General features: G+C 42.5%; 4 protein-coding genes across 4 annotated transcripts; 2 read left to right on the top strand and 2 right to left on the bottom strand.

The window, feature by feature from the left end:
- Nucleotides 1-1,270: 1,270 nt before the first annotated feature.
- On the bottom strand, nt 1,271-4,243 carry LOC128710952 (actin-binding protein WASF3). The gene is made up of 4 exons (XM_053805816.1): nt 3,863-4,243; nt 2,628-3,779; nt 1,550-1,763; nt 1,271-1,455 (listed from the first exon to the last, which is right to left on the bottom strand). Exons 1-4 carry the CDS (start codon nt 4,241-4,243, stop codon nt 1,271-1,273), a joined length of 1,932 nt encoding a protein of 643 aa, XP_053661791.1.
- Nucleotides 4,244-23,906: 19,663 nt separating this feature from the next.
- Nucleotides 23,907-24,353, top strand: LOC128712437 (ubiquitin-conjugating enzyme E2-17 kDa-like). Its single transcript, XM_053807329.1, has one exon. The coding sequence runs from the start codon at nt 23,907-23,909 to the stop codon at nt 24,351-24,353; it is 447 nt and encodes a 148-aa protein (XP_053663304.1).
- A 2,563-nt stretch (nt 24,354-26,916) lies between these two features.
- LOC128710990 (nicotinate phosphoribosyltransferase) lies at nt 26,917-40,039 on the top strand. Its single transcript, XM_053805856.1, has 10 exons — nt 26,917-27,022; nt 29,113-29,283; nt 29,365-29,491; nt 29,568-29,651; nt 29,799-29,926; nt 34,982-35,122; nt 35,183-35,354; nt 39,133-39,398; nt 39,483-39,892; nt 39,962-40,039. The coding sequence occupies exons 1-10, from the start codon at nt 26,917-26,919 to the stop codon at nt 40,037-40,039; spliced, it is 1,683 nt and encodes a 560-aa protein (XP_053661831.1).
- Nucleotides 40,040-43,364: 3,325 nt separating this feature from the next.
- Nucleotides 43,365-48,690, bottom strand: LOC128714897 (uncharacterized). The gene is made up of 4 exons (XM_053809778.1): nt 48,535-48,690; nt 44,598-45,533; nt 43,646-44,527; nt 43,365-43,574 (listed from the first exon to the last, which is right to left on the bottom strand). Exons 1-4 carry the CDS (start codon nt 48,688-48,690, stop codon nt 43,365-43,367), a joined length of 2,184 nt encoding a protein of 727 aa, XP_053665753.1.
- Between the last annotated feature and the right edge of the window lie 23,399 nt (nt 48,691-72,089).

The raw sequence follows: 72,089 nt of genomic DNA, 5'->3' as shown, positions 1-72,089 counted from the left end.
GGAAAAACTTGCCTACCAGGTGAACAAATCTGATAGTCATTATCTGGGTTGCTAAATGCATATCGATCTTCAATAGGTTAAAGAAGATAGGGCATCGTGATATCTCATCAACTGTGATGATACATAGAAAATATCTTCAAAAGTGTTCTTTTACATTGACTTCCCAAAAAAATATTCTGCAAACACTGTTTGATAAGAAAATTATTACTATCTTCACCTCTCTACCTTGCGTCCGCTGTCTGTTTGGCATTCTCGTTTGCATTTTTGTTTCATTTCATTGTTGCTACTGCTTTGACAAATTGATCGACTGTGACTGTATCTATCTTACGACTACATTGGTGTAACGCTACGCTTACAAAGTTACATATAAATTGCATTTTTTTCACTATCTTCCGCTCATTATTATTTTTCTTCCTCTTTTAATGTGCTGGCATTCCTACAGTTGCTTCATTAAGCGTTCCATTAGTGGAAGATATACTTTCCGTTTTGATATACGCGCCCGGCGGTACTGACATTTTGATTTTCCCTCACAAAACCCAACACCGCACTCTGGAACCAGCGAGAGGGTAACGATGTGATGAGATGCTTCCGTGATTTGCCAATTTGCGCAACCGGGTTTACCAATGAAGTATAATAGTATTCGAAAATTAGGACATGTAAAACAAAGTACAATAATCTATACAGAATGTTTAGAATGTATGCGCAACAAGTGAACCTCGGTTTCGATCACATCATATGATCGCGGTAACCACATCCCGCTTTAGCGATGCTTATCTCTGTGTATAAATAGTGAAACTTATCCTTTGTACAACTTAACCGGAACTTAACTATACGCGGCATTTCTTCATTGCTCCCTCGTTGCGCCTAAATACAACCTATAATATAATCTCGAATATAAATGTCTTCTTCCATAAGCGATCATCACGTCCCTTGATTAATCCAACGTTTTCCACCGCAGCAATTGTGCTATCTTTGCATTCCCAAAATAAATACACCGATTATCAGGCTAGATCGCAAAAAAAACCCGTCTTTGTTGCACCGTTTGCAGTCCTCCTGCGATTGGCGCGACCCTTCCATTCATCCCATTCCACACACCCGTTGAAGCGATTTTATCGCCTTCAACCGCTAAGCACACGCACAGTTTCATCTGAGCTATGACAATGACCGGGATGGTTTTCGACGTTCGCTTGGAAAGATCGCCCTATCGGAAGAGGCGCTACACCTTGTTTCACTTTTTCTTGCCCCCGCCCGCCGCAACGCTCTCCTGATGTCATGCGGACGTTTCGTTCGTTTCCTGCCAGCCCTCACTATCGTCGTCGCTTTCGGATGATTCCGACTCGGACAGCTCGATGGCGACACGTCGGGCCAATATTGAGGCCACATCGTGCAGGCCCTTGTTGCGATCGTTTTCCTTCGCTTCGTGATTTTGTTTCTCTACCTTGCGCAGTTTGATACCTGGGAAAACAGTACGCACAACATACAAAAAGATTAGATAGATGCACGGTTAGTATTGCCATGTATTTTAATGTCTTGTCTGCAGTGCACTTACCGTCTCGAATGGCCTTCATTAAATCGCTGCGCGGATCATCGTAGGTTATCTTCTCTTGCGGAGGAATCTTCTTCAGTTGGTGCATTTTCGGCATATTGTATAGATCACCGTTTGCTAGTGGTGCCTTCGTAGGACTTAACGGACCGTCCAGCATAGGCGGTGGTGGTGGTGGAGGCGGTGGAGCCACATTTGGTGGTGATTGTTTGGGCGATAGCTATGAGAGGAGGATAAGCATGGAAATATGAATAACATACAAAAATTACAGATAGCATAAAACAAATAAAGAAATCTATTTGAAAAGGAGGAAAAGTTAGATAACCAGAATCCTAATAAATTATTAAACGATTCATTCCATTCGGTAAATTACAAATGCGGCCCCTGACAGTATAGAGTAGTTTAGACACTCAAGCGATTGTTGGTTGCTTAAGCGTACCAAATTAGTCAGAAATGGGTCTGACGATAGTAACTTACTTTTCAGGCAACACAACCACTTGGCGGCATTGGCCTGCCGCAGGTGTGTTCTAAACCGTTCATGGTCGAGAACCGTCGTCGGTGACGACCAGACGTTCGAGGACTTTAATATGGGAACGAGGCAACAAAAGAAGTGCTCCATCCAAGAGATCCTCAATCTCAGAGTATTGTACAGGATGAAAACATGAATATCGTTACGCAACACGCTTTTGAGAGATGTCTCTCCATAAAAGCAATATTTAGAGTTCTACAAACAATCGATTAAAATTGAATATGACAAAACACACACGAAAGTTAGGGTCTTAGTTGACACAAAAGGACACCCTGCAGACGAGCAGACAAAAACCGATCCAATTATCCGGAACATAATTGTCCCACAAAACGACTTACCTACCCAAACGTAAAGTAATCAATCGGAAGAAGACGGGGAAAGCAGACGTACGAAGACGGAGCTATTAAAGAGAGCTTTGGACTGTAATGTGAGAGCTCATTAGCTTAGCACCGCAAGCACAAAAAAGGAAGCACACAGCTTTACGACTGCCAGCGATGATAACTGTCCACTTAATGGATGCCCTGAGTCACGGGGATAGACACACGACACACTTACCTGTTCCGGTATCGGTGGCGGTGGCGGCAGATCGTTCATCGACATCTGGTTCAGCTGCATGTTGAGATTGTTCAGATTGTTTATCTGCTGGTTTAGTTGGTCCAGCGCAAGCTGATTCTGGTCCATCATCGACTTCATGACAACGTGCTGGTGTTGATGTTGCTGGTGCTGTTGCTGCTGCTGCGAACCGGTCATGCCCAGCTGCGGCGATCCTGCCCGTGAACCGGATCGGATCAACAGCATCTTAGCAGCAACGCCCGTGCCACCATTGCTCATACCGTGCGGTGGCGATTGCAAACCCTCCGGAATCGGTGGTGGCGGTGGTAAATTATCGCGCCCGGTCGACAGGCTTCGGCTGCGCGTCGGTGTGTTCGCGTTCGAGGCATTCGGTGTGCCACCGCCACTGCCGGATGATGGTGGGGCTGGTGGTGGCTGTGATGGGCGCGATTTCGACCGCGAAGGCGTACCGGGTGCGTACAAACTTTCCTGCGACATCTGGTTCGCGCCGGAACCGTAAATCGATGGATTACCGTACTGGTCGTATATTGGTTGCTGTTGCTGATAAACACCGCCGGCCTGCTGATGCTGTAGCTGGGACGCCATCTGCTGAAGGTGGTAACCACCGCCCGGTGACGGTGGCGCATAACCACCACCGTCAACCATCTCGTGCGGTTGCTGATAGCTTCGCCGGAGCTCGATGGAGTTTGGCCGTGCGGCACCACCGCTGCTACTACCGCCCATCGCGGACGATGAACGTGAATCGTAGATCATGCTACCGCCGGGACCTCCCGCCATAGCACTGTTGTAGATTGCCTCCTCCTGCGAACCGATGATCGCATTTGGCGTGCGGTAGATGACGTTATTTGGCATCAGCGTTTCGCCATGGCCGATGGCACGCTGGCGTTGCTTTTCGCGCGTGTTGTGCGGGGCACGTGGTCGCTTCTTCTGTCGCCCACCACCATCTGCGCCACCCTCTGCTCTCGGTTTGTGGACCTTCTTTCCACGGTCGTGCATAACCCGTTCCGTATCTTTCAGCATCTCCTGTCGCCATAGCTCGAAGAAGTAGTTCGGATCGGTGTAGAACTTCAAACCATCTTTACCGTCATCTCGGTAACAGTTCAGCTTATCCAGTGGCGGTGGTTTATCGCAAGTCTAATCAAAAAGGGGAAAACAAACATAGCGTTAGTTTGAATGTGTTCTGTTGATGTATATAATGAGCTCATTAAATCACGCACCTTATACACCTCCAGCATTGCCGACGGCATCGTCGCCCGGGAGAAGATCTGCTGGTCGAACATTGTGGCACTTTTGAAAGCCTTCTTCATCTGTATGTCTTGCAGCGATACCTCCTCCACGGTGCTGTCCAGCTGGGTGACCTTTATCGCGAGACGATCAATACGCGCCTGCAACGAGTTGGCTCGCTCGGCCAGACCGCCCGCATCACGGGCCAGCTCGCCGAACAGATCCTCCGCATGTTTCGAGAGTGAGGACAACTGACGGACGATGTTGGTGAGTGTCGTGTTGGTTACCGTCTCAAGCTCGGCCGGCAGCTCCTCGCGCACGTACACTGACCGTGCAACGAACACCGGCTGCACTAGGCGTTTTGGGAGCGGCATCCTGTGTGTTGTCCAGTATCGTACGCACGGAGTTTTCAATTAGCTGCCGCACTTCTCGATTGTTGGTTTAACTTGCACCACCGAAGGTGATCGTGTTGCGGGTGCTTTCGCGTAGGGCCAACGTACGAGGTGTGCTATTACCGCCGCAGAGAAACGCTACTTTCGTCAACACCGGGAGTTCAAGTTCCCGGGAGGTTTTTTTTAATGATACTCTCTCCTCTTTCCTTTTCTCCTTGAGAAAGAGTTTGTAATGAGATTTCCACCGCCGGATGTTGATGATTGGATCACGTTCTGTCCTACATATTCCTACGCACGTGCAGTTTGCTACACACCGAACCTGAAAAAGGTAAGTAAAGCAAAATAGAACGCAGAAAATTATCACAAAATGATCGATCAAGTACGTTATTGGAAGTGAAAATCTTGCTTCGAGTGAAATCGAACGCTATGTACGTTGAGTGTGTGCTCTCGCTGACGTCTAACTTATATGGGTAATTAGTTATCCGGTCCCGTACATTGACGTTTATCGAGCAACTCCCCGGATGTTGCCGATCGTGATCGACGATCATCAACTAGGCGGGTCGGTAGAAACATTGATGGTGGGATGTGCGTGCGCTGTTGCAGCATAAACGAACGTTATCTAGGTCTCCCTTCACCTCACGCTGCCCACTTTCGTACATTAAAGCACAGCAACGACTCCACTTGGGGAGGGAAGTGGGTGATTATGCTAATTGAATACTGTCCCCGCATGTCTGTGCTTTTATTCGCTCCCACCGACAGATCAGCTGTTTAATCATATCGCGAAAAAGGGAGCACGGCAGACTAGCGTTTATCTCGCGACAGGGTGTGATGCATGCAAATCACTGCCGGGCGTTGTTCATCCGCTCCGCACTGCTATATTCATCGGTGTAACAAACGCGCCACACTTCAACTGCACCAAATCGGTTCAATCATGCCATGCGGGACCACATCACGCATTGGTAAGAGCGAAGGAACTAAAAGCTATTCGTTTCAACGCCCCGCAGCTTTTGCTTTTTCTCTGCTTTCACACAAGCATAATGTACGAAACGGTAATGCAAGATAAATGAAATAACGAAGTACGAACAAGATGAATATGAGATGATGACCGTAAACGGTTATTTTTCAATTTAAATCGCCACGTATGCTGCCAGCGTACTTTTCTGGTGTATATTTTTCGCTTGGTGAAGCCGGACCGCCGCCGGCATCACATTGATACATACGGGAACATGTGGAACCGTTTAGTGCGGTAGGATTTGGTCTGAAATTTCTAGAGCGGCATGTCACATAATATATACTTTTATGTGACAGAAATTCAAATTGAAAATGACAACTTCTACTGTGAAAGGCTAACTACCGTTTGAAGTTGGTTGCTAAAAATAAATTTAAATTCTGTCCCGAAACTATTCGAGCCAGATGTGTCAAAACGATCAAAACTCGTTAAAACGACATCAAACGATTTTAATAACTTTTTTCTTTTCCGAAGGAAAGTTTTCCAGTACGTGCTACAAGCAAATTTTCTTGATAAATAAGCATTCCTGTGGCCAGTGAAGAAATAACGCATGAAAGACACAACTAACTATTGAGATTTTTTCTTAATGATGAAATTACTACCACCTTTCATGTGGTTCAAAAAAGAAACCTTCCTGTACTAATATCTTTACCCTGCTTCAAACAACCCTACTACATGCTCAATGAAAATGGGGAAACGCCTCTATCGTTGCAGCATTTATCTTTTGCGCCAACCGATAACTTGGAATGCGAGCAAAATGTGTTCCGTTAAGTAGGTTGCCCGGTGCGGAATGTTCGTTTGTCCGCGACAACAACTGCCGCTACGACAACGACCACGGCGAGACCGTCTTATGCTGCAGCGCGCAAACGTGAGAGAAGAAAGCACATGACGCGCTGGGACTCGGTTGCGAAAGGCACGTGATTAGAGAGAAACCCTGTTGGCGAACAGTGACGGTGATCGTGCTTTCGTGTGTCCACACGCTAGCTTCGTGGCAGGCCCAGTGGTGGGTTCGCATCTCGTCCGCAGATTACTGTGGCATACCAACAAACCCTCGGAGCACTACGGGCGCCTACTTCGAAAGCAATCCAACCGAGCAGCGGGGCAAACTGTTTTCATTTCGGTTGTTCCTTTTCGAACGGGCCCTGCGGCTGTGGGCTTTGCAGTAGAATCTGCGGAACGCAAGCACAATCTTAAAATGTTGGATAGCCGATAGGATAGGACAGATTAAGAAGTTGACGGAGACAAGATTATTTTGGGAACCTGGAACGAGATAAGAGAAATAACATCCAAACGGGAATTTTGAATTACTGAGGGTTTCGAGTTCAATTGTCCAAGTTGGGAATATTTCTGCTAAAAAGACTTCTTATAATTGCGCTAGACCCAAGGTCTACTTCGACACATTCTAGTTCAAATTGCTCATAATCCAGAAATTGATAAAACTTTGCCAATTCAACTCATAAATTCTTTAAACACAAGTTTAAGCTGAATATTGTTCAGAAATGCCTTCAACTTTGTCGATTGCACTCAAAAATCCGGGATAATTCTACAATAGAATCTGTGACGTGCGAATATTAGATGGATATTCTATTCCACACTCTACTTCGTTTAGCCTCAAAAGGTCTAGTAAGAGGCCTATCATTGCTGGCTTTCTGTGACTATAATTACCCGTAGCTGGATAATCAGTCCTGCGTACGGGGGATTGGTCTGGATGGGATTTTGGTCCGGTCCGTTCGTGTGAAGACCAGCGCCACCACCATCATGCCACCGGATCGCCCCAGCAATCCAACACTATAAACATAAAAAGATTATTAACGCAACAGACAACAATTAAAATCGAAGAAGATAGCAAATTAAATCAAGAATTTAAAACGTAATAAATATAATAAGCATGTCTGAAACAGAGACAACTATTGTGGGGAACATTAATAATGACACTAAATACACTAAATACATTAAGGTTAACATGATAGTTATCTTGAATCTGTTGTTGCCGCTATGAAATAAAACTGATTTACAAATGCATATTTCCTTTCCATGCGCTGCTTGGATGCATAAGCGAATGTCTTGTTTTGATGGATGGCGCGACGAGGTTGTAAATTACCTCATCGTAATGCAATGGGAAATTGCATCTTTAACACCTTTTTTTTCTAACACAGCTTCACCTAAGTTCCTTACCGGTTAAGTGTATCTTAGCTGGATTTGCTTCTTTTTTTTAATTCCTCACTCCGATCTTCTCACCGATGATGTCATAAAGATGTTTAATTGTTTGCATATTTACACATTCGTACTCGGTTTACGGTGAGGAGCGAGAGCCGCAAACAGCCGGTCGGGCACTTCAATGTACTATTGGCCTTCTCCTTCCGAAAAAAAAACCCCCACCCAATGCACTTGGCGATGATCGCGCTGATCAGTAGTCAAACTAGCGAGCCGCGACTCGTCTATCCGAGCATTCCTCATCTTTCATCATAACGACCGAGAGCTGGGCTTGGAAGGGCTATTAAAATGATACTCTCCAGTGAACACAAGGGGGGACTCTTATACACACATACACAACAGTATCATTTGCACCGCTTTGCCGAGCGGCTTTGTGTGTCGGGCCTTTGGGAAAAAGAATCGCACCGCCGCAATATGCCGTCACGTTGGGACTCTGGCCCGTCTGGGTGTGCTCGCGCGTAGTAAATCAACGGAACTGTGCGCAAAATACTTGAAAACTCGCCGGGAGTGGTAGGAACACTTTCTTTCAACAACCGCCGCCGTGTGTGCCGTGTGGTTCGTTTCCGTTCGTGCTTTGGAATCCGAGTTAAAAGGAAGTGGAAAGATCGTTAAAAGGGTACACTTGGGGGCCTAATCCCGTAGGAGATTCTCTCTATTTGCTAGTTGCATCGAGATTTTATGACTTTCACGGTATAACTGCTCATTTCGCCTGCAGCAGTCTGAGACGGCGATAGGAGCAATTCGTTTATCTTATCTACTTTGTTCTAGACACTGCTGAGATTGAGCAGTCGGTGGAAGCTAAGAACGGTTTAGCTGTATGAACACAACCTACCCTATACAATTTCAAATTTAATAGTGGCCATTTCCGACAGCATACCCCCAAATCCTAACATTTAACGATCAACATTAAATGAAGGCGATTAGCTGCAAAGTGATTATTAAAAGTTGTTAATATACATTCGATAAATGAATGATCATTAGATTTGTTTTATGGGGGGGTTACGCTATTTTGAAAGAGGTAAAACAATAACAATAGTGCTATTTTATAATACCGTTTTTTCCGCGTAATACAAATCAATCGTAAACAATAATTCTATAAAACTTTACGAGTTGATGGAGTATCATTCACAACAACTAGTAATTAAAGCGTAAACGATGCAACCAAACAGGCCGAAATATAATTTTTGGGTGTTTGTTTTCGCCCCAACAATTAGTAGTTACAGCGGATTTTCGTACTTAAGTTTCAGGCCATCTTCATAGATGCCGTTTATGTTGTAGTAAAATGTGGAAAGACAATTCTGATGTTGCAAAACTTCCAAAGTGTCAGATGTGAAAGTTTGGACCAGAATCGATTTCAATTTTAAAAACTTTCAGACAGTAACATCTAATTCCTGATATTCCTGACCGCCTCTCTCTCTCTCTACCTTAAAGACATTCCAGCAATGGTTAACAGCCGCTGATCTTGGTCTGATGCAGGAGTTCTCTAAATTAAAATTGTACTTAATGAATCTTTTGACAATATTCATTCATACGAATCTTTAGTGAGGACTCATTTAAATCAGGAGATGGTCCTAAAAAGATTCATGAATTCTCAGAGCGCGGACGTCGTCAGCCAATCGTTTATACCGGTCTTTCTGGCGGACGCATGAAAGCCATCATTCCATCTCAATTTGGGCCTACCGCACCTCTCTGTACACGTGGATGACATAAAAGAACTTTACGGGATGGGTCGTCCAGTGTCATTCGCATGACGTGACCAGCTCGCCGGAGCCTGTCTAGTCTAATCCGCTGTACGACAGTAAATTCGCCGTACAGTTCGTCATTATATTTTCAGTTTTTTTAAAAATTTGACAGTTAAGTCCATTTCTATACAAAATATAAGCAAAAAGGTGAAAAGTGGATCGAAAATGCCTTCCTTTTCCATATAAAACATTGGTTTTTAATTTATATTAACGTTTTCTATCGAAAAATCGCCTGAATTGCTGAACAAATATAAACAGAGAAGGAAGCCAATTATGTAACTTTAGATTATAAACGATTTCGCATCAGGATTAGTATCTCGGGGACTGCCTGTATTGCCTTTAGCGTTAAAATGTGTTGAAAACTCTACGACACACTAAGTGCAATGTGAAGATGGATCGACTGTGTCTGCAATTCCATTCATCATAAGCGATAATTGAGCGAATGCTATGGTGTGATCCGAACGATACGATCTGTGACCGATTTTTCCCTTTGAAACCGACGTCGGAACTTATGTTAGCTTTTCCCGCCATGTTGTATAACCCAAATGATGACGAATTCTTGAAAGGCATTTTGCTCCTCACTTTCACAATAATATCTTACTGCTATCAATCTCTATCGTTCCAACCTTCCTTCAGGATTCCAGCCATTTGACCCGTGTTGCGATCGACCAAGAGGGGGAACTAAGCATTACTATCCGTTGCCTATAAATTAAATCAAAACCCATTCGCCCCGGCACATTTCGTTGGGTGAGTCGTTTTCTCCCTTTTGGCTGCTGGCCGGGGAATTGTGGAATTAGAACGCAACCGCGGATCGTGATAGGCAATTGGTGCCAATAGCGGAGAAAGGTTTCGATCCCTTTCACTACGAAACGTAAAATCGTTTCCGTGGGTCTAAGAGTTTACGAAAAGAGTATCAAACAGGACGGCACAAACTAAGTTGTTCTGCGTTTATCCCATGTACCGATCCCGGAATTACGGCGGTTGAAGCCGTGGAAGTACCTCCAGCTCGAATTTGCCATTAAGATGTCTTTTTTCTGTGTTTGGCTTTCTCCAATCGGTTAGGATTATGTATGTTTTTTGGGATTATGACGCTCGTACGGGTCGGTATGATCCTATCTCGTTACGTTTCACACCTTGAGCGCGGAATTATTATGTAGATTTAAAATGAAGGGAATCTAAAACGGTGACTACCCACAAACAAATGTTCAAGAGTCAGAATTAAATTGAGACAACGAAAGAACACATTCAATATGTTACCTTTGAATCGAAGGTGGAGAAGAATCACTCTTCCAACGTAGTCGTACATCATAAGACGATCATCAAACGCAACGCAATACCTCCCATCTAGATTCCATCCTGCGTACGCATCTCGTTTTGTAAACACCGGAACATTTATAGACATCCATAAATCTGAGACCCTTTTAAAGTTTGATGCTAAATTTCTCCAGAATTCTGGTCCAGTTTGACACGCGAGCCTACGTGGCTTTACGTTTGATGGAATGCGAACCGTGCGACATTCAATGTTTGTTTTAGTTTCCATTTGTGATAGAATTTATGACCGCCGACAGTAAACAATGCATAAATGGTTTAATGCCGACGGTTGTGCCTTTTGTCTAAGCAGCTGGAACATAAGCACTATTTACAAAAAGGGGAACGTAATTTATTGCTGAATATATTGACCTTTTTTACGGCAGTATTTAATGCAGAATTTAGCGTTAGGATATGTTTGATTAAAAATGCATTATGTTGTAGCATAGAAGAATATTTTTATTATAACATTTTGAAGGATCTTCGAGCTTAGAAAAATATACCAAATATAATATCAAAGAACAACATTAGTGGGGTTTAAAACGAAAAAAACCTCTTATGTTGAATGAACAGTGTTTCCATTTGTAAGAATACCCACATAAAACATTTTTTAAAGAAACATTAAGATTGACTAAATACAAATATGAAAATGCACAAATCTAAAACTTGCCGTAGAAGATTAAAAAAATAACTATTTATGACAAAATGGCGGTACATCTCCAGTCAAGAAGATAAATAAAATTTAATAAATAAATGTAATTGAAATTTAAGTACTTTGATTGAGTATTTAAACTTTTAATCTAAAACATTGAAGACCGCAGATCTAATAGCTTCTATATCTGTCGTATGAGCAAGAACTCCTATCTCATCGCTCTAGCACCGTGTCAGTGATTTCATAATGTTTTATGATATGGGATATTAGTTACTAGATCGTTCAATCGCATGTTGCTAATAACTTGAAAAACAATTATGATACAGGGGTTAAACAGCCAATCGGTCATCGTAAACCCAATAAAAAAACGTCATCAACAGTCACTTAGTCACAGTAAACCCACAATTCGGCACCCTTAATCCAATAATGGCATTGAGAATTTTAAATTGGTCACCGTAAATACCTTATCAAGCCTACCTGATCGAATACCTTATTGAAAATTGTATTTTCATGGTTAACATTACAAAATTAAATTTTTAATTAGTTTTCAGCAGACTTCAACAAACTCAGATATACTAGAGAATTTAAAACGAATTAGACAATAACTCGCTAGGGAATGAGAACATGCTTGCGCTGAATTAAATAAAAAAGTTGTATTGTATAATTTTACACTTTAAAAATTATTTTGGCCAATTTAAAAAGAAATCTCAACAAGTGTTTCACGAAAAAAAAACAAGTGAATCCATCTCTGCAGCCAATATAATAGGCCAGAAAAAAATAAATAAAAATAAAAATAGAATCAAACGAAAACGAAACGGCAACATAAGGTATTCACGGTAACCGTTTCAAAGTTGACAACGCGATTGTTGGGTTTACGCTGCCGAATTGTGGGTTTCCAGTGGCAAACCGAGACTGTCGATAACGACGGTCACTGGAATTACGATGACTGATTGGCTGTGTAAACTCTGTAATACGGCAAATTCATAAATGTTATCGTTAAATCTGCAACTAACCAATCCGGCACACACAACTCGAGTTCCCCCATTTTGGACGCAATTGACATACAAACATCGTTTGATTAACACTGATGACGTAAAAATAGGAGAGATGATGAAAAGGGGTTCTTCCTTTACCTACACGCTTTCGGAGCAACTGGAAATCACACGAGAACCGGATGGACATTGACGGCACCGACCTTAATAAACAAACAGCGACACATGCGGAAGTGGCCGGTTATTTTACGGAAACTTAAAACGCAATCTACCGTACACGCATAAACTCTCGCTTGTAACTTCGGGAATTCTCACACTCGTCAAAGCAAAGGGTGAACTGAAACATTCCATGACCAACATTCCAGGCCATGTAAAATATTCTCATTCTCCAATCCGATGACAACGTTCGCCTCAGCTGGGACGGTATGCCCTATCATAAGCGCTGGCACAGGCCACCCGGGGAGCGTGCAGCACGACAATGAAACGCAACACCGACCGCGATGCTAGGGCGAAGGTAACCGTAAACCCAAACTGGCAATCGGCACCGGCAACTCAACCTCAAAATGTAAACAAATCGGTCTCGCGCCTGTCGCCGTCGTTTGGACCCGCGCTTGCAGCAGTCTTCCGTTCTGTCGCGGGATGCACTTGTTTCGACGGTGTGCAGAGTACGGATTGAAAGGTTGTGGGAATGAAATTGTAGTTATATTTCAAGGTAGAGAATATTAAATTTATTAATAAGTTAATAAAAAATATATACTCAGTTTCAATTGAATTAATCTCAATTTAAGCAAAACCAATTCGCCGATTCATGCCAAAAACATTGCACAACCTCAGGGCACCTTGCCCAATGCATCATCTGAAGACAGACGAATGTCTTATGCGTTCGCTGTTCGGCGTTAAGGTTGGAAAGTGAGTTCGGAGTGAACGGTCCAGTGGTTTTCAATGTTAAAGCCAGCACCGTCTGGTGCATCGGTTCAGATATCGCACGTGTAACATATGGTTAGAGGAGCGCATCGCGCACAAACCAACGCTAAGGAATTGTTTTATGAAATCTCTCTTATCAGATTCATTTATACAGTCCAAAATGATAAATTACGAGACCGTAATATTTAAACAAGAAAATAGAAGAATTTAATCCTCGCTATGGTTTTAAATTACTTTAACTCTTTGAGGTTCCACAATGTCTTGGAAACATATCCAAAAAAGTGCACTGTCCGAAGTACAACCCGCAACATAAGAAGTAACGGAATCCAAAAACATAATGTTTCCGCCATAACCAAATGTCTAAGCGCCTACACGTATGCCCATAACCGCATACTCACACATACCGTTAAATGCATCACTAATGTTTGCTGCATTATAAACCTTTAACACTGCGTCCCAGGCCGCCCCTAGTCCCACAATGGTGGTTCAGGGTTTATAAATTTGGATCACGCCTTATCTTAAGGGCAAGCGTGAGATATGATGCGCGCCCCAAAGTGCACCCAACACCCACTGACCTTTCTTTGCCTGATCGAGTTGCTCGAACGGAGTTGTTCTTCAGCCAAGACCACCCCCATCGAGAACTCAAGAGCGTATAAGGGGGGGGTTTGTATATCTCCCCTGATTCCACCGAACGCCGTAGTGGTTCGTTTGGTGCATATTTACCACGATCGAGCGGCACACGGTAAATCAATTATTGTATTGTTTCTATTTTAAAACATCGACCAGTAAAGTTCAGCGCCTCCAGTGCCATTTCCAGCCTTTGCTGGCAAGTGCATCCGTTCCATTGCTTATGTCGCCCGGTGTGCCAAGGGGACGCGACGTCAACATAATTTCATGCATCATTAAGTACCACGCACCACCTTCCTTCTGGGCTGGTCGTCCCAGGGCAAACGGTGGTTCAGCTCACACAGGTGTGTTTCGGTTCGCTTTGCGTTCGCGTGGTATACACAAGCCACAAAATGTCAACGTAAACGCCAGTAGCACAACACGGCACCGGAATGACAAACAACATTTAGGTGCATTCTTGGCGACAAATACAACGGCAACAAACAGGCGCACTGGTAAGGCGACACCGCGTAAGCATTAGCATTGAAACCATTACATTGGACAAATTCAGTGTAAAATGGGCAACGACGGTCAATGGGGATGGGTTTTAAAAGCAGATAGTTTTGGAAGCGTTAAGACATTCCGTACATACCGTTCGATTTTTTTGTAAGGATTCAGCAATAGACACCCTCTTATGTACAGCAAAAAAAAACATATAATTACATTACTACTCTCCGCTCAACGCCACAGGTGCACGAAGGACTACGGCTTATCTTTGGGCAAAAGAACTGCATCTTTGCTTACATCGAATTACATACAACAAGCCATATTTGTAGGAAGTAATCCCATTGTGCAATTCCCTTACAAGCCCACATCGTCCGCGGCAAGGTTTGGGGGGAAAAATTCAATTATCCTCCCTATTAAAACACGCTTTCTACTAGCTCGGAAATACTTATGCCTTGTTAATGCATCCACCTTCCTGCTTCAGAAACGAATTTCCATTCATTATTTGTCTATTTCTCCGCAGCATGTCATTACCGCATCAAATGTGAAACAATTGGTGCGGTGTGCTGCGAGATCAATTGGCGAGAGAAACCCCCGAAGGGCCGCAGCTTTCCTTTCGCACCATCAAGCCCTTGTGCAGCAACGTTTTAAGCCACCAATTGCAGCCACTTTCTACTCATTGTACTGGGTGTTTATTTACGTACTAAAAGCACATTCGTTGGCAACGACAATATTTGAACACAGCATGGTAGTACCTTAAGTTTATAGGTTGGAAATTTCTTAAATACTGATTTAAATATAGTCAAAGTATTCAACGAATTTAAATGACGAATGAGAGTAAAGATCGCAAGTGTAAAAATATGGGAGGTTAATCGCACAGCTGATGCCCTTTTACTCATCATAATCTTGTGCCTAACCTCGTTTGTACTCCGGGCTTGATAATCAGCTGACGGCGTAATCTTATACAGTTTTGCCAAACGGGAGCCATACACAGTGGCGGACGAAACAAACGCAACTGGGTCCTTGGCATATGCAAAGAGACCTCGGCATAAGTGTTTCAAGTACTGTTATGATGTCAATCTCCGCTCGAAACAATAATAATGCTCTTTTCGCAGCATTGAACATTAAATTTCAGGCTTTTCTTTATCCTACGAAACAATAACAATTGATTTTTTGTAACACATATGTTTGATAAGCAATGAAAGCTCATGCTCAACCTATCGATCATTCAATTTGAGATGAATTTTATAAAATTAATACGTATTGGGGCAGATTTTAGTCTGCATCTGTCAAATAATTCAACATGGATATAGCATTTTGAAATAAAGCATGACAGAAGGAATCATTTTTGCAGAACTACAATTTGAGAAAAATCGATTAAAGTTTAGAAATTTAACTTTAAAATGAATTTATTTAAAACAATGTACATAATTTGGTAATTAAAACATGAGAAACATGGCCTAACCTGGTTTAGACCGGCTATAAAATTTGGTTTGTTTTGACATTTGTCGAGCAGCTATCCAAAGCTTTCATTAGCAAACCAATCTAATCCTTGTTTCCTAGGCTTGACTTGGCTTATTATTTGTATGGTGAGCAGTAAGCGAATAAGCCTGGAAACGTCAAAACGCATACAATAAAAAACTGGCTCAGATTATGATTCCGGCCATTATTAAGCATAGATCTTTCAAGTTTCCCTTATTTTGTCCAATACTGTAAATATTCATACTCATACACAGGCTACACTGTTTCACGGGAGTGTGGGTAGAGCGTGACGGGAATTGTACTATTCGTGCTTCAGAAAACCCAGCGCAAAGCATGATTCCTTTGCTGTTCGTAATCTTTCAGCAGAGAAACCATACACAAAATGCAGTTCTGAGTGCATTTTTCACGTTCACCGCTGAAAAGGGGATGAAGCATTTTTGCTCAACCCCACACCCCCCCCCCCCCCCCGTACAGTTTCGCGTTTTGTTGCAAGACAAAAGGTTACGGTTAATATTTCACACGTTCCAGCTCATTACACTTGCTAACTGTTTCACCTTCAGGAAAGCTGCAGGGTACAGACATTTCTTACTGTGCCTTCTTCGGGCGTCTGTTCGATTTAAAAATGTTTTGCATCAGGATGACCTTGGTGACATGCTGCCCGGGGTAATTGAAGGCAGTCACGACGAATTGAACGGTTCTTTTAGCTGCGGGCGAGAGTGCACCGTTATTCCGCACAAACAACTATGCGGCACTTGTTTCTGAATTGTCGACATTAAATAATAACGACAAATATTTCACTGAAATGGTTGAGAAAATAAACGCTTTCTTCTGCTGCACAAGCCATTCAATGACCTTTATAGCAGACTGATTCGATGTTCAGCTTCACATCGTGTGTGGTACAACACGCAATCCAGATGTGTGCCTGCACCACGCATTAATGCAAACTTTAGTGACGTTCTGAGCAGATCCAACCATTAAGACATTAGCCGAGTGTATCATCATGATCCGTTAAACAGCAAGAAAAAAAAAGCATAAACAAGAAAATATACAACGAAACAAAATGCACGGGGAAACCTAAATAAACTGGTCACCGTCGTGTGTCTGGGGACCATATGAGCTGTATCACTCAAACCTTCTTTTCTCCCCACTCACTCACACGCCGTTCGTTCTACATCACGTCTATGTTGGAATAAAACAAAACATGGCATGATCTTGCGGAAGATGCTGATGCATTTGGGAACGGGGTGTCCCAACGGTGACTGGAATATTTATTTTTGATACCGTTCTTTTGTTTACTTACAAACAGTTCTACACAATTCCAATGCGATTTAATGAAGCGATTATCGTTGAATATTCGAGTATTGCTTCGATATTTAATCTCATTGTGTAGAGTACTCCCTTGACGAACACAATATCTACTATAACTTATCAATAGCACCAGTACGCATCTTGCATGATCGCTTATTTACACCATCAATTAAGCAACACAGGTGTATCAATTGTCTAATACCAGGAAATAGTGTCGGAGAAGTGCAATTAACGCACAATACTCAGTTATTCTTAATCATTTTTACCAAGATAAAAATATTTTATATTTATTCTCAAATAAGAGCCATTCGAATCATGAGTCAACTCTTAAAAAAATTCATTATTCTCCAAAGACTCTTGAATCTCTCAAAGTTCATCAATCTTCTAAGATTCAAGACTGTATGCCCTTTTTATATTTTCTAGCTTCTACAATAACTCTTTGCATACATAGGGCCGTAAGTACATAGCGCGAGGTTAATACAACAAATCGGAGATTCATGATTCTTAAGAGTCCTTCGGAGATTCATCATTCTTCAGAGTCCTTCACAGATTCATGATTCTTTAGAGTCATATAGGAATCAGAGTCCTTCAGATATTCATCATTCTTTAGAGTCCTTAAGAGATTCATTATTCTTCAGAATCCTTCAGAGGTTCATTATTCTTTAGATTTCTTCAGAGATTAATTATTCTTTAGAAACTTGTGAACCTTCAGATATTCGCAAACTTTAAAAAATTATTCAATCTCTAGAGATTTGTGAAGCATCAGGATTATTGAATCTTCATTGTGTCGTGTCGTTCATTTGGTTAAAATACAAATTTAAATTCATGGTACTGAGCTAGATTCACCCAAAAATACACAAGATCAAATGCAATTAAACTTCTACTTGGGAAAAATGACCCCTCAACGGTTATATTGCTTGTTATATAATGGAGAATTTGAAGAATTTACAAAAACCCAGCTTTGATAACAGAAAGATGATCAGTCCAGACAAGGTTCGATCCGCTACCACCGGTGTGCAAACCCGACCGTCATGGGATCCGCCCCCAAATGTCGCGGTCCCCATTTATCGTGATTGTAAAAGCAGTAAGCCATTTTTCTATTTAAAAACTCACACGACACAACGCTTGTGAACGACTCATCCCGCTTGTGGCATCCACCAAAAAAAAATTGGAGAAAAAAAGCCGCGTTATTTTCCCGCGGGACACTCGTTGTGCCAGAAATTGATTCGTTGTTTTTCTCACTCTCTTCGCCCCTCGCGTGGAAGTGAAATGTTTTCCCTCCTATTGTCATTGTCGTTCCCGTGGTGGAAAGATGGGTGTGAACTTCCACCCCCCGCATGGTAAACACACAACGGCCCCAATTTCTCTCATTACGCTATGTATCTAGCCGAAGTCAACGTGTGGCCAAACAGGAAAGAACAATTGAAATTGGACGAATTCCCTTCACCCGCAAAACATCTTCGTGTTTGTCACACACACACGCAGGGGTTTGTCGAATATTTTGCTTTCCTTTTGGGATGTGGATTTCGACCTTCTTTTACCGGTTGGAAGTTCTATTTTTTGTCCAGATATTCGTCCAAAATTGCTCCAAAAAGCAACCGTTATATGGTGCACAGCAGATTGCAGATCGGATGGGTTCCTTTTAGGAAAGTGGCTCGCCACGGCTTTAATGGGAAATGAGGTGTCGCTTTTTTGGCTCCTGCTAAATCATTTCGTACGCCATTAATATAAGGGTTGGGGTGCTGCTCAAGATCAAGAAAAGCTAAATAATGATCATTGCATGATGAGATTAAGCATTGCGTAAAACGCGTGAACGATTTGTGTGTGTGTGTGTGTGTTTTAGCATTCCCATATGTGCACCACATTTGTGTGTGCGTTTTTTTTTACAAAATGCTTCATTAAACACCATGAAATTATACAAATGGGAGTAAAACAGGAAGAAAACGATAAAATAAAACAAAAGAAGCAAAAAAAAATGAATCAAATCTTTCCGACTGTTGCTGTTGTAGAGTAAGTTCTCGGGCCACGCACCGATCCAACCCATGGGTTCCGAAAATAGTCGAAGACACGCAAAATAAAACACGCACCAAGTCGGGCAATCCACTTGTCGTTTGAGTTCTCGTTTTTTTTTTTGTACCATTGCACTAGAAATTTTTGGGGGAAAATTGGGAACCCTGGGTTAAAAGTGATGCCACTTCAAACATCCATTGCCGGTGGAGGCTCTTGGTGTATACGGGGCGTTAATTAACATCTGCTATAACGATTACTCGAAACAAGCTGAAGTAATATCGTTTCTGACTTGGAATTTGAAAAGGAATCCATCTGAATGGGTTGGAAAAGGCTTCTAAAACTGAAATATTGAAGGAATTTTTAATGGAAAGGCAAATATGTAAACATGCTTTGAACGTGGAAATGTTTCATACGGAATGAAATTTGGAATATAGAAGATAATTTATCGCCTGTTATAACCTTACAACAAAAGCTAAAACAAATGTTGTTAAAGTTCTCCAAATCTCTCATGATCAATGGGAAAAGCATTATTATTATAAGCTACTGAACTGCTTGAATGCGAATCAATTGTTGGTACTACCACACTGGAATTACCTACCCCTTCTTATCAGCAATATGGCGTTTCGCAAGATAAACCATATCGTTCGGAACAAACAAACCCTAAGGAACTCATGCTGCAAGTAGAACGCTTGATAGCAATTTTATCAACAAACTGCCTAAGAAAACCTACACATGGTTGGTAAAACTCGGCACGGTGAAACGCACAATTCACATTCTTAATGCAAGATAACACACACACACACAAAGACTGCCCGGTGATATTGTGACTCAGGGCTTGGCCTTCTTGCGCGGCAAGTAGAGAACCTCGCTGATAATGCTCCTGTCTCAACGCTTCAGTTTTTTTTGTTGTTCTCCACAGGGAATAAGCAGTTGGCAGATTATGCACTCGGCCAATCCCGAGCAACACAAAACTCGAAATTTTGCTCGGAGGATTTTGCCTTGCTCGCGCGCACAGGCGAAACTATTTGCACCGTAGACGCCATGTGGCAAAATCATACGAGCGTAACATGCGGTGAGGCAGTGCAACAAATAAGATAGTACTGGAGGGTGTTTATGTATGTGAGACATGCTAAACGAAACAGAATTTTCACATAACATATAAAAATAGATATAGATAGACCTGTAATACAGACCGTCCGTTTCCGATCAGCAAAAAGATGCAACATTTTATTTCAACTCCTCTCTTTGTGATTGTCAGCCTGCATATTTCTATTGAAACGACTCCCCCTAATTGGAGGTCATCAGATAACCATCTATCCTTGATTTCAATTGTTGAGACCATTACAAACCAGACAGTTGCAACGAAGTTGACCAGTTAAGTTGAAGGAATCATGAATCACTTGTACACAGTTGTTTTTGAATGTTACTTTTGAATTGTGCGTATAACTGCAAAAAAACAAACATCCATTCGAGGATGCTAAAATTTAAAGTCGTTTGGAATGTATCTTTTTTTAAAAGCTACTATTTTTTCCATTTACCCGGCAATCCGGCTTTAGTATCTCTTCTCCTCCATTAAGTCGCCCACCTCACTTGGCAGTTCCGACCACGAAAAGCGAAATTACTACGACACTGCGTTAAAAGCCGAGGGTGGGTGTTTACATTTTGGGTGCAACCTCATTCGTGGCCTAAAAATGTCGGGCTGCGGTGAGCAACGAGCTCTGCCCACGTACGGCGAGGCTTCTTTTCACCTTTTGCCATCGTTAAAGACTTCCTGCCATAAGTCGTTCTTGTAGCGTGAAGTATGTGCGCTTTGCGACTTAAGTATTGGGGGTGTTCTCTTCAACATGTGGCTCCATTTCCGGAGAAATTAGCAGTGTATTTCCCATGTTGCTCATTTGCCGAATACCTACAATGCAATGCAATGCAACGATGAGCTGACTGTTTCGGAATGTTACTCATAACGAGCGGCCTACTAGCGTATCGTCCCCTAGCAAAGGTTCTTGACATTCCTTACACTAGCACATTAAAATTCTTCACGCATGCCAGCGGTTGACTTACAGCCGGAAGCGAATAGCGAACAACTTCGCTATTGATAAACCAAGAGTCCAAACCCAAGCAGACGTACAGCGAGTATCTGAAGCTGAAAATTCCAGAAATAAATTATTTAATCGAAAACCGACTGATACTTACATTTTTCCATCGCCGACAGTTAGATTGGGCGTTGTTCCCTTTTGGGAGAAATTCTGGATATCGAGGATTCTTCGGGACTCTTGGTCGGTGGCGCTAGGAATGTATCGATAGCAGAACGATGACGAGCACGGAACTTCACTAGTGACCAGGAAGCAACTTATTTTTTTTCTTCTTTAAGAACAAACACACACACACGCGCGAGTACACTTTTTTGCGAGACAATCGCACCACCTGTCAAAACGCCCGGCTTTGACGTTTTGTGTTTCGATTAATCTCTCTCTCTCTCTACTCCAATTGATAAGACGAGACTAGTAGGCCGGAATTCACTTTTTGTTTTCTCCCAGGCTCCGATCGGTTCCGTACCCTTGCTTCGCCTGAAACAACCAAATATGGCTCTCGAGATGCTGTTTCCTTTCCCTTTTTACAGACCCACTTTCGCAAGACGGGTTGGAGTGCAGAGTTGGGAGTTGGTGGTGTGTTGGGGAAAGAAACTGATTTCCGGTTTTCCGGTCGATGCACAATTAAAAACAGAACTCACTTGCACCTTTGCTTCGCACAGCGCTCCGCCGTCGACGTTGTTTGGAGTGATGCGTCGATTTTTCTTCACCCTCTCTTTCGTATTATACACAAACCTGGGAATAAATTATGATATATTATGAACACATTCACACTAAGCACATATCACGTTGAATATACATAGCCCAAATGGTAAACACCAGCAACAGAACGATTGATAATGTAGACAATCCGCACGGGACCTTCGTTGCTGTTGTTGATGCTAGTAGTATTGTTGTTCTGGCGTGTTGCTACGGAGCTGTCACTCCGTTTTGCCAGGCAATGATAATATTATCCTTCCTCACGCTCACACAGCAACTCGTTTTCTCCGTTGCGCTTTTCCTTCTCGTAAAGCTTCCTTCGATTGCGTGCGCAATAACTTCACTTCTCTGTCAATACTCTGGCTGGCGAAGCGAGTTGGGCCACCCAGCGGTATTGAATCGAGATGAAAAAACAGCACGTCACCGGAAGCTACTCACAATATAATCTTGCTTTGAATGCATGATGTTCACACCGCAGCGACAGGAAATTGGGACGAATCCGCGCATACTCTACGCCCAATTTGGCACCTCGATGACGACACACACAGAGACACAAGGGACAGCAACACCCACCGCAACACACATTCACCACGAGATCACGGCAAGCCGGATTTCGCTGTTGCTGCAACTGCACGTCGTCGGCGGTATGATTCACAGGGGCGCGTACAGTTCCAGCGGAAACGCGAGACCTATACGCTGCCAGCGAAACATGCGTAATGCTCGAATGCACCGACTGGACACAACAAATGCTGTATCTGCTCGGAAGGTATCGTTGCGGTGTGTTATATTATACGCGATATTCCTTCAGACAGCCCAGCTAGTAAAGAAAACGCCACCATCAACACCATTCGGTGCCCCGTGGACACACACACTGCACAGTTTAGAGGAGGGAGAGATCGTTATTCTTACCGACTACACATCAAACCACCTTCGCCCGCAAACGCACGCACGGGATTTACGGGGCTCTGTTTCGTTCGATGGTTAATTTACAATACCACTTCGATTGCGCATCAAGCCAGCAATGCTGACGGTGACGAAATTACTTTCTTCACAAAAACTTATTAACCAACGAGGACAAAAGAGATACGCATCCGATGCGACCTCCTCTGAGTGATTTTCCTTTTTCTTTTCCTTTTTGCTCTAAAGTCATCGTTTTCTCCCTCTCTTCTTGTGATTCACGTGTAGTGATGGTTTTGCCGTAGACGGAACAGTTAATCCGGTTGGAACCGCTCCGCTCCAAATGTGGAACTAATCCGTTCCACTTGAAATCGAAAATAGAACGTTTATGTCATATTTTAATAAAATTTATAAAAAGAAAACACATCAATAGCTTTATTAAATTTTATATAAACAAATATATTAATTTATACAACGATTTTTGAACATAGCGTCTACAAAACGATTACCCACCAAACAGAAAGAAATAATCCATGGTGTGAATTTGTATGACCATCTCTACTTATGCTCGACTGCGTGACATTCGGTACGTGTATCAGGTTGGCTCATTTCACAACTTGATTGACAGTACGGGTACTCCGACGGATATTTTAATTCGGATTTCACGGATTTCATTTGCAGACCTAAAAGATACGTTATTTTTGATAGAAAAATGTGGAAAATAATCAGTAATGATCAGTTTTGTAATTAACGATACCAGTTTATTGTAAGAATTTAGCTCGAAACCTGCGTTTTCAGTTCAACGGTCATCGATCAAGATATTTTACATTGAACGACACCAAACCAAATTTTGACAGCAATACTTCTAGCGATGAGCACAGTAATCTTTTAACGTAGAGGACCACTATAGTGTGAACACAGACGCCACACACGTGCTCGCTTGGTTGAGGCCTATTTGTGAACGAGAACAAAAGCGTTTTTCGCAGTAACGCTACAGCGGTTTCCCTTGTGCCCCTTGAATACGAAAAAGGCTGACAGAGCGGCTAGGAGATATAGCTAAAAAGGGAGCCAACTAAAGGTAAAAATGGCAGAACGTTAAGATTGTCTCCGCCGATCGTCAATTCATCGCCACCAACTCTCTCCTATAGGTCGAATATTTTTGCGGACAGCATCCTTACTTCAGCAGTGTACGACGACTGGACAATTTGAGGATGGCATTAAGAAGACTTAAAAAGGAATTGGAAGATATAGAAGTGGACCCACCAGCACTATGTTCCGCCCGTCCAATTGGGAGTGACATTTTTAACTGGGAGGCAACGATCATTGGCCCACCCGGCAGTCCGTACCAGGAAGGCGTATTTTCATTAACACTTCATTTTCCAAGCAACTACCCATTCGTACCACCAAAAGTGTATTTTACGACGCGTATATATCATCCAAACATTAGCAAGGACGGAGTGATTTGTATAGATATATTAAAATCTCGGTGGTCTCCGGCGATGACTATTTCCAGTGTGCTGTTGTCCATCTGCACTCTGATGTGTGATCCCGATCCCGAGAATCCGCTGATGATGTCGATCGCCAAAAAGTATATACGCGATCGCGAAGCGTATTATGTAATTGCCAAGGAATGGACAAAAAAGTATGCAATGGGATAGCAGAACGGAAGAGCCATTGCTATAAGAGCAGGTGTTGGGAGAGCATCGACCGGAACAGGTGAAGCATCGTGTAGGTTGTGAAGCAGCTCCAGCCTCTTCTGCAATTTCCTGTCTTTTATTGTGCGGCATTATAACATGAATTAATTATGTACTGATTAAACAGCTGATTGAAATCTCGAATTTAAAACATTGGGTTTGATTTTCTTTTCCAAAGCACCCTGCAGTTTGAACCAGGCTTGATAAATTACTTATTTTTCGTATTGATGCTCTATCTCAGAAGGTTTCGCTTACAGATTTCCTTGACATCATTCCATTTTAGGCCGGATAGTCAGAATTATTCTGTGACACTGTTGTAGCAATACCTCGCTGATACGGGGTTGGCCTCTAGAAGGATAACATAGGCTCTTCACTCCCTACTCCTACTCTATACGTCCTCGTCGTACGGAACGGGAACATGTCCCTCAATAATCCGAGCTTGGGTATACGGACAAGAGTGTCCCTTGGGAGGATGAGATGTATGGCTAAATTGAGCGGGAGGTAGATGATTGTCCATCATGATTCTACTTCGGAGTGTCTGTTCTCCATGTTACGAGCGTTCTAATTGACGGAAGGCACTTCTCGGAATTTGTCGACGGTAAAAATAACAGACGCGCAAACGTCGACTCGGATCATTTCCTGGTCATGGTTAAGCAGAAACACTCCATGGTCAACAACCAACGGAGCCTCCCCACCCCAAGGCTCAACCTGGACCGGCCGAAGCGTGCTGATGTGTCGGAGGGGTACGCGTCAACGCTCGGGGAAGCCTTTTTCGGTCGACTACAATCGGTACAGGGGAACCGTGCATACTTAGGACACACGAAATGTGAGATATACCGGACTCATGCCCCACCAAGAAGATGTTCAATAGCGACCCTCATTTCGGCATGAGGCGCAGGGGGGCTCAGCGAGCTCGTTGGCTGGATCAGGTGAAGCAGAACATGACGGAAATCGGGAGTCTCCATGGATGGGAAGCTGCAGCCAGGGACCGAGTACCCTGGAGAATAATTATTGACCGGGCCATGTCACGACGCCGTGCTCCATCGTGAACAGGCCAACGAGAGAGAGATAGAGAGAGAGAGAGAGAGAGAGAGAGAGAGAGAGAGAGAGAGAGAGAGAGAGAGAGAGAGGGAGAGAGAGAAAAAATAAGAGAGTGTCTGAATTATTACAGAGAAAAGATCCGGTACTATCCTGTTTGGATCAGCGTTATTACTTGAACTTCCTTTTTTTAGTGTTGTTTCTTATCCTCAGAATATCATGAGTTTACACATCCATATTGTCCTGACATTTTTGCCGGATGGTCAGTTATGATCCATCCATCCAATGATCCAGTCCTGGTCAGGATGTTCGGGTCATGTTCGGGTCAGGACCATTGCCATTCCACCACCAGCAAACTAAATGGGCAATTTGACCCTAAATATTTAGTTAATTTTTCATTCGTCTTTTCCAAGAAGTTCAAATATTTTGCCAAGGCCCCCGGCGTGGTTTGCGTATTGTTACTTGGGAAAGTCTAAATTTGTTCAAAAACAGTTCCTTGGGTACGGTTGTCCTTCAAAGTACCTTCATGCAGAAGCCGACTGTAAAAGTAGACCGTATCAGGAAGTGCTAAATCAACATGTTATTCATCAAACAAAAATCGAAAAAATTTGCACACGCAACATTGTCTCAATATGCGATGCAATGAATGCACGCTGTGGAATAACAAATATATATGTTGAATTTGATACGGTGGAATAGTAAGAACATGAGCACGGGCTATCGCAACGAATTTCAGCCTATCTGGGTATGTTGCAGTCGGCCCACGGTATATTTACGTCCGACGCCACCAACACAACGACACAACCGGTTGTCTAACAGCGTAGTGTGCGTGTTGTGTTGTGTGATTCTCTTGCTGTACGGAGCACCGCGTTCGTTTGCTCATTCAATTCTATTCTATTTTTCCACTGCAAAGGTCGCGATTTCCTTTCCCGGAGCTGCGAACGGTGTCCGTGAGTTGCGTTCGAGCAGAATCGTGAATGTAGTCTAGAAGTGTTTTTAAAAGGCTTAGTGCACCAGGACCCGCAACGTTCGTGAGCCCTTTTTCTGGCGGTCATTCTTTTATCAGTGTTTTTTTGTTTACGTTTCGATGTATCTTTGATTGTGCTTTAAATTAAGCAACGCATATTTTAAACAGAGTTAGTGTTTTAAGAGGGCGCGTGATTTTCATTCCTTGATGTGCTCGTGTCCATACCGTACGCAACATTAAGCAGACACCCCCAACACTCCCTTTTCTTTCGTTCCGCGCCTTGTGAATTTGCGTGAAGCATTGTGACAGCGATCATCGTGTTGTTTATCGCGTTTTGTGAAGCCAGTGCGCGAATACCGTGCGGAGAACAGTGTACGTTGGCCGTGGAAACGTGTACGTGATTGTGAACAGTAGCCGTCTATCGCTTCTTCCCATACTCACGCTCAAGCAGAGGTCAAACGCAATCGAAGTACGGACCTAATCTTCCCAAGCGAGATAGGAAAACAAGAGGAGCGAAAGAAGATGTCCTCGTTAAACCGCGAACTGTCGGAGGACAGTGCGTTTGCCGCTGGTCGTAACAGTTGGAATCGCCACTATCATAACAGCGTCGTGCAGCCTCTTTTAACAGGTAAATACACACAACCGAGACAGACGAAGAGAACACAGGGAGAAGTTTCAGTAGTTATCTTTATTTTTTTAGGTGAAGTGTGATTTAAATGTAGAAAAAGAGCGCGCATTTGCACATGCAAAGGTAATCCGTTGAAACGCGCACTCCCACATTCGCTATTTATGCGCCTCTGCCATCACACTACTACAACCTGTAGTATCAGCTGTCAAACGGTCACTCGTACCGTGTACGGGGGCCCTGTGATGCTGATTTTTCATATTCACTGCCTCCTTGGATGGGAGGTGGTGTACTTTCGATTTCTGTCATTCATGAAGAACGTTTGCTCGCGTAGTAGTAGTAGCCCGCTCCGGCGTCGTTATATGGTGGTATAATCTGTATGGAATTTTTTTTTATGCTTCTAACAAATTATATTTTCACGACCGGCGGGGCACACACGGTTCGTGTACACGTTTTGCAAGATTTCGACCGCGTGTTGCTTTTTTGGCACGAGTTTCTAACAACGGTTTGCGTGCCGGGCCGCGGCAAGCGTTATATTGTTTGTAAACAGTAAGCTTCTTACCTTCCGACGGCACATTAGTGGTCGTGAAGCAAGCAAACTGTCCCCTACAAAATAAATATGATTTAAAAAAAACCCTGAAATCTACAGACAATATACTTAAATCGACGTAAAACAGATGAACCATTTTTGGAATGAAACTTTAATCCACTTAAATGAACCAACCTTAAACCAAAGGAATGGATTATTGAACTGTGTCATTATTTAGTTGTGTATCGAAAACTGTAATATTCATTACGATGATTATCCTAGTTATCTGAAAAGCTTTTTGTCCGATAAGGTTCAATGTACACATTTATCGTAATGTACAATCTTTCTCAGTAAACTGTAGTGGAGCAAAGTCAATCACATGAAGGTACACGAAAGCTCGGCCTCGCGGGGTCAGTTAATATTAGCTCCACGCATTGTTTATCATTGAAATGCGTTATCTTGCGTTATCATTTTGTTTGGTGGCGCATATCCATCATTATAAAACAATCATAATAATCTTCCTTGCGTTTATGTAGCGTGTTCCAGGTTGTTGCATCCATTGCGCCCTGACGGGGCCTGGGTTGGGTATTTGTTTAAACATTTGCTGATAAGATGAGAAGGAAGCAAACTTATTCTCATTCACTATCGTCACTCGTTGGCCTTTGTAATACTTTTGTCTCGTTTACTGGTTGGTAACGGCAATGATGCTTCGGCGAGGGTCAGTAAATGCATCCTAAAGCTCTTTAGTGCACTTGTAAACGTTCATTTGCTATCTGAACCTTTATGTGTGCAGATTACACACAGAGAACGCAAATGTTGAACACTAAAATGTTATTGCACAAATTGCATCAGTTATTCTTGCAAAAAAAGGTAGCAAAACAAAAGATAATGCATGCATTGACTCATCATTGATTTATGATGAGGGTATTAAGAATGTTGATTATTTTTGTATTAATCGGTCCATTGAATAAGAATTGAACTATTTAATCTTCAATGTTGTGGCTGGTTTGCATCATCGCTTTACAAGATGAGTAAAATGTGTTGCAATTTCTTGGTCGTGTTGCACATTTTGTTTTCCATCCTATATGGTTATAAACGTCATTGGGTGTATAAACAAGTTTCAAGCGTTTCCTCCAAGTAAAAAATACCGCTGACATTTTTTTTTGCCAAACACTAGAAACTTAAATTGAGATCCTCTAATCCAATAATAGTTCAAACTACATAAATTTTAAACAAATATTTCAAAAGTTTGTTAAAGTTTAAAAAATAGGTAAGTGGCAGATAATGTTTTTCTTTACACCTATCCTTTTTGATGACATATGCAGAGTTACGTATGTAAAATCATTTACATGCAATTTATTACAATAAGAATACTTGTTTATTTTACAAATCTTATTTATTTTATTGTACGACTATTCGAAAATGTGTTTTTCGATACCAGCGTGTGCTATTATAAATGATCATGTCAACGGTCATAATGAACTGGTGACAAACATGGTAATTAACAACTTATTAACAACGAGTTTTTTATACCTTCTCGGGTTCTATTCAATCTTCATTTCAGATCTGTATCAAATCACCATGGCTTACGCATACTGGAAGTCGGGCAAAATCGACGATCATGCCGTGTTCGATCTCTTCTTCCGCACGAACCCATTTCAAGGCGAGTTCACGATCTTTGCCGGATTGGAGGAGTGTTTGAAATTTTTGGACAGTTTCCACTACTCAGAAACAGGTATGGTTGGCGATGACGGATGGTTCAGGGTTTGCCTAACCTGTTCAAAATGTTTTTTCCGCCGATTTTTTTCTCGCGCAGACATCGAATATCTCAAACATGCCCTGCCCCAAGGCATAGAGGACGAGTTTTTTGACTACTTGGCCCAGCTAACAGCTAAGGACGTCACCTTGTATGCAATAGAAGAGGGATCAGTAGCTTTTCCAAGGTAAGAGCCCACGCACCATTGTGCTACAACTCATAAAGTTGATGACTAACCCCGGTAATGTGTTGTTTTTTCGCAGGGTTCCCTTGATCAAGGTGGCAGGACCGTTGATTATAGTGCAACTGCTTGAAACGACGCTTTTGACACTGGTGAATTACGCAAGGTAAGATGGTTGGTTTGCTCGTTGAGCTGTATCTGTATACAAAACGGGCAAAGGAAGTATGATAAATTGGCTATATCGCAATTTGTAGGAGCAAAACTTTTTCTCATAAACTCTTCCATCTTTCCATCAAACCTTCGTTCGTTGCAGTTTAATGGCCACAAACGCAGCTCGTTATCGTATGGTCGCCGGGAAGCATATACACCTGCTCGAGTTTGGGTTGCGCCGTGCCCAGGGCCCGGACGGAGGACTTTCTGCATCGAAATATTCCTATATCGGTGAGCGAAATGGATCACGTGAATGATCGTAAGCAAAAAAACAAAAACAAACACCAACTGTGTGATGTAATATCGGCGTGTGAATCGTTTCCTCAGCCTAGCGATACTTTGCACCTTAAATCACTCCCAGTGAATCATGGTGCCCTTCTTGCCCTTCGGTTCCGAAGGATCACAAAGCATTTGCTTTGTATGTTAAATTTTGCACAGCACGCGATCCAACGAATCATTCACGTGTCAAAATGTTTTCCTCTTCCCTCGTGAAGGAGGAAAAAGGGAAAGTGTTTGTTGGGAGGGGAGGAGTGAAAAGTTCCACCACTCCGGGGGTTTCGGGACAGCACCCTCAGGAGTACGACTATGGCGCATACTGTATCACGTTTCTTAGCTTCTGTCTTGTTTTTTCTTTGTTGGTGAGCTTATAAACGTACCCGCGTAGTACTACTGCATTTGGGTAACCTTGGCAATCTGTCAAAACCGGAAGAGTGGGACTTTGTTGTTGTTCCGGTACGGGAAAAACGGTTTGAAAAGTTCCATCCAGTTCCAATCCAAAACCAGGTAGGGCTGGCCCTCCAAGGCAGTGTTCTATCAATTGCGTCCCACGGCGTGAAGCCATCCCTACCTTCCTTCCCCCACGGGTAGTATCATCAAAGTTTGTTTAGTTGGTGACGCTTTTGCTGGATACGTTTTGATTGTTAGACTGTTTTGTTGTCCGTGAAGGTTAGCCATGCACATGAGGTGTAGGAAACGGGAAAGTGGGATAAACAAAACACTTCGGCGCGGGCTAGGTCTGTTCATTGTGTTGCGATCAGGGGGGAAGGGGGAGGGGGAGGGGTGATATCGGTGAACCTGAGCGGAATGGATATTTACCTGGCTCGGGGCACAATACTGCGACGACCCCAACGTTTGCCGGATTCTATTTGTTGGGGCTGATGGGGACGACCCAAGTTGCATTACTCTCGGTACATTCATTCGTACAATATCGAACTATCGCCGCAGTCAATGTCAGGTGGTAAACGATCATAACCTTGATGAACGAACGAAGTGCAATGTCAAACCAAACAGGCGAATGCATTTGAATCTTGTCGCGTTACAAAATCCACACGCTACGACGTCAATTCTAATGGCCGAAATTGTAGCGTCACCCTTTTTTTTCGTGGACATTTCTCAAATGTCGTGTCAATCGTGTCTATTTATTAAAAAACAATTTTAAAAATAGATATTCAATAATACCTGCCACGCTTCGTTTGGCGCTTGTTATGTGGCAACTTTATTTGCAGTTGTGTTGCACAATATGTTTTGCGTTGCTTTGTGGGCTCTTGTTTATGGGAGTGATGATTACCTACCGTTAGAACAAACCATACCGGAAATATAGCAGAGTCTGACACTTAATGGGCTATTAACAATGAACGCAACCAAAAAAAACACACGTCAGTATTTCAATTCAAACACGTACTTATCGATAAGCTTGTTCATACCGAGCAGCCACAGCATAAACGAAAACACACAGATGAAGAAATTTCTTATTCCTATTGCAAACTGTTGTTTAATGCGTTCGCGAAGCTTCTGCTTCGCCTGATCCTTCTCATGTCCTAGCAGTATCTTTCGATGAATTTCGTTTATTGCACCTTTGCAATCACACGCCTGCTCGTGTTGGTCCTGATGCTGCGTAACATTGAACTGAAGCTTTGACCACAGCAGCTGAATAAGATCGGGTGGTGGAGTAAACCGTTCGTACACATCCGTTCGCACCAAAAACAGCAGACCGATCAGCGCCCTGTTCCGTACCTTTTGGCAGCCATAAAACACGACGTACGTGTCACCGTCGGTAACCAACACCTGCACGCTGTTGAATCGTCGATACATTTTGTAAATGTTCTTATACATATGCACCTGCTGGTAGGTTTCCGCCCTGCTATCCTCGCTGTAAAGCGTCATCCGGTACAGTTCCGCGTAGTTAGGACACCGGTAACGTATCTGTATCAACCCGCGCTTCTTTTCACTGAACACCCGCAAACATTGCGCGAAAGGTGTTACACCTTGCGGTATGTGAAACATTGACATGTAGTGCGGATGTGGGTCGGTATGGGCGTACACGTACCATACCTTAAGATGGAAGAAGTCACGATTCACGTCCCGTATCGTCGATGCCACTTGTATCGCTGGGCAATCGCTATATTCCAGCTGATACGATCGCATTGGTGGAATGAGGATCGACAGCAGTAATGCAGTGATCGCGGTTAGCTTCATTTCAACTGGAAGAAATGAGAGGATATGTGTTAATATTAATCAAACGGAATACTTCAACGCGTAGATTTTTCCCATTATATGACGATGTGTTACCGTCAACCGCTCGAACATGGTTTTTACTTTGCCGTGTTTTCGGTGTAGATGGAAAATTATGTCTGTTATGCTAAGAACTCTTTGTAAAGTGCGTGCGTTGTGAACTTTAGTTCATGGATAGTTCAATTTCACATGTCAAAGCATGATGAAGAAAGGCATGTTTATGTTGACAATGGAATTAAAATCTCATTAGCTAGGCCATTTCGTGCGTTTCGTAGTCTATCGATATGTAAGTGGTATCAAATTTCATAATATGGCTAACAGCAGGGGCTTGAACGGTGCGTATCAGTCATTGGTTCAGTTCACTCTTTACAGTCGTCGAAGGGAAGAGTCAATTTAGCGAGTGTTAGAGAAAGAAGATCAATGTGGTGATGTGGCTGTGCTTGCTTCAACATGGTACGGTTATGCTAATCCGTTTCTATTCTGCACATACATTGAATATTTGTAGTCAATTGTGCGAAAACGCACTGCCTATGCGACTAGCCACCAGCGAGGTGGATTTATTGTTTGCCGACAACATACCATAAAGTGTTTTCGCAATTGTCCTGTGGTGCGTGGCCTGAACCGATCGGTTACGTGCGAACAAAAAATGTGTTTTCTCCACCGTGTAACCCTTTTGGGGTTGCGAATTATTCTTGCCGCGATGAACGAATGCTCATAAATCGTAGCAAGGACGCCATCGGCCATGGGCAATTTGTTTAGTCCATGCCCTTTTGATGACACGCGATTTTATCGATGCACAAATTGCGGCGTCATAAATAGCACCGATTGACGGCAGCTTTGTTGCCACGGATGTTCAGCGATCGTAAATTGTTCGATCGACCGATAGTGGTTTACCGAAATAATACCCCGCTAAAGCGGATAGTGCATTTGAGCTAGTGGTAAGATTAGTGTTTGCTGGTCTATCATTCATGATGCAATAGATATTCAATAGTTGACTTTCTTTATTTATAATTGGACTTATTTGTTACTGAAATTTGTGTATGTGCATAAAATGTTTTGAACATTTTTATATTTGATGTTAATATACGCATCTGAGGTACAGACAATAACTGGTCAGACAATAATAGTCCTTATTGGTCGTTGGATAGGTTTTGTTTGGGTTATAGGTGTTGGGGTTATAGGTTTGGAAGACACAAATTCCAATGACTTGAAGATCCACATTAGTTTAAGAGGTAGAAACTCATCTGAAATTAAAACAATTGCTGTTAAGTCAGCATGTCAAGTCCTTGTAGGTCGGTGATAAGGTTTGGAATACATGAATTCTGATGACTTGAAGATCCACATTAGTTTAAGAGGTATATTTGTATATCAACTTTAGATCGTCTAGTTTTTCTGAGTTCTGTTGATCATGTTATGATTCTTAGAATTTCGTGCTTGAGGTTCTAATATTAAAAGTTTGAGAAACTTTAAAAATATTTTACATAAATAGCCCAAATCGCTCGATCTTACCGTTTGACCCGATCTACGTGCAATTGTTAAAACTTAAGACTTTCATTAATTATTTTACTAAATTGTACAATAAATTAAACAGGTGGTACGTTTTACGTTATGGCCTAGAATAGGGTTGTGGCAAACGTGATTCACGCGACACGAACATTCATGACTGAAAACAAATGTAAAGGTATCACGTACTAAAAATTCAACAACGCTCACTGAAGAACGATAAGTAGCTGGTGAATCATCAATTGGATCTGACCTGCTAATGGACTTGCTGCACCACTATTAGTTGCTCAGTTTTTTTTTTGGCGTTCGTTCTTATGCAATAAAAAATGTTTATGAAAATTGCGTTCCCTAGACATGCCGTGAAATATTACTGCAGACATTGGAATACCAAACATTAATAGTGCCGGAAAAATAAAAGTAAATGCACAAAGTGTTTTGTGTAGGAGCAGGTGTGTCGAGCAGTGAAAGTAGAAAGAATTACTGCATTTGCTTGGGAAATGCTTACGTTCGTGGAATCAAAGCCCTCCCCTTTTCCAGCTGTTACGAGGCATTTCAACTGCCGTGTGCACTGCGTGGTTGCGTTGGCTCGTGGAAAAGATTGATCAATAACATCACCATATAAACTAAATGTTCATGTTCCTGCCGACATCAGTTTCGATCGTTGTGTGCAAGACAGGATGGGTGCGCTATCCGGGTGGGAGTTATCAGCCTGGGTACGATATCCATTACGATAGCATAGAAGGCATCGGTGGCAAAGCGGCAGAAAGTGCCATAAGTTTCTTTGCATCGTTGATTACTGTTTGGCAATGATATTGCAATTTAACGATGCGTTAACATGCGTTAAAATAATAACGGAGTATTCAAAGAAGTCGTGACGCGGAAGAAAACGCTTAATGAAATATATATATATGGAAGCAAAAAATAATAGCTTTTAGAAATGTTTCGTTCAGAATCAAGATTTTTTCCAGCTCTATCCTCCTGCGTAGTATTCAACGTTCATGGTCATGCGCGTGAATAAGCCTGAACCTTAATATAGGGTAGGAGGTGAAGATAAGCAATAAAACTATTTGTAAATTAGTTCAGCACGCCACTTGTGGAGGGTATTCGATGAAGTAAAACAATGTTCAATAGGCTAAAGTAGGTTAGAAACACAAATTTTAGATTAATTTTCCAGAAGTTCCAAGTCATTTACACTTTAGGAGCTTCATTTTTCCAACTACACCTTCTCTCATCTCGCTGTGTGTCTTATTTCGTGAATATTTTCTTTCGCAGGTGGTTTTGATGGCACATCGAACGTGTTGGCCGGAAAGCTGTTCAACATTCCAGTGAAGGGTACTCATGCACATGCCTACATTACATCGTTCACCGGAATCGACGAGCTGAAGACGCGCGTACTTCAACATAAGGAAGATGGTGAGTTGCAGACGGTCGTCTGGTAGAACGCTTTGATACCATTTCATTCTGCATTTGCAGGTACCACTCATGACTTGCTTGAGTTGGCCATGGAACACCGGGCAGCATTGGCAAGCGTGCTGGACGTCTCGACAGATGAGAGCAGTGAGGGCGAACTGGCGGCAATGGTGTCCTTCGCGATCGCCTTCCCGGACGGGTTTATGGCACTAGTCGACACGTACGATGTCAAGAGGTATTCCGCTTCTAGGCTCTACTCTCTCGGATGATGTTTCGTTTGTTAGTACTATCTATGGTTTCGTCTGTTTTTCGTTGTTTTAATCCAACTCCTCTTGGCTCCCCGGCTGTACTTGTAAATAGTTTCTTTCTCCGGCATTGTTTACATCTTTTAATAGAATTATGTACTTGTTTCTAAATTACCGTGAAGGTTTAGAAGGTTGTCATTTCTCCCTTTGTGATCCCCTGTATTCCTGTGTGTATTCCCCTGTCTGCAGAAGGAAAACGTTTCTTCTGGTGGAGAATTGCAGTCATACTGTATGTCCTTTCGTTGTTATATTATGTGCTCTTGTAGACCCGTTGAATAGCGTTGAAAATTGTACGATCCTCTATCGCGACCGGGGTTTTATAGTTGTTTGACAGGGGTTTCAATGGAAGTTAAGGTAGAATTTAGTGAGATATTCGGGAACATTAACTTAACCTGCTAGTACCATTCATCAACAAGCATTTCAAACCAAAAACCGCCAATCCTGTACATTGTGTGCTGTTTTGTGTGTAAACGGTGATCGGTATCATTTTCCCTTCGTTCGTTCTGAGTCTTTGCGTGTGTCTGTATGTCTGCATTCCACAATCTTCTGCAATATCATTTACATCTCATCGGTTAGCTAACGCAGGCTAACTCGCGCTTATAACAAAACATTATTCTTGCTCAATTGTTGTTCTATAATCGTGCCGTATAATGTGCGTACAAAACGTACACAGCGATAAGCTTCTGGGTGAACCGACGGAGGAACTGTGCGATCTTACCGATAGTGTTGTATGTGATTCGACGTGCTCGGGTCGGCTGCACGATCAGGAGGAGGAGGACTCGTTGCATCCATCGAACATCATTACCAGCGCGTTGCCGGAAATTCCGGAAGAAGAGTGTAACGGTTGCTGTGCGGAAGATGAGGAAAACCACTGCGCTCAACATGCGGATCCAGAGGAAGAACCAGTGGCACAGGAGGAAGAAAAAGCTGAAGATGAAAGTAACGAGCAGGCGCCGGAACCGGACGAAGCTGTTCAGGATCCACCACCGTCCATTACGGTGGAAGATGAAGAGTCGACCCCCGTGGTAGAATCCGAGCCGGCAATGAAGGAGAGCGATGAAAATGGCAATGAAGATATTGAAGATCAAAATGTGTGTAAAGCAACGGATGAGGGTGAGGTATCGGTCGAACTTGATGTGCAGAATGAAAGCGAAGCACCTGAAGGAGAGGATGAGATTACCCGTTGTGCGAACTGTGAGGCGCTGAACACCATGATCCATCACCTAAAGTCCGTTGGAAAGTCCTTCAGGTAATGAATGGCACGGTGCAAAAGAAGATTGCAGTGCAGGTGCAAAAGGACACTAATGCAAATGCCCCCCTCCATTACCATCGATTACCACATATATCCTGTCATCACCCTCTCGTTTCATGAAACTCACCCAGAAAACAGTGTTAGATTATACTTTTGGTTAGTTTTTTTAAAATTTGGTTTGGTTTTGGTGTGTGTTTGTTTGTGGCCCGTTTTGGACATATGAAGGGTGTGACGATGATTTCATGTTACTAATCAACTGATGAGGCACATATGTACCGATGAATGATTGAGTATGTATTTTTTCCCATGTAAATGATCATCGAAATTCGAACGCAAGAATGACACACAGCGTACACACATTAAGGCAGTCACCGGTCGCAAAATGGTCATAAAATTTGCGAAAGTTTTGTTTGCATGCGTAACGTTTTCACAGTATATATATAAAATTATTAATCAGACAAAAATGACACTAGTGAAGCAGATGGATACAACTTTGCAGGCTTACATTTACTGGTTATGGTCATTTAATAATGTTTGTTTAAAAAAAAAAAACCATTTCGTTAACTTATATGTTTTCGTTTTAAATGTTAATAGCTCAGGTGCGTTTCTTCCCACCTGTTAACACATTCGTCACTAATTTTCTGCACACTTGCATGAGCTATGTTAATTAAACCGATCGGGCGCAGCCTCTTGGTACATTGTACATAGATTAAATCGCGTAAAAATGCGTTCAATGCGAGACATTATTTTTTTGACATTAAAACGATCTTATTTTTCATTATTTCATCTCGTTAGGTGCATATGTTATCGTTACTCAAAATTTCCCAAACCCAGCAAACAATTCGATTATTCGAAGGACTTTCCAACGAGACAGTGAATCGGCAATCGGTTTGTAAGCAGCATCTGTTTGGATTGTACGTGAATTTCTCGTGATCACTTTTAAAACGAAGAAGAAAAAAAAAACACACACACACACACACAACTTCCATTGAATCCTGTCAGACAATATATGCAATTAGTTGTTTGAACGTTCAAATTGATTAATGTTAGGGAAATGGTTTAGCAAAAAAAAAAAATCAAACCCAAACCTCCCTTGCTATTGGGCGCCCCAAAATCAGTATTCATGTCTTAAACATTCGGCAACAAACGGAAAGGTAGTTTTCTGTTTTACCCAAAACCCCTCGCCCCTATGTTTCCACCATCTGTATTCCCATCTATCTCTTATGATTGGTTTATTGTATCGGTTTGTTTCTGTTTGGTTAGTTTCTTTCGAAATCGAAATGTACATATATACTTCCACAGTCCGAGAGAGCACTCTGCATGGCTTGTGTCAGAATAATCGTTGATGTTTAGTGCTGGTTGCTGACAACAAAAGGCACCACTAACGGTGGTTTGTGGATTTGTTTCCTTGCTTCAAATACCTTCGCCTTGCAATGAATGGATGCTTTATCATCTTATAGTTTGTTACCACCAAGTACATTCTTCACTTTGTTGTACATCATTAGGCTATCGTTGATTTCGAATCACCAAGTATTTTTATCCATATTTAAAGACATGCAATTAATGTTTCTTCCATGTCAAGGTTTTTGACGTTGCATTTAAAGAATAATCTCAATGCGAATCATGTTCAACATATAATGGATCAATATTTAAAGCCTCATCTCTTTTCATCTCCTCGTTACACAAACAACGCTTACTTAATTCTTCTATTTAATTTTCTTTTTTTTTTATTTTCAACGCTTTCTTCACTGATTTGATGTGTTTGCTCAAAATGTTTTGTTGCAATAAACAAAAAAACTGTCATTACAATATCGCTCAAACATATCCACATGAACGCATCTTACTTAGCCGGACGTGCTGGCTTGAGCGTCACCTTGCCGAGATCAGTAGCATTGTGTCACATATAGAACTGCTCAGCTATTACGACCCGTCGAGCCATCATCACTTATCGAGGTTAGCACGAAGTGAAGAAGCACTGCAAGCGATTAGTTTAGTTGCGCAAATCGAACCCATCGATCGAGAAAACGGTTTGCAATCACAAGCAGTCCAATGTTCTGCCTCAGTATGTCTCACTTTGTTGTTTGTGATGTTTAGTGTTAACAGCGACAGCATGCGTAGTTGCAGTAGATTGTGTCTATCGTGTCTTACGTTTAACATTCATCCTAACCCATAGTCGTTCATTGCCAAACCCAAAATTTGTTCCGTCAATCATTGCGATCAATGTGCTAACCACGTATCCCCTTTATTGGTATTGTGTCATTCTTTTTTTAAATCTCGCTGGCAGCAGCTTTACTCTATACGAACATGTTAACTCTTTCTCTTCTACAAGCGGCTGTTCCGTATTTTGAGGATGCTAATATAAAACATTTTTCTCGCCCCATCGCTGCATTTTCCTCAACGATGGGGTTCTCTCTTGCTCTGGTTCTTTTTCGCCTTTTGTCTCTTCACACCCGCAGGAGCGGTTTGCTGAACTTTTGTGCCGTGGCACTAGCGCTCAACGACCAAGGATACCGCGCGATCGGTATACGCATCGATTCCGGCGATCTGGCGTACCTGAGCTGTTTGGCGCGGGAAACTTTCGAGCGTATCGCCGAACGTTTCAAGCTGCCCTGGTTCAGCAAGCTGACAATTGTCGCCTCGAACGACATCAACGAGGATACGATCCTGAGCCTGAACGAGCAGGGCCACAAGATCGATTGCTTTGGCATTGGGACGCATTTGGGTAAGAATGTTTAAGTGAGCCTCAAGGTTTTTTGGAGAGTAAACGACATGCACTGACGGTGTAATGTTTGTGTATTTGTTCCAGTAACCTGCCAGCGTCAGCCAGCACTCGGCTGCGTGTACAAGATGGTGGAGATCAACAATCAGCCGCGCATCAAACTCAGCCAGGACGTGGGCAAGGTTACAATGCCGGGCAGCAAGAACGTCTTTCGGCTGTACGGGGCGGATGGACATGCGCTGATTGATCTGCTGCAGCGGGTCGATGAAAATCCGCCCGAGGTTGGCCAGAAGGTGCTGTGCCGTCATCCATTCCAGGAGTCGAAGCGTGCTTACGTCATTCCGACACAGGTGGAACCGTTGTACCGGGTGTACTGGACCGAGGGCCGGGTGGCACAGGTGTTGCCCTCGCTCGAGGAAGTCCGTGAGCGTGTTCAGGCCTCGCTAAGGACATTGCGTCAGGATCACAAGCGCACACTGAACCCGACACCCTACAAGGTAAGGGATGCCCTACGATTTGTATAAGGTTAATTGTTTGTTTAATTGACGTACTTTTTGTTTTGGTAGGTGGCCGTGAGCGATAATCTGTACAACTTCATTCACGAGCTGTGGCTGCAGAATGCTCCGATCGGAGAGCTCTCATGATAAGCCGGTTTATAAGCATATGACCCCCTCCCAAACGCGAGCTGGTATATCGTGGCTGCTTCAACACCTTCTAAAGGTGTGCAGTGTACTTCGTTGGCAACATTGATGCAGTGTTGTATGTTTTTTTTTTAATATCATGTTTTGTTTATCGTTTTTATTTAACCCACTCTATCGCAATACCCTTTTTTGTTGTTACCCAGGTGTGGTGTAAGTTAGAGACTGTTTTTCTTCGTATAGTTTCAATTTAAACTTCTCACGTCTATATATGCATATTTGAATAAGACCTGCGCGAGTAGGTCTTCAGCGTGAGACGGTTACGATCGGATTGTGTTTTGTGTGCGTAGTAGTATTTGTAGTTGAACATTTGTGATCCATTGTGTAACGTATGTAAATTCGCGTACGATTCCCGATCTGACTTTGCGTCGAATTACGATAAACGTATAGCCGAAACGGGGAGGGTGGAATAGTTTCTACCAAAACCCGAATTGCGATTGAATTTGTTGATTGCGCCAAGTGCAATTGTGTCGTGTAGTGTAGCAGAAACAAAATCAATAACGATACCGTTTGTTTGTTGGTCATTCTCATCCGGCAACTGGCTGTCGCAACAGGAAATGTTTCCACTGCGCTAGATATTATTGTAGCTCTTCCAAGCCATAGGTTTGAGTGAAAGCTTATTTTTAATCGAATAAAACAGCACCAGATAATACACATAAACTACAAAGGAAGGGTACACATTGTTGAAAGCAAATATTTACAGCCATTCCGTTCCCTTTCAACTCTTATCGAGTGTTTTAATTGTTGGGAAATAGCTATAACGGATAGTGCGGATAAGAAATAGCGTTGTATCATATATTCTCTAACCGTACCTATTCTTGCACCGTAAGTAAATGTTCAGCAGAGAACAGGAAACAAACAGTTTGTAAAAAGCGTAAAAGAAAACTTTCTCGAAGGGCATCTTGTACGCTATATCCAGCACGTAGATTTGAACGTTCGATTGATAGGGGTGCGAAAGTCACTCCGCAACGAACATTTAGCATATCTTCCAGTAAAACCCTGATAGGACGTGAAAGGAAGCGATTGTTTCAAATTGGCATACCAGTTGCATAGGTATAACTAGCCCAGAAGGTTTTGTGATATTGACGTATTTGTGGTAGTTGTGAGCGTTTAAATAATAGAACTATTGAGCAACCGTTGATAAATAGACAAAGAAAAGGTAGACAAACAAAGCATTATTGGAAAATTTTCATCTAGGAATTGGTAGAACAGCTTTGAATGAATACTAAACGAGAGAGATTCAATATTGTAGAGTTCCATTCAGGCACATGCGTGTGCAAAATTTTGCTAATGCAAACATCACCGTGCCTTACAGTAAATACAGGATTCACCAAGCTCCAGAGTAGCGAAAACTCGGCTGCTTGTTGCAATACGCAACGAAACATGCACAATTGTAACGATGAAAGCACAGTTAATTATGCATCGCTCTGAAAATGGTATGATAAACGCATTGCCAGAAATGTGATAGTTTTCTCTGTTACTGTTCCGTTTTCTTTCCCTTCCATCCAACCATCACTAACATACAATTACACGTTACTCCTTTAAAAATAAGCTTTCATGATGATTCTTTTTTTATGATCTTTTAAGACTTAACGTGCGATGTTTTCAAAGCTACATATAATTCTTGCGGTACCGGCAAAAAATTAGCTTCTAACGTACAATGTGACTTTACACTCCTAACCTGCACTGCACGATGCATTCCTTAAAGGGGCAAACAACAACCGTTAACACGAGTTCTATTCCGCCAGGCACTCGTACACCCACACAGCTTTAACTAATGGGTAGACGCGAAAAAACCCCGCGTAATGCGGTTGGAACAAACCAAACTTTTGGACATCACTTTTCACTTACCCAAGGGTAGTTGTTTTTTGTGGTATGAAATACACTTAGTTATTGTTGGTATAATGGTGGTAGCTGCGAGCTACGGAACCAACACGAATATATAGTACACAATGTTAAATGTGAAGGCAACACAACTGCATCACGGCGGAATGGAATAAAACTGTTTTTGGATAGTAGGAGGATGGTACGGCTTAAGATATATGTGTGTCAGGTTGTGCGGCTGAAAGAAATGTTGTATCATTGATGTGAGTTCGCTGGGCTCTTATTTCGGACAAGTCTAGGACGAACACCCTCTTAACGAGTAATGACTAGAGCGTTCTTACCATATGATCCAGCAATCGGGTTTTTACGATTGTCAGGATATCTTTTTTTAACTTAGGATTAGAGAGGGCCATTTCATCTATCATCGGTTCATACGCGCTAGTGTGCTGGCTGAGATCCGGTCCTTCTACAGTCTGAGGAAGTCCTTCTCCCTTTAAAACACCAGTTGCGACGAACGAGACCTGGATAATATAGAACTTATATAGCTCCAGTACTCACATACACCTCTGAGACATGGACTTGGACCAAAACTGACGAAACGCTCTTAGTTCGAGAGGACAATAGAGGAGCGGGAAGTGTGGGAGGACAACGGCAAGCTTACTGTCGTACAGCGGATTAGACTCGCCAGGCCCCGATGGGTAAGTCACGTTAAGAGAATGACACCGGTCGACCCAGCCAGTAAAGTTCTTTTAGATCGTTTGGACATGGACAGAAGAGGCGTGGTAGGCCCAAATTGAGATAGAGTAATGGCATTGATGCGTCCACCAGAAAGGCTGGAATAATAGATAGGCTGACGACTTCGCTAGACCGCGGCTTAGGAAACTCCTGCAGCAGCCCAAGACCGCGAAGCTGTTGTAGCACCTGAAAGGTAAGTAAGTATATCTATTACATCAAACCAAAAAGATCTGTGCTTGTTGTACTACCCTAAATCACCCTAAAGCGTATCATGAAGGAGTCTTCTGGATTTTGGGTTCTGTGGAGCGCATAATATTCTCAGCTTCCCAGGACATTTCAACGATGCAGTTGCCTTAGGATTTTTATGCTTAAGTCAATATACTAAGTTAAGATCATTCTACGACTCCATAACTCATCAACTCTCTTGAGAATTGTTTAAAATCCTGTGAACAGAACACATTCTCCATATGTTCGGTACGCAACTAAACCTTCAAGACTTCGCACGACTTCCAGAACTTCGTGATACAACAGACAGGATGGACAGTTCATGGCTTTTTCTTAATTTATTTCGTAAAATATCTCTCTTATACATCTACCAAACAATAAAAGCAATTCTTTGTAAGAAACAACAACTGACATTAACACATTGAACTACACAAAAGCACCGAAAAGGAAGGGAACGATTGAGCGGAAAGGATAGGAAAGGATTACTCTAGCAAGAAAATCTCACTTTTCTATTCATTGTACTTTTACGTTTGGACGCTTCCGTCCTTCGCGTTCTGGTGGTTGTATCGCTAGCATGAAGCACACTGCTGATGGCACTATGGTTATCTTTCGCTCGTCTGCGCAAACTATTTCCGGGGGTGGGTTTGTCCTCTAGCGCGCGTACCGGTGCGTCCTTTGTGTGATGTTTCAGGTGTAGCTGGAAAGAACGACGAACGGGAATTATCGTTTTGACGAACTGAAAGGAAAAAATCACCCGCAATCACTTACCTTCAGATGATGGCTTCTTTTAAATGCTTTCTCGCAGTAGGTACATTTGTGCGTTTGCTCCTCAGGTTGGTTCAATTTGTGCACTTTCTGTGACGCACTCTTCGTGACGATCGACTCCGTGGTGGTACCGGCCACACTCGCATGGTACTGCTGGTGGCGGTCCAGGTTGAGCGCACTCTTAAACGCCCGATCGCACTTTTCACACTCAAAGCGAGAGTGTTCCCGCTGCATATGATCACGCATGCTTTCCCGCGGTGCTAGCCTCTTCCGGCAAAGTGTGCAGAACAATGCGTTGGTCTTGCGCGAAACTTTCGGCTGTGACGTTGTTGGTTGCTCGTCTTGCGGAGCCTTTCGTCGTTTTTGCTTCTCCGCTAGCAGCGTGCTGATGTCTAGCTTGATCGAGGATTTCCGTTTGGATTTCCGTACCAGAAGCTCCTCCTTTGGGGAGGATATCACGGGTGGCTTCGTTTCGATCGCTGTCGTTATTTCGAGTTTGTGATCGTTAACGGGTTTGACCGGAATCGGTTGGGAAGTGGCCGGAACAACGGTGATGGTAGTTGAGGCCGGAATTTTTAGCGGCACAATTTTAATTGCCGAAGGTGACGACGATCCAGTGCCCTCTACTGGCGGTGGCGGTTTTGTGGGGGCTGATGTTACCGGCGGGATTACATTTGGGGAAAGTGGAATCGGTATCGGTTTGTGCTTTCGTACTCGAATTTTGATAGCCGGTTTACCTTGGTCCGTCATCACCGTACGGTTCGTTCTGGGCAGATGTCGTCTCACGATGTGATGCTGAAGTTCGCCGTTTGTTTCGAAGCATTCCGGACATGCACTGCATTGAAATCGTTTGTTACCCCGCACGTTTAGGATTGCCGGAATCATCTGGAAATACAACAAACAGGGTTTACATGGTACTATAAACTGATTGCATATTCTTAGAGCGATAACTCACCCGCTTGTTTTCGATCATATCTCCTGCCACATTCGTAGTAACGAGCTTAATGGTGACCGTATTTTCCTGCCGATCATCGAGCCTTGCCTCAAACTTTGTTGCACTGCTGCTATCCTCATCCTCGTATGGTAGGTACAGGTCTGGATCAACTCCTACCTCCATCTGCGTAACACTGCCTTCATCGATTCTGTACTCATTCACAGATCCAGTTGGTGGCATTGCAACATTTGAAGAAGCTTGATACACGGACTTTACTTTGCTTGTTTCAACAAAATATTCATTCGGTCGACTGAATTGATCCAGAGCATTGGGCTGAAGCGTAACCGTTGGAGGAACATTGTTATTCAAAGGAACCGTACCAGCCGGTGCCGCGGCGAAGCTGTTCATCACACCCTGCCCGATGTACGACTTGAGCAGCTGAGTAAGATCGCTGTCGTTCAACAGATTGCGATTGGATAGAATCTCGCGGAAGCTGGAATTTTTGAGCCGCTGTATCAACACCTCAAACGACGCGCGACGATCATTTTCCGCCCACTTCAGTGCCTTGAGAATCAACTTCAGCAGCTCCTGGTCCTTGATGAGCAGTCCCAGCTTCAGGTCGCTGTACGATATAATGCCCTTATCCGGAGGGCTGCTGCTTGCCGAAGGGTTGGGCAACGTCACTACCGGTGCCGGGATGCGCTGCACCATCTTCGGTGCACATAAAATGGTTCCCTTCTTTGTATCGATAATGTCCGGATCGGGTCGGAATAGGGGCAGCATTACGTTCACGTTTTTCGCCGCCTCCGCTGGACAGTTGAGACCACGCAGACGACTGAGCCAGGACCGGAAGGCTTCCTCGGTACGGTTTGCCATCATTGCGAACTGATCGATGCTTTCGAGCTTTAGGTAGCAGGACCCGCAGATACATTTCGGCAGGAGATCATCGATTTGTATCTGAAATGGAATGTTGTTGGGATACAGCTTAGTGCAGCTAATAGAGACAAATATTACTCTATTAAGATTTTTTTTTGAGTCTATTTATTATTCTACGGCTTTTCATTTGGAATTTATGATTTTAGTGATACATTGGAACGACAGGATTGCCTCAGTTCCAATCGGAAAATGTTTCCACAGAATCTTGAGGAAATTTCCCAAAATTTTACGAAAAATAAATCTTTTTAGCATAACAACTGGTGTTATGTATATATCAGGATCTGTATCAATGGCTTACACAGTATACCAACCAGGGGAGATTAAATTAAATTTGTAAATCTTATGTGAAGATCAAGAGGTCCCCAAGACCCTTGGAGAACATTCGTAGTTCAAGTATCATCGTAGGGCTTGTGAGACATGGATGTTGTCCTTAACCAATGAGCTTTGCTTAATGATCATGATACTCGTAATAATTAAGTTACTGTATTTCAATCAATGAGGGATCTTTCGCAGGAATGGCTCTTCGCAGGACCTTCTGAGCCAATGATACGTTCATTACGAAATGTGAAATCCTTTTCTTCTGTTCAAAAGGCGTCGCGAGGAGTCTTCTAGGTGTGAGAAGCGCAAGGCACATTACATGCAGATCATCAACATGTAGTAAATAAAACACTGCAGGAAACTTATCAATGATTCGATTATAATTGAACTTCAGCAAAGGAGATACCGCAATCCAAAAAGAAACCTGATATATGCAATATTTAAATAGCATTTATTTTTAGCATGGAGAATAACAATGTTCATGCAAATTATACATAGTATAGAGAATAATCATAACCGTCACAAAAGCTAAGAATTGTTTGCAAAACATTCAAAACATTCATCAACAAAGCACCTGTTGGACAGCATCGCGCAAGTACGCGGTGAAGCAGCGTGCTACAGCAACAGCGATAGCGGGTTGTGAAGGCTGCCCCGAGGGGTTTGTTTGTTTGCTCTCCCGCTTGCACGTTCGCTCGCCACACGTTGCACGCACACGCAGATCGTGTCGCACACAAAAATAGCCCCACACGCTCGGGTAAGGCGGCTTAACGCGTGCACACTGTGTGTGGAGCCGAGTGAAGCTGGTCGCTAGGTTACGGTAAAAGCAGAATCGAGCGAGCGAGAGAGCGAGGAAGTGTGAGAGCAGAGCAGGAGATATCGCGTGCTAAGTGTGTCTCGCTTCGTCCGCTTGGTTTGCTACCGTTACTTGCATAATCACACACTACGCTCTCTCTCTCTCTTTCGTTCGCTTGCTACATCTTTTGCACTCCACAAGCGCGCTCCATCCGTACACGTGGTAATGTCGGTTAAAATCGTTGCGTACGATGTAAATGTGCGTGAATACCACACACATACCCACACACATGGTTAAAAACTGCGTAATGGTGCGTTCCACTTGGTTCCAACTGGAACAACCGTGGATACCGTTGCTGCCTTTCTCTCGAACAAAAATCTAAAAAGCGCCAGCTTTCACTTCGCGCGAATAGGAGCACCGTTTCGGTGTGGCAAAATGGCGCGAAATTTACCACTCATGCGTTGAGCGAAACAAAAGATACAACTGTTGCGCATTGGTATGTATCCCTTTCGCGGTGTGCTTCGTGCGTTTGACGCTGTGCGTGCGGTGCTATTTATTGTGGCATGCACTTACAATCGAGTGCTATTGAGCAGCAGTGCAGTACATGGGCCCTTGTAGTACGATGAAGACGCGTCTTTTCCTGTGCTCTGCTACTAATGCATTTGCAGCTGTCTCTCTCTCTCGCTCTCGCGCGCTCTACCGCGACTCGCGGTGGCCCTATATTGCACGTCGCAGTTTGGTGGCATTGGAAATAGCCGTCTGGTTTGTGTGTATGCGTTCGCGTGTAAGGCACATTGACATTGTGAGGTGTTTTTAAAAATAAAATCAATACCCCGTACAGAACGTCAGCAGTGTGCGAGAGTGTATGTTGGTGTAGGTGTAGTATCGTACCACTACTACTAAACAGCAGTGTTTTCTCGCTTGTTTCTAATCCAACTATTTGCACTCCATGACGGTGGTTTTTCTCTATTTTGCTTTAGCGCATCACAAAAATGGGAAATATTTAATCTTTCCTGCATCATCTCATCTCGTGCAGGATACTAAAAGTGCGTTTGTTTTGAAGATTTTGTTCTTCCTTTGCATGTGTTTCTCTCTCTCTCTCTGTCTCTTCTTCGAATGCGTTACTTGGATTAGTAGACCCACGGCGTGTACTCACACTGAATGCTGTCTCACTCTTACATGAAATCTCTGCCACTGGAGTGCGGCAAACAGATCAAATAATTTTCGGGTTTTAACGGAAGGAAAGTCATCTTTAGGAAAATGGGAGTGTGTCTTTGTGTTTATCGAGTGAAAAGTAAAATTAAAACCATATCAATTTTTCCATTTTGCAATGAGCGAAGGGAAACTATCGCCTCATCTCTTGTACTAAATGCATCTGTGTGTTTACACCGTACACGTTTACTAGCCACTCAAACCCGTGTTCAAACACAACGAACCACCGAGAAAATGCGCGCTCTTTTCACATTAACGCGCGAACGCACACTAACGCCAGAACGAGATTTTACACACAGCTCGTGTTGTTTTGTTTCGTTTGGCCCTGTGCTCTGCGGATGTGGAGCATGGTGTTGCTATCTCGGTTCGACTTACTTTATGAATGTTTGAAGGTGTAGCTCTCCGTCGGCTACTACCCAAGGCCAACATCACTGTACGCGAACCACACACTACAAAACCAGGCGGAGTATTTTCTATCGAGCAAAGTCAAACGCTTGGTGAATAGTTTTATTTTCAACGTCTTTAGTAATCAAAACAGAAGCAGAGAAAGATGGAATGTAGAACGAATGACATATGAAGGCTGCTCAAATGTCAAAACTGAGTGACGCTACTGCTAGCAGTAAAGTCACCGACATAGTAGTATACCAGCATTTACTTGAGTACTAATGCAGTTTTGCAATGGTTCCAAATCGTACTTACATTGAGCTGAAGATAGCGTTCGATTTTCTGATCCAACCGATCATTACCAAAGATCGGAAAGGCGCACGTGAGATCCAGTATGTCCATGCCGCAGATGCGACATTTTCGGGCCACGTTCAGTGCTAAGTTCATGCTCAGCAAGCTGTTCGAATCCATCGAGCCTGTCAGTAAGCGCACACTACCTGCGTTAGTTAATGTAAACTCGCTTCAGCACACTAAACACGTGCTTTGTTGCACATTTTCGCACTGTTTTGGGCGCCAAATTTCACACCGTTTTGCACAGTTAAGGATCGGTCTGCGCGAATTTTCACCACTCGTCGTCGGTGGACTGTTTTCGGTTGGGCCCGCACACTTTTTTTTCCGGGGCCGTAGCCTCTAACCTCGATTGTGAAATGTGAAAAACACCCTTTTCTACCCGCAAGGGGTTGTGTGTGTGCGTTCTTTCTCAGTCCGGCAGGCGCGAATTTACGCACTGAATCACATGCTGTGCGTGTTGCTCCTTTGTTGCCACCAACAAACACGGGGTGGAGGGGGGTAAATGTGTAGCGAATGAAGAATATTTCACAAGTGCAACCACACAACACACACATAAACACACACACATACAGCTCTGTTGGATGAGTGTGCGTGCGTGTTGTTGCCTATTTTCGTTGCGCTACAAACGGGGGAGCTTGCCTGGGGGGTTTCCGATAATAGGGATTACAGCAGCAACAGTCCCTTTCTTCGGGTTTCAATTTCTTTACCCTCAGCAACAGTACCCTTTCGATATTCACCACCCTCGAAGATTATCACAACGGTTCACGAAACAGCTTATTCCTCTTGTGCAAACGGTTAAAACATAATTCTACACAGCCACACGCACTCGCTGCCCTTTTGGCTCACAAACCGTCCCAACGACGACTGTTGATTCAACGCGGCAAGAAAAATCTCTCTTCAGGGCGCCCCCATCATCATCCCCTGCTTGAAGGGGGCAGCGAAATATTGCGCGTATTCTTCGTCACGAGCGCACGTCAACCGATCACGAAACGAGCGAGAGCGCTACTGCGCCGCATGTGTGTTTTTGTTCGGGATGATGGTGCTGTGTGTTGTGAAACCCACACCGTCCCCTAACGCGCTGGTATGCGTGGCCCATGGGGGCTAGTGTTGTGCACTGGCACCCCTCGCTTGGTTTTGGGGGGATGATGTTGATTTTGTGAACGAGCGATACACATAGGGCTGCAGAGGGCGCTAGAGCGAGATGGGAATGCTCGCAGGCGGAACAGAGATGCACAATGCATGGGTGAGAAATATATGCGTCAGTTTTTCACATCTTTGCTCCGCACACACGGGCAGGTTGGTTCGATAGTGAAAAACGGCACACAACCATTGTTTCTCACTCGCTCGTTTGATGTTGATCTATTTGTGTCCTGTGCTGGTGTGGTTTGCTCGCAATGGTGTTTTGTTGTCATGTTGTGTTGGCATCTCTTTTCCGACAATTGTGTTGGAGCTTTATGCAAAAGTGTTTTTTTTTCTTAATTTTGTATTTTATAGAAAACATGAACACGAAACATATTTTAGAAAACATGGGAAAACATATTTCACAAATGCAAATATGCATCTAACAAATAAAATGACTAAAACAATATGCAAAAATAGGAAATTCTATAAAGACCGGGAGCAAAGATATGCATTTGTCGCCAATGTATGTTTAAGGATTTTGTAGGCTTGCACTGCTTGCGCTGCCTTGCAGTAAACCTGCTTAGTGTGTAGTGTTAAAGCGCAGTGTGGTTGTTATTAGTAGATTTTATCGGAAACAACATCAACATTTAAACGATCTCATACAGTATTTCGAACAAGAATATGCAGACAGTCAATATGAATTTATATTTCACCCAAGTAAGAATAATGTTAACAATAGTTTTGAACTATCTATCTTAAACTGCATAGAATAAGCGTGTGTTTTCACTTATAATAAGACTTAGTTTTCACTTACTATAAAACTCCTATTCTACTCTCAAATTTGGCAAAATCTCTGTTTATGTATACGTTCAAGAAGATTATGATGGTGATTAAAATAGTAAAAAATAAGAAAGCAAAGAGTGAAGGGAGTAAAGAAATTCAAAAGACAAAACAAGCGCATCAAATTAGGAGTTACAAACATTCAAACCCTATTGAAGGGATAAATTAGTCAATTTTTTATGTTTGAAATGTACTAACTGTCCACAGCAAGAAACTTCATTGTTTAGAATCTTTAGTGAAATTCCATCATAATCATCAGTTCCATTTAAAATTTTAAGCTTTATTTCAGAGCTAGAATAAAGCTAGAAATAAGCCAGAGCCAGAATTAAGTCTTGTTTTTATGATGGTTGAATGTATTATGCTTTTTTAAATCAAATATACTATTTTGTACATGTTGCAGTTGTTGTCCATGTTCTATTTAACAGGCTCGATCATTATTGTAGACTATACCCAAAGGCATTAACATCGATTTGTTAAGATCTTTTTTCTCCGAAAGATTCGTCACTAAATGCAATTGAATTCCACAAAGAATGTAATCTTTCAAGACTCTTCGCTCATCTTAAATAATATAATAAATGATATAGTTGTTTGATTTGAATAGCTGTCTATGATAAATTACAAGTGTTAAAGGGTTTGAAACCTTCCCCATTTATCTTAGACACTATCAACTCTATCACAATCCTATAAATTTTTTCGAATCACGATAGATGGTCAGTGATTGAAACGTTGTTGAACGGAAGCTACGAGTTGTTGATTCATACGTCCATTGCCTATAGATTGAACATAGACAAATCTGAATTCGAATTACAATCATATAATTGTTACACTAGATAGTTTAAACTATAGAGAAACTTCAATGGCAAACGATTTTCGGAACCATTTGATGCGGTTAAGAGCGACTGAACATCTAGAAAAGGAGAGATACTGCTCGAAAGGTGTCTACGGAAACTGCTCGAATGTGATTTAAGCTTCCACTATTCGCCGCTGCTGTTCAAATGGCGCTAGCTATCGTATCAAATTGTTCGGGGCGGATGAAAATGATTACCAACGATTTTTCTTCAAATAAAAAAAAATCAAATTTGGCAATCAACACTGCATTGTATGCTAAGGTTAAAATGAGTCTACTTGTATGTTGAATTCCCTCTAACAAGTAAATAGATTAAAATATTTTTTTCAAACATGCATTATGACCTATCAAAAAATCGAGAAAATGAATTATTTTAGGTTTCTCATCTAAGTTCAAAATTTCTGATCGGTGTATTCATGTGCAATGTCAAGTATTTGTTTAATTTAAGTTGAACAATTTTTGTGACAGAAGCGAGTCACATTAATTTGACACATTACGTCATAATAAAATTGCACGGACTCGCTTATCCTAGCCCAGGCACCGATCACGACACGGTGCCTGTATTAGGACATTAATAGCTAAAATCAAACCACTTAGCACAAACTAACAACAAACACCCGCTCATATCGGAGCAATCTCGAACCCATTATCCAGGTTCACATCGCATCGCAATACAGAAAAAAGAAAGAGAGAAAAACTACATAAAAAAAAACGAAAATAAGTCCTTTGCATGTGGCAATGGTTCATATCTTGATCGATCGTTAATCCGCCTATCGCGTCCAATCGGGGTTCGCAATTTATCACGTTTTATGATACGACCATGTTTCGCCCAAGTTTGTCATGGTGAATAAGCGCGCCCCTTAATTACGTTGCACCGGGTCAGAATGTGGGACAATTAGTGGGAAGTAAATGAATACGAAGAAGAATAAGAAACCCTCCCCCTCCCCTCCCTCCGAAACACATGGCAGGACATGGGGGTGATCAAAGACAGAAATGTTTCATGCGCGATCGATCTTAGCCGATCGGGAGTGATCGATACAGAAGAAAAATGTGTGTGCACGGTGTACAGGCCGCGGATGGACAGCGTGTGAGGTGCATTCACAGCATAAGAGTGATGAAAAAATAAACCCAAATACGATGGAACCTGTTTGGGAATGTATGTTTCTATTTTTTGCTTGAATATTTAGGGGTGATTGTACTTGATAGAGTCGTAATGCGTGCAGTAGCAGTAGCCGTACGAAAATACTTAGAGAAAAATACGTGTTTTGGCCTTGCTTCACTCGAAGTTTTTGACGTTTTCTATTCTTTTGTTTGCAAAGGCCTGCTTTTTCATAAAGTTGTTTATCTAAAATGTTCCAAATTTCATTCATTTCTTGAAAGTTCTACGTGTGATGATAGAAAATATATCCAAAATTATGATAAAAATATTAATTTGGTACTTCCTTCAACCATGCAGCCGTTATAGAGGCTCAGTTAATCAGGTGCCATACTGCACTATGTATGGTGGCCCAAAGAGTTGGTCAATGTAAGCCAAAAATTCATTATTTGCATCTTTTAAACAGTAAAATAAGAATATTCCAGTTCTGTCACACTTTTATGGATATTTTTCGGAAAATAAATCCCAAAAGTTACAATTTTTCAGACCGCCTGAATGTCGACTACCTCCTGAAAGTTCGTGTTATAGCCCGTACTACATTACTCAAGTTTCAAGTCTCAAGATAAAGGGAAATCTCCGGAATTTGCTTAAATATCTTAACACTGCAGCTTACTTTCCCGCTGCAAAAAAAAACCATAATGAAATAAGTAAGTAATGCATTAATTTGCTTTGTCAAACTGATGCTGAGCGGTTGTTTATGCAACTACCTACCTAATGACCTTATGAAGAAAAATGGTTTAACACCGACCGAGTGAGAATTTCCGGCAAACATTGTACCGGGGCCGGGCAGCCGCGAATCAATAGCCTCATACCAGACAACAAACCCACCCAGCAGCCGGCGTCGATCGATCGTGCAGAAAACTCACCCTTGCTTGGGGTGGTCACCACCAGCATCTCCCGATCCGAAAACTGTCTCCCGCAAGCACCCACGGCACCGTGCTACAAGTACCGGAGCTTTCCTTCGTTCAATCACCACACACAGACCGCCGTGGTGGTGCGCGGCTGAAGATCGAGAAGGTGGCGTGTGGGCAGCAGCAAAATGCCAATTTCGTATTTGCTCTACATTCGCTTATGTAATGAGAGCGCCAACGAAAATCCAGCGAAAATCCGGCCCCGGGCAAAGAATGGCCGGTCGGCGGAAGGGTAGGGGTAGTGTGTCTGGACAATTGCAGGACGTCGTGCTGTGGTTAGGGTGGTCTGGATAGGGTTTAGTGAATGAAGCATAAAAAAGCGTGACCATTTTGCGCGCACATACACTTCTTATGCTGCGGGTCCGGTGCTGGCCCTTTCTGGGAGTTGGGTGATGGGAACGCACGGTGCGGTAAGCTGTACCGATGGGGTGGATAATTTCTCTTTAGCACTGCCGAAGTAATGCTGGAGCTACCGGAGGAGTTGTTAAAAGTGAGTGTGTGTGTGTGTGTATTTGTCCCTCCCCCGCTACTTTCATTATGCTCTACTTCCTCCTCGCTACCGAACCAGTCCAACTTCCCGCATCTCCCCTTGCTTTACTTTTCTTTTCAAGCTTTGATCCTCTCCGGCCCCAACGTGTCCCGGCTCCCCCCCCACCTTTACCTTCAGGGTGCCGACTTGCTGCATATTCTTCTCGCCGGACAATCGAACAGCGGCGTTTGGCGTTACGCGAACGCGGACTCATTAGGGGTTTGCACTCGCCCAGGCACGAACTAGGCAGTTGGCAGACCCGCAATGCGCCAGTCCGTCCCGTTCGCGGGCGATCTTTCAGGAAGTTCTTGATTGTGGCTGCCTGAGCCGCCGAGACGGGTGCGATGAGGGCGGTTTACTGCCCCCCCCCCTCTTTTTTGTTGCCAGTCGATTTTCATTTCACTCCAATTTGACGGCTGATGATGAAGTGTATCGGGTCAGCAAGCAAACAGGAAGTCTAAACGAGCTGCACGAGCTCTTTGCGCGGAGGTTCTTTTCTTGCACCTCTGCCTCATACTCGCCACTTCATCCAGACACGCGGAGCGTAGTGCAAGCAGTGAGAGTAATAACATTATTTGCTGACAGTAATGGGGCTTTAATAGGACAGATTCTGTTTATTTTTTTCACTCTCTTGCTGGTCTTCATTACGGAATCGCCACTCCCTTGGCTTTACAATCGAAATGGTTACAATGTTGCATTCTGGCTGGAAGGAACGTTAGTTTAGATGAAATATGTGTCGAATAAAAGGATGTGAAAAGATACTGAGGTTTAATTTAATAAAACTAATTAAACAATTAAACGTGATCTTGGAATTGTTGGGGGTTTCAGATGATCAATAAGATATACTTGAGAAATGATTTTATTGAATGATTGTACCACTTTGTCGGAACCTTGGGACATTGGTGATCAACTATCCTTCCGCTTTAACCTTAAAATTAATGGTAAAGATGTTTTGTTTGAGGTTTGGTCTTGAAGGTTCTAATGGTCACATCACAGGAGCAATGAGAAGGATGATCTACAGTGAAAATTGAATGGAAGACGTTCAGGTCATCACAGATCGTAAACTCTTCCACAACACATTTCTGGCGAAAAATTTAATTTCAAGAATAAACTGTGCGATCATATATTCCAAATCTTCGCCAATTCTGAAAGCAAGAGCTCGCGGTAACAGCATAAGGAACTTCTTCATGAACATGAGGTAGGACTCGTTAACGCTCGAGACTCTTGATGAAAGACGTTAAGTACACGGCTCCGCACAAGTTGGTACTATCTTGGAAAAAAATGAGCCTAGTCATCCATTAAGACCACGGCTTTGCACTTCGCCGGGAAGAAATGGCCTCATCAGCACACCAATCAGCTGCAACTTCTTCGATGATTAGTTGTTGTTTAGATTAGGCTAACAAGGACTAACACTTCCGCATAACAATGTTAACCCTGTGTAAGTATTTATTCACTGTTTGGCAAGTTCCTTAGGGAAAATCTGTAGTCTCTGCTGTTCTTTATGGCCAAATTTGTTGTTGTATGACATTTTTAGGACACAATGCAGAATGCATCACTAGGTGGCAGGCTAATTTTTTAAATCAATTTAATTTATCTAGTTATCTTATCTAGTTATTTAGTTTTAGTTATCTTTGACACGGAACATTGGGCAATTTTTCATTAGTTATTGTTTATTTAATTACGGACTCTTGTTCTTTTGAGTTATAACATAGTTAAACATAAGTTTACTTTAGTTAGTATTCTTATTTGGATTTTTTTGTTCACTTTCATAATCTTTTTGATATTTTTTATACTCTTTAGCAACTTCTTGGACGCTTATTTTCATTCTACTTTATTTAATTTTGTTGGATACTTTTATTATTGTAAACACCTAGTCAGGAAACTTAATTTAATGTTGTTCTTAAAGAAATGTTACCATATTCTGCAGTATTTGAAAGACGCAGCTTCAAAAAGCCTTCAATCAGTCATTAGAAGTTCTAATGCACACGCGTTTTACCTTTCCAAGCCAAAACAACACGCTAAGCTCACGGGCTGATTCATTCCACCCGATAACCTGTTTCCCGCGAAATGTGGTTCAAATCGTTCCCGAGGGCTGGCATGTCGCACCGACGTGCAACCATTTCCTAGCCCGGTCTAGCCCTTCAAATCGGCTTCCAAGCTTCGGCTTCCATTCACTTTCGATTATTGCTTAGTGATCGTGGTTTGTTTATTTGCCCTGGCTGTTTTTTTTCTCCCATCGAGGTTTACTACGGCCCCGTATAGTGTGCGAAGGTGTGGACGAGAATAAATGTAATGCATGTGTTTTTTAGCTAAACTTTCGATATGTTAGGCGTAGATTGGTACAACATCGGTAGCAGTAATCTCGTGCCAAGACTAACAGACGCTCGAGTAATCGAAAGCGAAGCGTGTCCCAAAGCAAATCGTGGATACTGTAAATGGAGAGCAGTATGCAGTATTCGTCTAAGTTAGGTGGATATTTAAGATAGAAACCTCATAAGGAACATAATCAATACGTTAAATTTTATCTTCCTCAACGTAAAATTTACACAAAACATAAAAATATCTCAAAATAATAACGTTCACTTGAGATAAATAAAGCGAGCTCTTGTTACATGACCACTCAAGCTAACGTTTCGTCCCACAGTCCACGGCAATAATGCTCGGTGCTCGGTGCAAATGGTAGCAAATCGATTTGAGCCTCGTTCTTTACGAGTTCGATCATAATAATGATCGTGAGCATAATTCGAACCGGCGTGAGTGGCAAGGTGAGCCCCGCAAACCCGAAATCGAGGCGTGGTGTGTGCGTTGCGCTGCTGCCCTCGGACCTCGGAATGCACTCGGAATGTCGTGTCGGTGCCGGTGCCCTTCGGGAGGGTACACTCTAGCAGTCCCCGTTACGTAGTAGGAACAAACATGGTACGGCGCTAGGATAAAGCTACCCATGACAGGGTCCCTTCGCGTACGCTGGTGACGTGTGGTGGTCGAGTTTTGTCCAACACACTTATGGTGCGGAAAATGTATTCATGGTGGCCAAAAATTCTATTGACAAATGATTAATGTACCGTGGTCGGTTTTGGGGTCCTGTTTCGGTGGGGTGCGCTTTTTGGCGTGTGCTTTGTTGTGTGAAGCGTTTGATGTTGTTCGTGTCAAACCGCTGGTTATGCTTGCGTTACTTGCGTTTCAATGCAACCGTGCGTCCTTTCATCACAGCCAGCTCACGCGCATGAAAGCTACTAGTTCCCACCGAATTTCCATGGTAAGAATCGATATACCTTGGCAGCACCAAATCAGTGATCGGTTGCATTCTGACAACAAATTAATAATCTTCCAGCAGTCGGTATGCAACGGTCGATGACAAAAAAGGTGTAGCGAGCACATGACAAACGCAAGGGTGGAATCGTATGTTTGGTCGTTTTGTGGCACTGATCATTGGACGAATTGTGCGCACCATGTACGGCCAATATGACAATGTGATGAATAGTAATAATAGCGTTTTGTGCTCGCTCGACTCTTTTCATGTGTTTTTTTTTCTTCTGTCTTTTACGGGTTTCAACTAACCAAACGATCGATGGCCACAATTTCGTTTAGCAATGCGCTTAAGCTGTGCGATTTCGTATTAGAAACACAACCGTTTGCTGTGAAGGAAGGCATCATTAAACACGTTCCACCCTCGAGGCGCACTGACCGCGCGGTGAGTGGTGACATTAAAAGGTTCTTTTTCCTCCGCGCGGTTTTGCTAAACTGAACGCTAATGAACTCGGAAATGGGTTCGAATAATTAAGCGGCCCATTACCTCATACGTTCGGGTGGCTACGATTGCAGCAAACTATTAAAATCAATGGAACAGTGTTACCGTTGTTGAAATCTGATCAACCGTCAGTGTTTGAATATCATGAGATATGCGTGAATTTATAAGACCGGTCGTGTGGAAGTGTTTGGACGCATTGGTTGGTGGGTTGAAAAATGGCCCATTTCCTTGTTTATTGTTTCGCAATTTTAGATCACAAGTGCGCCAATTAATGAACTTATACAGGAGTGATAAATTGAGCGAAACGGTGGAAGTGTTCCTTTTCATCGCCCAACCTTGAAAGATCAACTGACCTATAAAGTGAACGGTTCTGGACAAGTGGTGTGCAAGCAATTACGGTTCGTATTACGTTTGCGTTTTGCGGTGTTAACATGTGGAAACGCATTTTTTTGAACTTTTGATCAAATGATTTTACTCGACGAAAACCGACCTTGATATTTTAGAGCACACCGCTCGGAACACTTAATTCTTGATAAAGATTTGAAAATGTCTGTTGTTTGTGTGTTTTTCATTAAACCATTGTACCGCAATATGGCTCCAAAGAACAATGACCTTTTCGTTGCTGTAACTCACATATAGATTTTGAGATCGAAACGAACGGATTAAGGCATAAAGGATTACAGACGACAGAACTTTATTTATGTCGGTTTGCTGTTGTACGTAGACATTTATAGGATTCGTTAATACGGGTATAAGAGGAACAACAAACTAATGTATGGTATAAATGTCGTTATCCTGATGGAATTATGTATGTCAGTAACTAGAACCAATTGGAACTCAGACCGAATATAAGAAGACATATTGTATTTAGATAAAAAATATTATTACCATTAATTTATACCTGAACAACATTTTATAAGCTTGTTTAGTGTAGAAGGTTTCGAAAATGAGAATAAATTGCTGAAAAACAAGAGCTTGACCCATTACATCCCAAGCAGTGGAGGATCAATCCCAATGGAGCCCCACAAATGTTATACAACTTGGTTAGAACAGGTTAAACGGAGGGTGGGGGAGGGGGGTGTTCTTGTACATTTTTGAAAAATTGTGTTCGTGAGTAGGGGGAGGGGTGGGGTAGTGGACTAATTTCTCCAGAGAACCCTTGTAGTATACTTCGGGGCCCCCTAGCATACAGAGAAGTGACGCTTTTCGGGTCCTTTTCTGGGATATTTCACCCAGCTTTCCCTACTACACAGCTTTTTCGGAGCCCCCACACGACGCGGCCCTTTTTTGCAAAAAAATATATATGATTAAATTCAATTATTTGAAATTATGAATGCTTACATTTTTCATTCGATTTTACTATAACTTTGTACACTACAAAAGTTAACAAAAATGACCAAAATTAATCCACACCAGTGCCAGTGGGTTGCTGTTCAATAAATAAAGTTTATTTTATAATGAATAGTATACTACGATTTAATAAGTTTAATTAAAAAGGTTATTTTTTTAAATTTCCTAAAGAGTGTCGTATAAAAAACCCTACCCGGAAGCCTCTGTATGGTGATAGGTTTTCTGAAATTCCTCTAACAAGAATGTGCTACAATCTAAAAAGAAAGTTGCAGAAGGAAAACGGTCCGTTCAAATCAACCGTTTGCTGCATATGACATATGAGCTCGTGACAGCTTCTTTCATATTCCACCCATTAATCGATTCCCGCAGTCCGACGTTAGGCGATAAAGGTGGTATACTCAGCCCGAGTGCAGGTAAAAGGCACAATTTGTAAAACATCGTGGGAGACCCATGAGCGACATTCGATTTTTATTTACACGCTCACAAATGGACGTGCCGCGGGAATGGACCATACTAAGCGCTGGGTTGTACCACACAACAACCGCGATACATTGTTATGGGCTAATTAATTTGAGCGGTGTGGGAAACGGTTTTTCACGGCAAAACCAGGGATGCAAAGTAATGTAATGGAGCGCAAAGGAGATCAATCGATCGGTGGCTGCTGCACCATTCCGGGTGGTCGAATTCTGTCCGCCCTAGCATCGGCCACACCCGAAATGGTTTCGTTCAGCTCATTACGAATTATGCGAACGGTTGATTTTGCTCTCGTTGTATGGTGGCCGAACATTTAATGATTTTACCGTGATCTCCGGCTCGACCATGACCGACGCTTGCCAGGTGCTAATTTGTGCTACGGAAGGAGATTGGATTTCCAGTCATGAGATGATGGGAAAGGTGCTGTAATGTACTACCGATGTTGATTACTTAGTGAGTAGAATGTGGTGAGAGAACGAGCTGTTTTTCTAAATGTTTTGTTTATTAACATTATTTGTACATAATTTGGTTTCTAACTTTCATGTGCAACATAGCAAAACATAACACATTAATAAATGCTCTGGGATAAACGAAGAAATAAAAAATCTTTTTGATTTATAGCACATTGTCAGAAATATTGTAAACAGAATCAGTAAAATCCTCGCAAAGCTGTAAAGACTAAAACTTAGTTTCCCTTTTTTATGTCTTTAAATGGCAAGCAAAAAATGCTCGAACCCCAAGGTTTTGCAGTGGCGGGCGTTAAATCGTATTTCTCTCCAGCAAACTTATGCGCACTTCCTTTCTCCCCCCAGACAGTCCACTCCAGCCCTAGCCTTTTTTGCATTAGTAATCTGGAGCACAAACGCTAGTAGCAATGGTGCTACATGCTAGAACCGGACGCAATTGTCCGAGCTGCAAAACGATTTCGACCATGTTCTAAGTCACGTCCTTGAGCTTCCATTGTCTGCCAGGGTAAATACGGCAGTGCCGAAGCGTACCCTGCAGTTAGGAACGGTGTGGCTAAAAGGCGAAGGCAAATGGTTTCCCTTTCTGTGGTGTGAAACTTTGAAATCGCATCCGGTTTGCGGGCGACCATAAGTAGAAGGGTAATATTCATTTACGGGAAGGACACGGCGATACTTTTGTTGTGCTCGCTTGTCGATGGCTTTGGTCTGTGGTGTTTGTGTGGCCACGGTGGTACATAATAAAGCACAAATGCGAATCGTTTTACTTACACGCATTATGAGCTTCGAGTGCGCGGCCAGGATTGGATTACCCAAACCTCGTCATTAGTGGTGTGAGCTCGGATAAAACGGATTTGTTTAAATGGATTTAGGTATGGATGTGGTCGAGAGTAGAATGGATTTAATTATATCAGTTGATCGAATTAATACGCCTCAGTGTGGGTAACAACAACAGAATGTTTTGATGGCGGTCTATTCAAAATAGTGATTTATAATGCGTAACTTAAATAGGGATGATCGGCATTAATGGTTAAACACATGATGGATATTTAAAAGATCGAGTTTTTGAATCTACCTATGAGTCGTGACATTTACAAAAAACTTTAATAATAATTGATATAAAAGCAAAGCTATGAAACATGGATGCTATAAAATTGATAATTCAAAAATTATTCTCTACTCGAGTAAGACTTCAACGGTCACACAGACGGGGAACCCGTAGCTTATGTCACAGAAAACTCATCACGTGGAATGTCTAACTCGACGGTGGCACACATGACCCCGCGACTGGACAAACTGCGCGGAATTTGTGCTGCAGACCATTTGCATCCATTGCCCTCCTTGTGATATTACGCCTGCGATTGCCGCCGGGTCGCGTACACTCGTACGGCGCGCCGGGCGCATCTGCGCTCCCGAAAGTGGAATGGAACACTTTCCACTCGCGCTTTAATTAAAATTACACCATCGACAATTTTCCCAATAAAACCCACCGTACCGCGTACGCCGATAATTGTTCACCTTCTTGTGGTGAGCCGAATTACGGCATAATACCGTATCACTGCCGGTGTGCCGGTTAGCCACAAGGGTGAGTATGGAATCTGCCGCACATGATCGGCTGTACGGTGGGTAAGATGGGCGAAAGTGGTAAGAGAATACACGGTGGGTGTGAGAGGGGGAGGGGTGCTTTCGAGGGTGGTGACTGCATCGTCCGGCTGACGTATGGGTGGGTTTTAAAAAAGTGCATTTTTTTGTGGTGCACGCTTACTTCATACCGTATGAAATAACTTCCGAAAGATGAATGGAATCGTTGGATGCGCGCGTGGGGTTCATGTCCCTTTTCGAGGGGTATTGCGATCTTCGCTGGGCAAACTGTTGAGGTTTTTTAGCTTCGTATAAGGGGCCTCTTGGACGATACAGAGAAATATAGAAACAAAAGAAATATAAGTTGTAATGTGCGGTTTTAATATGCTTCTCTTCCATTAAAGGATAGCTTTTTACAGAGTTATAAATAAATCCTTCAGAAATAATACTCATTTTTTAATACTGTTTGACAACCAAAGGAAGTAATAAGTGTATAAAACTGATGAGTAAGCAACTCTTTTGAATTGCATTTACTTTGTTGCAGTTTTTCTCCAGAAGTTGGCTAAATTATATTTCACAAACTTAAGCCGCGGCCTACTTGGTGAGATTATAATTCGACTGTTTCGGACATTTGATAGTCTATTCCAAGTTTTCAAGCAATGCATATATCTATATTAATGTTTTACAAGCGACTTCGTATCGATTTAATTCATATAGACTCGTTACACTATATAGCTCACAACCGTAACGTGTCGTAACTAACTGCCCAAAATCCGAAAGCTCCACTGTTCTCGTTTTCTGCCTTCTGCGATAAGGCACAGGCGCTACCGATCTCAACGGTTTTTGATTACGAGCTTCAATAAATGGCTCGATTACATGCATGATCCGCGCATAACAACCATAATCATCGATCGTCGACACCGATCCGACCGAGGGTGGGCCTAGCCAGGCCGGGCCGAAACCATTTCGCACCTTCCCCAACCTGGTCGCAGGCAACTGCACAATGCTCATTAAGCATTTTCTTTTCATCTGTTCGGGCTGCACGCTGGCACGTGACGTTTTAAAGGTGGTGACGATTGTGGGGACGGCAAAACCGCGCTCCTTAACATTGCCCAGACCATCATCAGCATAATCATAATCAAATCTGGTGTGAATTTTCCCTATCACCAAGCACCGATCATCGGTGGCGTACCGCAAGCACTGGTAAGCACTAATGATAATGTTGAAAATATGAACTCCCACTCCCAGTGAATCGGTGCCTCCTCACGGCTCTCGATGGTGCTTAGCGTCTAGCGCTTCTCCTCACGTGTGGCGGTTCGCTGTACATTTTGCCTCACTGGAGGTTCACTTTTCGCCTGGATGTGGGTGGCGAAAATTGTGATGCATGCGTCAAGCCGAGAGCAAAAAGAAACCGTGAACATGCGCAGAACAGTATCATTATGTCAGTAGGCGCAAGGCGGCCACCATTCCCATCCCCAGCATCCAACAGACGGTGCTCAGTTCCTCGCTGTGTTTCGGTTGGCAATTTCGTCGAGTGTCTTTGTTCACGTACGGCCAGCCGCGCGCGCCTCGTAATAGTCGGAGGGTGGGCAGTGCTAGATTCGTTTTGTTTCCTGGCTACGAAATTGGCTGCTTCGTGTAGCAAATTTTTTGACATACGTGCATCATACGCGGCACGAGTTGATCGTTTGTTCGGATGGATACTGTCAAATGGGGGGGGGGGGGGTTCTTTTTTTTGCAGGAATTAGATCACACCGTTGATGTCTTTGTAGTCACGTTTGACGGGTGGCTGTGGTCGAATTATTTCAGCGAAGGAGATTAGGGAGCAACTTGGTCGATTATCAACGAACTTCGGGATAATTGTGGTAACGTGTACATAACGTCGCAGGACGTTGGCATAAAGTAAGGGTTTGAATTGAGGCTGTTGCTGTGAATAGGGGGTTTTAAATCATCGCCATGAGCCAATGTTCTTGAAATTATAAGATATTATATCCTTATAAAGGCAGGCGATGATAATAATATCTTTACTTGGAGTGCAATGTTTATAAAAGAATGTATTGAGGATGAGATTGTTACTTTATTTAGCGAATATCCATGCTTTACAATCTATAGAACCAGCACAAAACCAAAAAATACCATCAAAAACGCTCAAAAGAGGAGTTCTAGTGTTAAATCACCAAACTGATTATTGACAGACGGTTGAGATCTTCATAGGTGTTGATGTGGGTGTATCTATATGCCAATTAATTTCCCTGATCCCCCTTCACATTCCGAAGTATGCGCCTCTTTGTACCTATCAATGCACCTATATTTTCTATCCCGAGACTGATGGACGGCTCAAACGATCATTAAAATCGGGTTAACAAATTCACCGCTACGTTCGGCTGATTGACGGCTTACCGATTGAAGACCGCCCCTACCGTAAAGTGCCCAACACGTCTGCCGTTCGACTGCGGTGCACTGTCGCACCAGATGATTGGATAAAGTCTCCGCATTGGACGGATTAGGGGGACGATAATTTTTCCTCTATATATATTTTTTTTTGTACCCCGAAATGCATCGAGCACGAGCCCCTGGTGCAGACTGGTGTTGCAGTTTGGTGCTGCTGCCGGGAACTCTGATCGATTTTCCATTCCCAAGAAGGTAGGTCTTCTGTTGTTGTCGCTTCGATCAGATTAATGCATGAAATATTGCTGCACCGCAGAAGGTGCACGAACGAGGGTGCAAAAGTCCGGCCGCATGTGATGCAACAACCGATCGAAACGGTGGACAACGGATCCAAAATCGATGTCATTTGAGGGCGAAATTCGATTTTAGTTGCGGCACGAGATGGAACAGGTACGAGATGTAGAGATTTGCGTGCGATTTTTGTGCCGGAATGGATTGCGCGACCGAGGGGTCAATCTTGTACAGTAGATCGGAGCGTGGTCTAGCATGAATTAAACATTTTTATATGTTCTGGAGGGTGGCTGTTCAAAACTGGTCAGTGTTAGGCATGCTTCGGGCATCGATGACTCTTTACGCTGATTAACATGAGATCGAAAATGCGTTTGCACTGAACTTTCTTTGCTTTATGCCAGGTGCATTATATTGTAGTGATGCAATAGGGAATGACGAAATTATAATTATTACGTTCATCAGCCATAAATGATTCTTACAGCACATGCTAGTTAGGTCTAGACAGTTTGAAAGTCTAACAATCGTTAATCGTATTATTCGTATCGTATTATAGGTAAGTTATTGTTTTTAGCAAAGTTTTTTTTAGTGATTTTCCAACTTACCTGCAAGGCACACTTCCATTTAAGAGATTAATGATAACACGGCTGGTAAACGAAATGCGGTGGTGGAATGAATACTTAAAATAATTAAGTGCATGAAATCTTTTATTGGAATTATCGAGGTTTAATTAAAGAACAAATTCAATTTGAAAAATTAAATGCAAATAGTTTACGTAAAAGTAATGTAATGTTTTGTAATAATAAAAACACATAATGGGAAATGTAAAAGTGTCTAAAAGAAAACCAGTAGCGAATATTACAAAATAAAAACAGTGCAAAAAATAAAAATCTGTAATAAAACAAACCAAGAATGAAAGAAAACAATTAAAGATAAAACAATATGTGAAAAATTTTAATATAAAAGAAGCCTAACAGAGAAATATACCAATACGGATGATAAAGACAGTCAATCCTCATTATAAGAAGCAATATTTGATGGTAAAACAATGTAAAATGCTGAATATTAACTCAACAAATTAAGAATGTTGTACTTCAATAGTTTAAAAGGTAGTACAGATCAATTTTATGCTTTTTCCAAAAGATCAACTGTGCGATTGAGTTTCTCTTGTCTAATCCTCGTTTCAGAATAAACATTTACCTTTTTTGTTAAACATCCACCTTCAATCCTTCTACGGAGACAGCCTGTAGCTTCAACCGGGAGTGACTTAGACATTCTTTATCCCCAAAATTGACGGCCTCGGCAAGCGTGCATGCCAGACAACAGAAATCCATAAATCACCGTGGCCCGAATTATGGTGCGCCCTCTCCATCATGGACAATCAAAACAATCCGCATGACGTGGAAACAATTCACCAAACTAAAGGCGCCTTAGAATATTAAGCCAACCAGCACGTTGGAGGTGAGGTTAGCGTTTTTTTTTTTTGGGAAGTGGTGCAACAATTAATCTCCAACATTCACGACACACGTACGGTGGAGTGAGAATGTCCGTAGCGCGTGTGTCCACCAAATAAGGTTTCCGACGCACGGAAAAGTCGATCGATCGTGCTGTAATAAAGTAGATCGGTTTATTGATTGTGGCAAACGAAATTATACGGTAGCGCCACATAACTTCTGACCGAGACAAGCGTGCCGTACTGTACCAGGAGAATTGGGTTTTTGCATGTTAAACATAGAACCTCACCTACAAATTCCCCTATTCGGACGAGGGCTTCCGTTTCGAAAGGAAGCGGTTGTGGTATAGAGTCGCCCAAAAACCGTGCTGATTGAGGTAAAAGGGCTCAAGCGAAGGAATTAAAGTGAACAAGAACCACACCTCGTTGGTTCTGTAGGTCCGTACGGTCGACATATAACGCCAGTTCCGAAACCGTCGACCTTCACGACCGTGACATGGTCGAAATATCTTATGTGGATCGAATGTGAACGTGAGCCAACATTGGGCCATTGGCTTTCGAAGTCCTTCACGGTGGATATACGTTCGGTGGTTTCGCCCTGTGCCGACGTGCTCCACTTCCTCGCCGAAAACATTGATACCGGTCGCTTAAACCAACCGTTGATCGCCAAAATGAGCGTGTGATTTTGAAGCAGTGGCACGACATAAGTCGATTTCGCGATCGCGCCAAAGAATTAAGAAAGGGAAAACATACACACGACGCGATCGAAACGGTGCTGCCACTGTTAATTACATTTAGGTTGATTTCGGCCATTGGTTCATTGGTTTCCTCCCTGGATCGTTCTTTGGCGTTCCATCCAAATTCCATAAGCAACACACGGTGCGTGCACATTTGGAATTTTGGAAGGTTTCTTCACACACGCATTAGCTGGCTGGCTCTAAGCCAATGCGGAAAATAGGTAGAAAATTAAACAAATTTCCTAAACCAACCATACGTTTGCGAGGGTTCGGTTGCATCCGCTGGGCGCTTGCGTTCGGCCTTTCGCGTGCGTCCACGGAACGCGTGCCAACGAACGAATCGGCTCAAGGTTGCAAATGGCTCGAAAGTGGTTCGGTTTTTGTCGTGTGGGTTTTAAGGAAATTGTGTACCGCGGTGTTCGCCTCAACCTGGTGAGATAGTTTTCCGGTCAGCGGTTTGCCAAGCTGGCCAAAAGGGAATGCAGCGGGTGAAACAGAAACGGACGCACGCGTAACAGTGAAGCGTTATTCGGGGAATGTGCCACGCAATTAGTGTAACACAGCTCGGTTTTGAGGAAGAATTTCGTTGGCATTTTTGGGTGTGGTGTAATAGGGTGTTAAGGAGGAAGTTTACTTAGATGTTAGAACATCCGAAAACATGGAATAAGACATCACAAAAAAATCTATTTGAAGAATATTTATTGCAATAACTTTTTGAATTAAGTCTTCTTCCATACGTCGATGTTTTTATAATCTGTCTTTATCTCAATCGTTTCGATTGTTCGTAGCCAGTCCGTATCTTTAACTCCACATAACAAAACCTATAAGATGGTAATATGAGACCAATTGAAGATTTTAACTCAAATGTTGAGAATGAGTTCCTCAACCAACAAATACATAACATAAGAGCTTATTATCAATTATTAAGATATTCTTTAACTTATTCAAAAGCCCGAGCTTATGCACTAAAAAAATGCTTAGAATAATATAAAAGGTTGTGTAATTGGGGCCGTTTTTTTGGGAATGTTCAAATGTAATCATAATTTTTATTTTGGACTCTGTCACGGAGTCTCAGTGACAGTCCACTGAAGTGTCCGTTTTATTTGTTGAATTCAAATTTTGTTCATTAAGGCTTGGCCTTGTTGATACTATAAAATACTGTACTATACTATACTATGAAATATGAAATATGTGAAAATTGTTACATTTAAGGTATGCAATTTATTGTACTACAATAATTGAGCTCCTCCTGGACTGATCTTCAATATTTTTTTAATGCACTTATATTATTACAATTAATTATTAGTAATCGTCCGCTGAAAACGGCTTAACCAGGCCAATTTAAACATGACTTATATGTACTGTTTATATTAGACTTAGCACATAACACGTAACATTTTTTTTAAACAAGGAAAGATACATTGTTAAAGTTTTTGACACAACCTGTCCCATGCCCAAAGGATCGGAGTTCGAAACGAATGACGGAAGAGGACGCTACCGTCATTAGGGATAAAAAAGATCGCATTTCGAGGATCGAGCCCTATTCCTGTATCGGTATCGGTATCGGTAATGTATCGGTGTAGTCAAGGAAAGTTCAGACAACAAATAAGGATCGTCGATGGTTCTTAAAAGTAGTCCTGTTATAAATGTAGCCTGATGTTCCAGGCCTAAAAGCTGACATCGCACATGATAGGATGACTACGAAGTTCTATCATTCCATCGTAGCTTGCGGATAGCGTACCTAGTGAATTTTCGTTAATTTTAATTTTTAATTCGTTAATTTTAATTGCAAATTGTAAATTGCGAATATTATAGTAAACTCTACTAGACATCTAGTTATGCGAATTTTAACCACCACGCGATCATGGTGCGCTGCAAGAGTCCTCTGCCGGCATACTAGAGTCCTCTGCTACGGTAATGACGGTTGGCTTCCGTAAAGAAATTGTACTAACAATTCTGTTCTGCCTAATGATATCATCTCACGATCGCGAAACAAAATGCAATGAACTTTTTAAATTGTTCAATCAATGCTTGAAGCCGTTTGGGTAAAAAAGTTCCGCTTTGCTGTCTCAGCTGTCTCGCTTGAAATGGGGGAAGAAGAGAAAGAAAAGCCTGGAGGCATTTTTCGGACAAGTAATGGACTGACCAACAAAACCGCGTGCAGCAACTGTCGGTTGGCAAGTACCGTAGTAAAAAAGGTCACGTTAAGTAATAGTAGAAAAGGGTCCCTGGAGCGGCAAACGTTCTGCGCAAGTGATAAACATCCAGCGGGAGGATAATTTGTACGAAACATATTTTAATTCGTGCTTCCTTTTGGAGCATTTGATTGACATTTAATACTCTCGTTGTGGTTTTAGTTGTTTGTTGAATAAACTGCAACACCTCCTGTGTAAGTGTTTCAGCACAAACACACACTAATTTGGGACGAATTTGAATGGATTGCTTCTCTCTTATCCTTCCCATTTGCTAATGTGCCCCTAGTCACAACGCAGTGACTCAACAAACGATCATTAAGCATACATCGCGTCGATGTGGCTGTCCGGCCACCTTTCAACGGGTGAAACGTCCCAACACCGATGGGGTGTTTAAATTTTCATTCTCGTGCAACCCAATAAACGCGCAAAAATACGCGAAAAAAAAAGAAACGATCGTTTAACGCTGCGAACCGTAGCACACCTTGTTATTTGTTCTCTCCGCGTTTCGCCCATTCCATTTGCCAAAGGGATCGACGCCATTCTTGACGCTCTATCATTAAATCTAACCTTTTCGCGAGTAAAAACAGCGAGTAAAACACAAGAAATCATACCCAGCACGGGGTTGGCGGGTTGGTGTTATGTTTGCCGGTTTTTACATTTTGCGTATGTGCAGCCACCTTGATGCGGGTGTTGCGTTGCAACCGTACCGGTGGAAGGTGGCCGTGCGTGAGGGTTTGGGCCAGGTGCGAAGCAACACCTTCGACACCTTTGGGGATCGCGCGCGTCAGTAAACCGTTTTTGAAAGGCATTGTTTTACAAAGGTCCTCTAGGAAATGGAAGCAAACCGCTTCCCCGACCGGACGGGATATAGGAAAGTTTTGCTTTATGGACTAGTTTCGAAGGTTTTGTAGACGTTGATAAACAAAAAATGGTACACCAGGTAGTTAGGTCTGTTTGTATGCAAGATTTCACGCACCACTTACAACTGTGCTTCGGGAGGTTTTGTGGTAGCTGTCTGAAACATTGACTTCGTTCGGGTGTTATCAGTTGCAACAGAGCCAGCCCCTCCTAGCAAAAAGCGTAGCTAACAAGGCGGAAAAATGCACTTTGGCTTGTGTTTAACAAACTGTACGGTGCGTAGCAAACAAACGAAGGAAGGAGAAATGGATATACGCAAATGATTAGATTGATTTTTCGCTGCTGATAAATAGACTTGTTTCGCCACATACATGTTTATTCGATTGGTGTTACGTAAGGCAGTCACCAACATTTGTGAGTGTTGCACCTATTGCAATGAAAATTAGAAATTAGCCTTTTTGTTTACCAATAATATGAGCTACTGGTCGCAAAAAGTAAAAGAAAATCGATAAAATTGGTTTTATTGCAAAAAATTTATTTATTTATTTATTTTTTTTTTATTTTTAAAACGCATTTTATTCAATTGTGTTCAGTTTTGGGTGGAAATTCATGTCCAATTTCAACGTTAATACTAAAAATATAAAGTGTTAGCGCTTTATAAACAATTCCAGAGACCAGAATGATGTTTCAATAGTTTTTATTTAAAGTTCGTTTTAAAGAAAAGATATGTTAAAGTCATGCATCAACTGCGGAAGACTTGTTAAACCTCGAAATTTAAGGGGATTAAAATGAAGCGTTTTATTCAAAACGACTAGTCCTGGTTTGGTGTTACACATTATTTGAACATTGAAGAAAAGATTAACATCTGTTGTCTATTTCTTTCTTTACCGGCAAATATTATTTGAGTTTACCATAATTGACAAACAATTAAAGACACTCAGCTCCTAATAGGGTGTTTTTCCTAAAATTTTTGATTCTACTCTTTTAGTCCAAATGACTACTTTTAGATGGCTATTACAGAAACACTTATTTACCCGCAACGTGAATACGATAAGATAAGAATTTAATATAAGCTGCGTTTTCCATTGCTCAAAAGCCAATGTTATTAATTATATACTCCCCCATATGTACCATGAAAGCGAGAATAGCACATTAAATTAGAGCACAATCAAACGCCTGGCCGGGAGTGGTATCGCATTGTTAACCCACTATCAATTAGACGTTTGAAACTGAGCTCTGGTGTTAATGGAATTGCACTTTAATCTGGATCAAGCCGCGATATTGAGATACTGTTTGGCGTTTGCTGGTCGCCCAATGTTTTGCTTCACCATCGAAAGTGAGCCATTTCGGTACGGGACATAATTTATCGTTTCGGTGTTTCGATTTGCTGTTAAAATGTAAAAGCAAACACACACACGCACACGAGCCGCTTAAGTAAAACACGCTTATTACCGAAAGCGGACTGTTTATCAGTTTAGTTATTGCAGCTAAAAGGCAAACCCTGCCTGCGAGGTTTTGCAGTGTGGCGGTTTAAAGTTTCGCAATCGGCCCCCGCATCGTTAAAATAGCTTACCCGGCCCGGCCCGGTAGTGTGAACCACCTTGATTTGCAAGAAAGTTGTCCCGAGGAGAGCGAATGGGACCCGCCCGACCACACACAGTAACACACGCCTGGACAGGCGATTCTTGGTGGTAGCTCCCGTTTTAGTGCCCCGTGCTGGAGAGTGGTATTTTTTTGCCGATAACTGATTGGTAAGATGACTTGCTTCGGTTAGCGGTGAGTTAACCTCCACGATGGACATGTAAATTGTGGGTATGTCAAATGGTAGGAAAATGTGGTGAATACACGGTACTTTATACCATCAAACGCCTGCTCACGATTAGGGTGTGATCGCAGAGAACGAAGCATTTTTGACAGGACCGGCGAGGTTCCTCACTTATTGGGCGTTGAAGTCTTTTGAACGTGTGATGCAGATTGAGAGGTAAAATCCCTTAAAAAGGGTCAAAGAAAACTATCAACCGGTGCGACCGGCAGTGGTAGCAACTAGAAGCGATGATTTTGTAGATCGTGCATGATCGTAATGAGCATTAAATATGTTAAACAGTGTGAAAAGTAAAGCATATTTCAAAAGGCAGTGCTGCTGTTACCGTGGAACCCACGTCACTGAATGCGATGGGAAACCGCATCGGAATCCAATTTTGACGGTGAAAGCATTGCGTAATGCGTAATTGAAAATATTTTTCGTGGAAATGCTTAGCACCGATTCGGCACGCAACCCTACACCGGCTGCCCAATGTTATGGAGTTCCCATGCAACACAGCAACGCGCTGTCTACAGCATCTGTGGCAAGGTTTGGATGGATGCGTTGCAGTCAAAAAAATAAAAAAGAATTGGACATCAAATGGTGTTTGTTTATCCAGCAGTGAATTAAAATTAATTTCAATTACCGAACGCTAATTCGGTTGCACAAACAAAAATATAAATAAACCGTGGCACACGGGCAAAGCCAAACAGTCGGAATTAGGTTCAGGTTTAACTTTGGATGGTGTTTATTTGGCGAATTGTTTTCAAATCACTT

Source organism: Anopheles marshallii, chromosome 3 (assembly GCF_943734725.1).
Source record: "Anopheles marshallii chromosome 3, idAnoMarsDA_429_01, whole genome shotgun sequence".
Classification (NCBI taxonomy): domain Eukaryota; kingdom Metazoa; phylum Arthropoda; class Insecta; order Diptera; family Culicidae; genus Anopheles; species Anopheles marshallii.
This window is presented reverse-complemented; position numbering and strand designations above follow the sequence as displayed.

Bases quoted from the DNA above. Each gene is read 5' to 3' on its own strand.
- LOC128712437 (XM_053807329.1), top strand. From the start codon at position 23,907: ATGGCATTAAGAAGACTTAAAAAGGAATTGGAAGATATAGAAGTGGAC.
- LOC128710952 (XM_053805816.1), bottom strand. From the start codon at position 4,243: ATGCCGCTCCCAAAACGCCTAGTGCAGCCGGTGTTCGTTGCACGGTCA. The intron at 1,764-2,627 runs GTAAGTGTGTCG...CTCCTCTCATAG, and splicing joins CGCCACCGATACCGGAACAG to CTATCGCCCAAACAATCACC. The intron at 1,456-1,549 runs GTAAGTGCACTG...CTGTTTTCCCAG, and splicing joins AATGAAGGCCATTCGAGACG to GTATCAAACTGCGCAAGGTA.
- LOC128714897 (XM_053809778.1), bottom strand. From the start codon at position 48,690: ATGGATTCGAACAGCTTGCTGAGCATGAACTTAGCACTGAACGTGGCC. The intron at 45,534-48,534 runs GTAAGTACGATT...ATTCCATTTCAG, and splicing joins AACGCTATCTTCAGCTCAAT to ATACAAATCGATGATCTCCT. The intron at 43,575-43,645 runs GTAAGTGATTGC...CGTTCTTTCCAG, and splicing joins AAAGAAGCCATCATCTGAAG to CTACACCTGAAACATCACAC.
- LOC128710990 (XM_053805856.1), top strand. From the start codon at position 26,917: ATGTCCTCGTTAAACCGCGAACTGTCGGAGGACAGTGCGTTTGCCGCT. The intron at 27,023-29,112 runs GTAAATACACAC...TCTTCATTTCAG, and splicing joins CGTGCAGCCTCTTTTAACAG to ATCTGTATCAAATCACCATG. The intron at 39,399-39,482 runs GTAAGAATGTTT...TATTTGTTCCAG, and splicing joins TGGCATTGGGACGCATTTGG to TAACCTGCCAGCGTCAGCCA.